Source organism: Meriones unguiculatus, chromosome 2 (genome assembly GCF_030254825.1).
Source record: "Meriones unguiculatus strain TT.TT164.6M chromosome 2, Bangor_MerUng_6.1, whole genome shotgun sequence".
NCBI lineage: Eukaryota > Metazoa > Chordata > Mammalia > Rodentia > Muridae > Meriones > Meriones unguiculatus.
Window position 1 is genome coordinate 101,756,544 of NC_083350.1, and position 72,089 is coordinate 101,828,632.

General features: G+C 41.6%; 2 protein-coding genes across 3 annotated transcripts; one reads left to right on the forward strand and one right to left on the reverse strand.

Moving 5' to 3' along the window:
- Window positions 1-7,305: 7,305 nt before the first annotated feature.
- Window positions 7,306-16,726, forward strand: Usp44 (ubiquitin specific peptidase 44). The gene is made up of 5 exons (XM_021647829.2): window positions 7,306-8,794; window positions 11,422-11,617; window positions 13,312-13,420; window positions 15,457-15,662; window positions 16,428-16,726. The coding sequence occupies exons 1-5, from the start codon at window positions 7,364-7,366 to the stop codon at window positions 16,625-16,627; spliced, it is 2,142 nt and encodes a 713-aa protein (XP_021503504.2). The 5' UTR covers window positions 7,306-7,363; the 3' UTR covers window positions 16,628-16,726.
- Window positions 16,727-19,729: 3,003 nt separating this feature from the next.
- Metap2 (methionyl aminopeptidase 2) lies at window positions 19,730-46,831 on the reverse strand. Of its 2 annotated transcripts, none has more exons than XM_021647832.2 (11): window positions 46,590-46,831; window positions 44,380-44,481; window positions 36,082-36,147; window positions 35,017-35,119; window positions 29,024-29,185; window positions 27,762-27,943; window positions 26,466-26,560; window positions 22,965-23,061; window positions 21,573-21,676; window positions 20,998-21,113; window positions 19,730-20,421 (listed from the first exon to the last, which is right to left on the reverse strand). In XM_021647832.2, exons 1-11 carry the CDS (start codon window positions 46,738-46,740, stop codon window positions 20,169-20,171), a joined length of 1,431 nt encoding a protein of 476 aa, XP_021503507.1. In that variant the 5' UTR covers window positions 46,741-46,831; the 3' UTR covers window positions 19,730-20,168. The 2 variants fall into 2 exon arrangements, with proteins under 2 accessions (XP_021503507.1, XP_021503506.1); XM_021647831.2 differs by having other exon boundaries at window positions 44,380-44,484; window positions 46,590-46,830.
- Window positions 46,832-72,089: the final 25,258 nt, after the last annotated feature.

Here is a 72,089-nt window from a genome sequence, read left to right on the forward strand (position 1 = left end):
CTTTGATCCATCTACCGTTGGTTTCTGTGCAAGCTAAGAGAGGAGGGCTCCAGCTTCACGCTTACATATACACGATGTCTGGTTTTCCCAGCACCGTTTGTTAAGGAGCTGTCTTGAGGGAGTTGAGTGTCTTTGACATGGTTGTCAAAACATGGGACCATAGGAAAGGGCCTCTTCTTAAAGGCCTCAGCTTGTAAAGATGTAAATTCATTCGAGATAGACTGAACTAAGAATGGCAAGATGGCATCTAGGGACCCGCTAAGGTGCACAGAGCAAGTGCAGCTGTAGCCAAGCCACCTAGGCTGTGTCCCCAGGCGGCAGCACATCCACAGCGTGCTGGTGCTGCAGGCCTTGACTGCCACGTCTGCCTTGCTGTGTTGAACCGTGAATCAGAAGTTCCCTTCTCCAAGTTGCTTCTCTGAGGTCTTTCGTCATAGCCATGAGGACTGACAGTGGCAGAGAGAGTGACTGTATGTCCAGAAGCACTTGATTTTATGAGTCCAGGGAACCAGATGAAAGGACTTCCTGTTTCAAGCATTGGTATAAATGGAAATGCGGTAAAAGGAATGATTTGCCAGGAAGGGTCTGGTGCTTGCCAGGCAAAAGCAGGCAGATTCCTGAGTTCAAGGCCAGCCTGATCTACATAGTGAGTTACAGGACAGCCAGGGCTACATAGTAAATAAAACAAAACAAAACAAAACAAAACAAAAAGATTTGTTATCTTTTTTGATTGCTAGCCTAAAACAATATTGCTATTGTTTTATTTATTTATGCTATTGTATTATTTATTCTTGGTGTTATTAAGCCCTTGGGATTTAACTTACTTTTATTTATTTGTTTATTTATTTATTTTATGTATACAACGTTCTGCAGGCATATATGACTGCATACCAGAAGAGGGCACCAGATCTCATTATAGATGGTTATGAGCCACCATATAGTTTCTGGGAATTGAACTCAGGACCTCTGGAAGAACAGCCAGTGTTCTTAACTTCTGAGCCATCATCTCTCCAGCCTCTTAATTTTATTTGTTATTGTGCATCTTGCATGCATGTTCTGCAGGCATGTGCAAAGGTCAGAGAACGACACTCTAAATTGGTTTTCTTCTGCTGCTGTAGTTCCAGAAACTGAACTCAGGTCATCAGACTGGAGCTTTTATAGCTGTGCTATCTTACCAGTCTTCCCCTTAAAGCTAGAAAAATTTTGAGATATAGCCCTTCCCCAGTGATAAAGAGCATATCTAATAGGTGACAAAGAATATGTATATAGACAAATACAGACATTTAAACTTGCTCCTGTAACAGTGCCATAGCCAAAGTCCCATAAGTAGTTAAAGGGAAACACTTGTCTTTCACTGGCAAGTCTTTAGGGAAAGGTGATGAATTCTGGATATTAATGGAAATGACTCTTTTGGTTGGCATACACATGACAAATAGAACAGTAACAAAGCTAAGGGGACAAGACTGAGAAATATACATTACTTTTCTTGCTTCCTTTATGAAACTGCTTTATGAAAATAGTTAAAACTAGCCTTTTAAAATTGTTTTTTATGTGTATGCATGTTTTGCCTGAATGTATTTATACATACCACATGCATGCCTGGTGCCCTCAGAGGCCAGAAGAGGACATCAGATCCCCTGGAACTGGGATTGAACTGTTATGTGGACACCCAGAACCAAACCCAGTGCTCTTACCTGTTGAGCCATCTCTCCTCCCTCATGACTTAACATTTTGTTTCTTGTTTGTTTTTTTTTCCAGAAAAGGTTTTTCTGTGTAACTCTGGCTGTTCTGGAATTCTCTTTGCAGACCAGGCTGGTCTTGAACTTGAGAGATCTTTCTGCCTCTGCCTCCCTGAGAGCTGGCATGCCCAGCATGGCTAGTACTTTTTAAGAAATAAACTGGAATAGAAATTTTCAAGCTATATTATTCTTACCAGACCTGTTTATAACATTTTGTTCCCGAGTACGTTTGTTAAGTGTGAACCCTGTTCACTGAGGCATGAAATAAGCAAGTCAATACAGTGAACAAATTAAAAATTTATTGTCTTTAGACACTGGAAAATAACCAAAAGCTTTTTATAACATTTGTAAGTACATCTGTCTTTAAAGATGCATATGTGGTTTTAAAAAGCCATTTAATAGCTACTTTATGTCATGTGTGGCATATTTTAAAAATGTATAGGATGGTAGTACAGATCATTTGAATCCCTACAAACATATTTCATTGAGATCGACATAAGTATTTATATTACACACTAGTAATATTTTGCCAGAACCTGGGAGGGAGGTCTGTGTTTTTGTCCTGCCATAGCTCTTTCGAATGAATATGCCAAAGCCATATATTGGACACTCTGCAGGCAGGCAGAGCACGCCTCCTCGCAGAGCAGTTGAAAAGATGTGCTTTGAATCCCGAAGAAGAAAATAAGAAGTGTCAAGCGGACGCTCCCATCCTCCTTTCTCTTCGAGCTTTTAGATCTTTGTGCAGCGGGGCCTCTTTGGGGCTCTTGACCTAGCTCTCTGAGAAGCTGTGGCTCCAGGCAGAAGAGCAGGCTGAATCTCTGGGGACAGCTACCGCTTTGGGCCCCTGCTTTCCTCCCCGCTCTTCACTTGGGTGTCCACCACTTACTGCCTCCTTTCAGTAGTTAACACCATAAATAGGTCCCCTGCTCTAAAATGTTCATGATCTGTGATCCTGCCGTCTGTTTTACACATCTTTAGATTTTAAAAAGATGTGATCCCTTTTAAAATGCAAATACCATGGGAGAGGTTAGACCTTGGTGCGGTTTTGTTGTCAGACAAACTCACTGTGTAGCACTGGCCGCCCTGGAACTCACTACTTAGACCAAAGTGGCTTTGAATTCAGAGATCTGCCTGTCTCATCTAGGGCTAAAGGCATGTGCCACCAAGCCCAGCTTCTTCATAGCATCTTGACATCCATTAAAGCCTGATTTGGCTAAAAAGAAGGAACCTCTGAAAAAGGTGATCAAGTTGAAGGAAATTATAACTTATAGTATTTTATTATTAACATTTTTTTTGTTGCTTGAATCCAGGGCTTTGAATCTGCTAGACACACATTCTACTACTGAGCTATAATATACCCAGCCAATTTTTTTTTTCTTCTAATTCTTTTCTTTTTTAAAATTACCATGAACAATTAAGATGTAGTGAAGGCTATGTTATTAATTGCCAGGAAGAGTTTCGTGTCTTACAGATATAAATATGTCTGTATCCTCACTGATGGTTCCTACAAGGATTACTTTACCCTAAGACTCAGGCCATAGGAGTAGCTGCCCCAGAGATTCAGTCTGCTCTCCTGCCTGTAGCCACAGCTGACAGAGAGTTAGGCCAAGAACCCCCACATGATTTGTCTGCCCATGGAGTAAGTTTGGACTCCAGAGAATGCTTTTAGAAATCATTTTCCTGTGTCACCTCTCCCATACTTTTAAAATGTCAGAGAAATGACATCTGACCAAGTTTTTATTGGTCAATATCTAGACTTGATTTCACAGATATCATCTCAATAAAAATGTAAAAGTAACAATTGTTGCAAAGTAGGAAAACCTGCTTGTTAACCCCAGGAGTCTGTTACAGAACAGCAATGATGCGAGTAAACAAGTTGATGTAGAACATGGTCTTTTTTGAGATAAGGTCTCAGAGCACGTAGCCCTTGCTGGACTTGAACCCTGTGTAGACACAGCTGGCCTTAAGCTCACAGAGATCTTCCTGTCTCTCTCAGGTGCTGGGATTAAAGGTGTGGGCCACCACATACAGCCTAGAATTTTGCCTTTGTGTATTAAACTACCATCCTGAACTGTGTTCACCTAAGATGCCTACTGTTACTATGCTTGTTTTCAAGAACTTGAAAACACATGGATAAAAAGGTACAATGATTTATAGTGCTATTATCTAGCCATAACCCCAGGATAAATACATTCCAGGCTTTTTCTATTGAGTCTTTTTTTTTTTTTTCCCTGAGCCTTCTATAAGGTTTTAACTCATCCTTTCTAGACACTTTAAAAACAGGCTTCAGGATGTTAGTCCAGCTTTTAGAATGCTCGTCTGTTGCACACAAAGCCCTGAGTCCACCCACAGTGCATCATAAAGCTGGAGTGGTGTTAAAACCTGTAACTCAGAACTCAGAAGGCGGAGGCAGAAGAATCAGGTCGTTTTCAGGTTACAGTAGAAGTGAACCCAGCCTGGGAGACATGAAGCCCTGCCTCAAAACGATTTTTATTGTTGTTTTTCCCATAATAAGCTAGTTGTCATGGCACACACCTTTAATCCCAGTACTCAAAAGACAACTGAGTCAGAAAAATTGAGAGTTCAAGGCCAACCTGAGCTTCCTGGCTCAAAAAAGAAAAGAAAAGAAAGAAAATTCTAAATGAAATATTTTTTTCTTGCTATAAACAGCACTGTCTTTCAGTCCAAGGATTTGGATTAATAGTGTTTGATTTTGTTTTCCAAAGACCTAATTTGTAGCTCTGTTTTCTTTGCATTTTAAAATTACATTTATTTATTTTGTGTATATGCACAAGTGTGTCCTAGTTCACCACCCACACAGAGGCCAGTGTGTGGGGAGTAGAGCCTGCCCTTCACCGTGTGGGTCCCTGGGAGGTAACTCAGGTCTTCTTCAGACTTGGTGGCAAGTACCTTTTACCATTGAGCCAGCCTGCCAGGCCTGCACGGTATCAGAGCTTTAAAATTGTGTTACTTATTTGTGCGAGTGTTCTGTCTGCATGTGTACTCGTGCATCATGTGCCTGATGCCCTTGGAGGCCCCCAAGACCAGAAGGTACAGGTGACAGTGAGACACTGTGGAGGTACAGGGAATTGGACCCGGCTCTTCTAGAAGAGCAGCCAGTGCTCTTAACTTAGCGGCATTTTTCTTTTTTTAATTACAGGTCGTTGTTGTTTGTGTTTACGAATGCTTCAGTGGACAACTCAGGGGAGTTGGGTAGCAGGCCTCTCTCTTGTGAGCGCTAACTCTATCTCCACTTCCTTCTTCAAGACTGCTCCATCGCAGCAGCCGTAACTTCCCTATAAGCCAGCCCGTTTGCCAGCAGAGCGTTCTGTAAGCTACAGAACTGACCGTGCCGTTCTCCTCCACAGAGTTCTTTGCTGACCATATTGTCCATAGACATTTTGGGGAGTAATGCAGGCCAAGAACCCCCCAAGACCCAGGTAACGGGGGCGGTTGTAGTGTGCATGGGTTGTGCGTGTGTGTTTGTACATACCTCTGGTCCTGCTGACTCAGCGTGAAAAGGGGAGGTCCAGAATAGAGATCTGAAGTGTCAGGTCCAGGCTCTGGTTATCTAACACCTAGAGGCAAAAATACTGCTGCCTGAGGCAAACTTTTAAGTGTATGAGTGTGGGTGTTTTGCCTAAATGTCTGTGCACCATTTGTGTGCAGCACCCATGGGGATCAGAAGTGGATGTTGGATCTGCAGGAACTCAAGTTGCAAGTTGTTAGCTGCTGTGTGGGTGCTGGGAACTGAACCCAGATCCTCTGGAAGAGCAGCCAGTGCTCTTAATAGCCGTGTCATCCATTCAGCCCCTGTGTGGTAGCAACGAGCCTAGAAGTGGGAAACCATCAAGAAGCCTCACGGTAACAATCCAGGTGGACTGTGGTTGTGGTTTGGCTCGGGTTGCTGGTAGGGTAGGCAGTGGGTGGTTGGAGTGGAGAGGCATCACGGAAGTGAAGCTAGCGGTTTCCCTGAGCTTTCTCTCTCTGATCTGGAGGGTGAAGTCAAGAATGACTCCAAAGGGCTGCAGAGAGATGGCTCGGTGGTGAGGAGCACAGGCTTGCAGAGGATCCGGGTTCGCTGTCTGCCATCCACATGGCACGTTACAGCTCTAGTTCTAGGGGCTCCAACACTCTCTTCTGACCCAGGCGTGTACCAGGCAAAGCACCCCTACACAGAGAAGAAAAATAAAGTGATCTCAAGATTTCTCTATCAACACGAAAGGACATAGGCTGATGCTGTATGTTAACTGTTGATGTGTTACTAGCAACTATATATTTTGAATCCCGTGCTTCCATCATCAGATTATAGGCCTGAGAAAATTTTGAAGAATTACTTTTTTTTTTTTAAATTTTGGTTTTCTTATTTATTTATCGTGCGTTCATTCATTCATTCATTCATTCAGTATGCAATGTATGCCTGCAGGCCAGAAGAGGGCACCAAATCTCATTACAGATGGTTGTGAGCCGCCATGTGGTTTCTGAGAATTGAACTCAGGACCTCTGGAAGAAGCAGTCCGTGCTCTTAACTTCCGAGCCATCTCTCCAGCCCCCTACTTTTGGTTTTTTGAGACAGGGTTTCTGTGTGTGCCCCTCAGCCGTCCTGGAAATGGTCTGTAGAACAGACTGTCCTGGAACACCTCCCGCCTGGCTGATTAGAATGAGCGTGTGGTTTGGGACTGATAGCAGACCCTGCACAGAGCGAGGTTGGAAGGCACCGGAAATGAGGTTTACTTTTGCAGTTTTCCTGGGTCCCTGCAGGTGAGGCCTGCAAGTACCGTTGCAGTGCGCAGTGCCCTCTTCTGTAGACACTTGGGCATGGTATGCCGAGGCGGTCTCGGAGGTCTCTACCTAGACAGCTACCTGCATCGTGAAGTTTGCGGTCAGCCTTGTTAAGTCTGTGAAGAAAAGCTCTGTGCTCAACTGTTTTTAAGACAGACTTTCTGCGGTGTTTTCTTTGCATGTGATGCCATGTTGAGGACCAAACCGAGGGACCTGCGTGTGCTACGCCCTCCCGCTGAGCTGTACCTGTAGTCTGAGTGGTTACAGGCCTCTGAATACGTCATTTTACTCCGTGCTGTTTAAGCCCCTCCTACTGCTAGCCCCTATATTTTATCTATAAATATTTTATATTTTACTTTTAAAGACTGTGCTTTCGGAAACGGCTTGTCAGTATGTTGGGTAGATACTGTCCAGATTGGGTGGAGAGCGGCCACTAATTTTTCACCACTAGATGTGACAGAAAATCAAAAACGAAAGGCTGTAAAGTGGACCCAATGGAGAAAATAAAGTGAAATGTGTGTAAGAGGAGGGAGGGAGGGAGGGAGGGATGGGGAGAGAGAGAGAGAGAGGAAAATCAAAGCAAGGCGGGAGAGAGAGATAGCGGGAGGGAGAGGGGGAAATCAAAGCAAGGAGTGGGAGAACAGCCTCTGGCATGGTGGCAGGCAAAGCAGAAGTAAGATTTCGAGGGAGCATGCAGGACCCTGTTCTTGGGAAAGTATCGAAGACAGTCTCTGCTCAGCTCTTCCGAAAACCCTGATCTTGTTCGGCTTAGTTTTCAGATGCTTCGGGTGTTGCGAAGAGAGACCCGTCTGGATTATGTGTTTCTCTGATAGACTGAATAAATGCTAACGATGGATAAGTGCAGACACATTGAGCAGTTGCAGCTTGCTCAAGGCCACTCCATCCTCAACCCTCAGAAATGGTACTGTATGGACTGCCACACAACGGAGTCGATCTGGGCGTGCCTCAGCTGTTCCCACGTCGCCTGCGGGCGCTCTATGGAGGAGCACGCACTGAAGCACTTTCGAGAGAGCAGCCACCCCGTTGCATTGGAGGTGAAGGGCATGTACGTTTTTTGTTATCTTTGTAATGATTATGTTCTAAACGATAATGCATCCGGAGACCTGAAGTCCCTGCGACGGACGCTAAGTGCAATCAAAAGTAAAAATTACCCTCGTGTGGTCCCGAGTGGCAGGGTCGCGCAGCCCGTGGACACACGGGACGATTTTTACCCCCTGCACGACGGCAGCGCCCAGGCTCTGCCCAGAAGTGAAGATCAAATGGGCACCGCCCTGTGGCACAGGAGGAGGACGCTCATGGGTAAAATCTTTCGGACTTGGTTTGAGCAGTCACCCATTGGAAGAAAAAGGCACGAACAGATCCAGGAGAAAATGGTAGCGAAAAGAGAAGTGAAGAAAAGGCAGCAAGAGTTGGAGCACCAGGCGAAGGCCGAGTTGGAGAGCACGCCTCCGCGCAAGAGTTTACGCTTGCAGGGCCTCAGCGAGGCTGCCGCGATAGAAATGGTTCCCGAGCAGGCGCCGCCACCAGTGCCCGCATCACCAGCCAGGGAGAAAGCAGTGGTAGCCACCTCGGAAGACGGCAAGCTGAAGAACGCAAGTGACTCCCTGATGAAACGAAGGCCGGCTGTGACTCCCGGGGTCACAGGACTGAGGAATTTAGGAAACACTTGCTACATGAATTCTGTCCTTCAAGTGTTGAGCCATTTGCTTATCTTTCGACAGTGTTTTTTAAAGCTTGACCTGAACCAGTGGCTGGCTGTGGCTGCTAGCGATAAGAGCCGACCCTACAAGCACTCCTCCATCACAGATGCAGCGGCCCATCAGACGAACGAGGGCCACGAGAAAGAGAAGGGCTTCGTGTGCTCCAAACATCCGAGTCTGTCGCCAGGCCTAAGCGGGGGTGCCACAAAAGGTCGAAACATGGAACTCATTCAGCCAAGGGAGCCGAGTTCACCCTACAGTTCTCTTTGCCATGAACTACACACGTTGTTCCAAGTCATGTGGTCTGGAGAGTGGGCCTTGGTATCGCCCTTTGCTATGCTTCACTCAGTGTGGAAACTGATCCCGGCTTTCCGCGGCTACGCCCAGCAAGACGCCCAGGAATTTCTCTGCGAACTTCTGGATAAGATACAGCGTGAGCTAGAGACCACGGGAACCAAGCTACCAGCTCTCATCCCCACCTCCCAGAGGAAGCTCATCGAGCAAGTCCTGAACGTTGTAAATAATATTTTTCACGGGCAGCTTCTTAGTCAGGTATGGATTCCCTAAAGTCTTCTGTATGTTTCTGGGGTGTGAAAGCTTGTGGCATTTCCTCAGGTCAAAAGAGATTCCAGTTATGAATGTGTGAAGAAGTCACCCATTCACTTACGGTTCTCTATGAATCATGGGAAACAGTTATGTGTTCGTGGACTCAAAAGCCTCTGGGTGGGGGTGGGTGGGGAAGAGTCGAAGCAATGGCGTTTTCAATGGCGTTTTCTCTGTTCGGGTATAGTCATTCCATGAGCAGTTTGAGGGAGAGAGAGGAGGGAGGGGTGTGGCTGTGTGAGTGTGAGTTTGAGTGTATGTGGGTGTGTTTGTGTAGAGAGGAGAGAGGGGTGTGTGGGTGGGTGGGTAGGGAGGGAGAGAGAGGAGGGAGGGGTGTGGCTGTGTGAGTGAGTTTGAGTCTATGTGTGTGTGTTTGTATAGAGAGGAGAGAGGGGTGTGAGTGTGTGTGTGCGTGGGTGGGTGTGTAGAGAGAGAGGAGAGAGGGGGTGGTGTTTTACCTGGAATACCTGCTGTACTGAGAATGGATATACTATATGAGCAAGTTTCATGGGTCCTGGAGTAGGAAGCTCTGGCAATGTCCTATTAAAAGCAAGTAGGGAAATTGGAAGGCCAGCAAATGCGATTCGTTTAGATAATAATCACAAATGGTCTTCCTTTGTATCAGTTACTTCTGTAAGTTTTCCTAGCTGTGAAAGGATGTGCTGCAAGCCAGATCCCATCTACTCACTGGTCCTCTGACCACTGGACTCAGTAAACTGTCGCTGACGCAAGCCCCTGTGTTCCCAGAACACATAGCTCTCCCTTTTCTTTGTTTTAGCTGAGGCAGCAGCGGATAGAGCAGCGGTTCTCCACCTTCCCAATGCTGCGACTCTATAAAGTCCCCTGTTGTGGTGGCCCCCAACTATAAAATTATTTTTGTTACTACTTCATAGCTGTCTGCAATTTTGCTGCAGTTAAGAGTTGTAAGTATCGGTGTTTTCCCATGGCCCTAAGCGACCCTGAGAAAGGGTCGTTTGGCCTCCCCAAAGGGTTCTCAGCCCACAGATGGAGAACTGCTGGGCCAGACAGGTGCTTCATTTATTACTGCTCTTCCAGAGGACTGCAGATTGGTACCCAGCGCCCACACCAGCTGGCTCACAACTGCCTGCAACTCCAGCTGCAGGGCCGCCCAACACCTTCGGCCTCTGAGGGCAGCTGCTCTGCACGAGCTCCACCCACCACACACGCAATTTTAAAACTCTTCAACCACTTTTGATCCTTCTTTCCAAAACACTTCTGTATCTGTTTATTATACCATAATTTATTTAATCATTCCTCTCCTAAACATTTGGGACTATTTCCAACTTTTCATTATGTCATGATAAATTAGCATTTTACCTGTTCTCTGGGTGCCTGTTTTCTAGAATTACTGTATCCAAAGGGGGTAGCTTGCGGGCTGGGCAGACGGCACAGCGTCTAAGAGCAGGCACCACTCCGGCAGAGGACCCAAGTTGAGTTCTTAGCACCCATGTCAGGCAGCTCTCAACTGCCTGCAGCCTCCCGCTCCAAGAGGAGCCAATGCTTTTGGCCTCCAAGAGCACCGTCATTCACAGGTGCACTCCTACACACAAGTACACAGTGTTTAAAAAGGAAGTAGTTTGGGTACTTTACTTTTCAGAAAGTTATTTTCTCTTTTTAGATTTTCAATAGTATGAGAATGGAAGGGACTTAATTTCACTTTTAATCTATAAATAAACGAATCCTGAAATTACTAAAATCTGTTATAAACATTTTGCTTCTCTTCTGGGCCTTACATCCTAGAGCTGAGCCATTATACCCCATCTCTTTTCCCTTTAAACATGTAATAGACTTCTAAAGCACTTCAAGAAAATTCTCAAAACCTAACCTTCACGCTGCAGTCCTAGACTTACCTCTCGTAGGATTCTTTGTGTTGGTTTGTTACACCTAAAGTCTGAACTGGAATTACCTTATTGTGTTGCCCATATGCCGGCATGCCAGAAGAGGGCATCAGTTCCCATTATAGGTGGTTGTGAGCCACCTTGTGGTTGCTGAGAATTGAACTCAGGACCTCTGGATGAGCAGACAGTGCTCAACAGCCCTGTCACCTCTCCAGTCCCCATATTCTGTTATCTGTGCCAGAAAATATTATTTGTGTGAATTACTGTGCTGTTTCTCATGTTGTGTACATTCAGCTCATAATGTCTTCTACTGTCTCTGTGCTGGGTTGGTGGCATTACTTACTCCAGACACTAAATGGCCTCTAGTTGTCAGAACCGTTTTGTTTTGCACCCGTACATGCATGTTTGGATGTCAGGGGCATCTTAGAACTGCCTTCTGTCCCTCCACCCTTTGGACCCTGGGAATCCAACCCAGATGGATCATCAGGCTTAGCAGCAAGTGCCTTTCCCCTCACAAGTCATTTTACCAGCCCTAATGAACAAATAGCTTCTTGAAGAACAGACAATTACAGTGAACTGTCCTGGCAGATTGTAAAACCTCTTAGCCAGCACCCATGCTTCATCTCTGAAGAAAAGTTGATGGCTGGCAGCGACCTCTAGTGACCGTTAATGTCTTGGCGGGAAGATTGTAAACCAGAGTAATATTTTTCCTTGCAGGTTACATGTCTCGCATGTGACAACAAATCAAATACTATAGAACCATTCTGGGACTTGTCACTGGAATTTCCAGAGAGGTACCAATGCAGTGGAAAAGATGCCATGTCCCAGCCATGTCTCGTTACTGATATGTTAGGGAAATTTACAGAGACAGAAGCTTTAGAAGGAAAAATCTACGTGTGTGACCATTGTAACTGTGAGTATAGTCTCTCTGCCCTTTTGTAAGACTGGGGAAGCTGGAAGTGCTTCAGTAGTAGCTATGAAAACAAGGTTTTTAGTTCTACAAAGGAAATCAGACATTTCTACTTTACAATGATCATTATTGATGATATTTAAATTTCTTCCTGCATCATTGGAGAGATGACTCAATAGTTAAGGGCACTGGCAGTTCTGATAGAGGGCCAGGGTTCGATTCCCAGCACCCACATGGCAGCTCAAACCTGTCTCAAGGGTCTGATGCCCTCTTGCCTCTTCTGGCAGATGTGTGTACAAACATACAGGCAGGCAAAAACATGTACCCATACACATAGAATAAAATAATAGTAATTTTTATTATTTATTTATTTTTGTTTTTTCCAGGCAGGGTTTCTCTTTGTAGCCCTGGCCATCCTGGAACTCAGTCTGTAGACCAGGCTGGCCTCAAACTCAGAGATCTGCCTGCCTCTGCCTCCTGAGCACTTGGGATCAAACCTAATATCTCCTGCATACTAGGCAGCTGAAGAGACACCATATTGATTATTTTATACCATATTGATTATTTTCTAGAACTAAGTTACATTTTGTTCTGAGTGCTGCCTTAATGTGAATTGTTAAAGCCTAAGATTTGCAAGATTTGAGAGAAAAAAATGTGCCTTTGTCAGATCTGTTACGATGATTTCAAAATGTTCCAAAGGTCTTCACCAATTTTGGGATAGACATCATACATGTCCTATTGCGATTTGTATATGTAATGAAGCTAACCAATACAGATCTGGAAGAGATGCTTTACTACGTAAAGACGAATATTTATACAAGAAGAAGTCAGACGCCAGGCACCCTGTGTAGCCATACACATCCAGTCCAGAAGTAGGAACAGGGCATTTGGCGGCAGCTGGCACCTGGAGGGAAAGTCCTTGTAGCCCAGGGAACCTGCCCTGAGGTGACATGAGAGACAGCTGCTGCCCAGCCTGTGTAAGCTCTGGGAGCAGAGACTCTGGGGCATCATCCCTAAGTAGATACTAGAGAAGCAGAGGGGACAAGGATTGAAAGAGCATGACACTCGTGGAGTGAGGAGGCACTTCAGATGCACCACCAGGACGGTGGAGCGCTGTGGGCATTACACAGCCATGTGCCTGGGACTTGATTAGCTAAGGCTAAATGGATTGACCTTATGTTTGTTTTTTTAAAGGGTTTGGAAAATGTATATTAAAATATGCGTGGGGAAAATTTTTCAACTTTCTCCTGCTGGCATAGTAAAATCTGCTTTTAAATGTATAGCAGTGCTGTTTTATTTTTGTGTTTTGCCTGCATGTATATAAGTACACACGTGCAGCACCTGCAGAGGCCAGAACAGGGTATGGCATTCCCTGGAGCTGTAAGTGCACTGTAGTGAGCCTCCATGTGGGTCCTGGGAACCGAATGTGGATTCTCAGCAAAGCAAGCACTTGCTCTTAACTGTGGAGCTGTCTGTCCAGCCCCTTGCAGGGTTACATCCTGTCCTTACTGTCATGTCGTCACCTGACTGCTCATCAGTTTCTTTTCCATTACTCACTGTTTGTTGGGGTCAAAGCCTATGCTCATCTCTAGCATGCTGTTAGGTCTGTCACACATTGTGGGGGAGTTATAGGAAAGAGTTCACTCACATTTTCCTTGTATGTTTACGACTGCACCTTTCTCTTTTTGGTATTTTAGCAAAGCGTAGAAAGTTTTCATCAAAACCAGTTGTACTCACAGAAGCCCAGAAACAGCTTATGATCTGCCACCTACCTCAGGTTCTCAGGCTACACCTCAAACGATTCAGGTCAGTGGTGCTAGCTCCAGCTGTCTCCCACTTACTGGCGTGCTTGGCCATTCCTTGTGCTTCAGATCTTAGTGTGCATACGATGGAGTAAACTTGAATACTGTGTGCTTGGCAGGCTAGTGGATGACACCCTTTTAAAAAAGGCAGTTATTAGCTTTGGTTTGAATAGCAGACATCTATTCAATAATGAGTTGTAGCTGCTGTTTTCCTGAGCTTGGGCCAGGCTGGCCTGGAACTTGCTGTGTACTATACCCCAGGCTGGCATCAAATTGAGTACCCTCTTGCCTCAGCTTCCTAAGCATTAGGATTCAAGGAGTATATATACCACATACACCAGCAGTGACTGAGACCTACTTCATGTGAATTTAATTATATTTATTGTCTAATATTCAGGTACATTTTTTTAAATGTAATTTGTAACGTATTTTACACAATTGCTCTGTGCTTAGACTATATTGATCACAGACACAGCAGTTTGGGGCTAACAAACATGCTGCTGCTTCAGTAGCCCACAGCATTCAGCACCCTCTGGTGTGTGGACAGCTGCTTCTTCAGCTCCACCCGGAGCCTTGATCTTTCCTCCAGAATACCCATGGTGGTGCTTGGCAGCCTACCCATGAATCCCTCATCTCAAGGCCCGGTATTCTGCTTCAGACAGATTCCCCCTTTTAATCCTACCTCAAGGCCCAGAAAGCACTTCTTACAGCGTGTCCCAAAGTATCAAGTAACGAAGTGGAGGTGCATTTAGGAGGACCACTTGAGCCAAACAGCAGCATGAACAAAGGTATGGAAGAAAGACTAGGGCATACAATAAACATCTTAGCAAATAATCTGAATCTTGCAGTTATGCATAAAATAATGAGGTCCGAAAACAAAGTTGGGTGATTAATAGTAATAAGGGCAATGGAGATTGAGAATATACATCAGGGACCACAGAGATGGCTCAGCAGTGAAGAGCACTGGCTGTTCTTCCAAAGGACACAGGTTCAATTCCCAGCACCTATGTGGCAGCTCACACTGTCTTTAATTCCAGTTTAGGGATCCGACACCCTCACACAGACATACATACAGGCAAAACACCAATGCACATGGCATAAAAATAAATAAAAAACAATATATATCACTTTCTTGTTTTTATTTGTTAAGGCAAAGTCTCACTGTGTACCTTGCTGTGTAGACCAGGCTAGCCTTGAACTTACAGAGATTACCTATGCCTTTTCCTCATTCCAAGATTAAAGGCATGTACTACCATACTTAGAGAACAGTGGGACCCAGCAAATGTATTAGTTGACGAAGTCCTATACTTTATAAAAGACACTGTAATCATACTTGTGTCAAAGGCAATGAAATAAGTGAAATTACAAGATAATTTAAATTTGGTTTGGTTTGGTTTAGTTTTTCGAGACAGGGTTTCTCTGTAGCCTTGGCTGTCCTGGACTCGCTTTGTAACAAAGACCATGCTGGCCTCAAACTCACATAGATCTGCCTCCCTCATACTACCTGTCACAGAAAGATAAAGATTATACCTCCCACTTGCAATGAATGTCACTTTCATACCCTAGCAAGACAGAATTTAAAACTCATACGGCTATCATTTTCTACCTTTTATTTCTACACTAGAAGCCTCTTGCTATAGTTTCAACAAGCCTATAATACCACATTTAGGGCGTAGAGGCAAGGACAGTCAGTTCAAGGTCACCCCTGACTACAAGAGACCCTGTCTGAAAATACAAAACCATGTGGCCACAAAACCGATGGAAGGGCTTTGAATGCAGAACAATGGTGAAATGCATACCTACCAAGTCTAAGGCCTTCACTTGACATTATTCCCAGCACTGTGTGTATGCATTCTTAAACTAAGGAAGCAACCGTGACTGGACCTTGTTGCAGAGTAAGCCTAAATCCCACCACAGCCAGCTTGGCACTGATGTGTGTCTATTTCATACTCCCTGGGACCTGCTGTTGAAGTTGTCTAGACCTAATATATGGCAAACTTTCTTTCCTTGATTTTGAAGTTCTGCTTGCTTTGTTCCCAGATGGTCAGGACGTAATAACCGAGAGAAGATTGGTGTTCATGTTGTCTTTGAGGAAACCCTAAACATGGAGCCCTACTGCTGCAGGGAGACCCTGAAGGCTCTCAGGCCAGAGTGCTTTATCTACACTTTATCTGCTGTCGTCATTCACCATGGAAAAGGATTTGGCTCAGGACACTACACTGCCTACTGCTACAATTCTGAAGGAGGTAGAGCCAAGAAAACCAATTTTACCTTGGGTTAAACTTACAGTCTTGTGCTTAAGTTTTCAACAACCTCTAAATTGACCATTAAGGCACCTGGTCACCTACCTGCCTTCTCTCTAGACAAAGGCTTTCTGCAGTCAGTGCTGCTGGATTATTGGGGGCAGGGGTACAGGTGTTTTCCAGGTTTGGGTACTTTTTTGAGACTGACTCAGGCTATTCTGGAATTTGTCATGGATACCAGGCTGCTCTTGATTTCAAAGTATGTGCCGGCCTCTGCCTCTCCTGAATGCTGGCTAGGATTAAAGCCATGTGCCACCAGGCCCAGCACTGGCCGGTTTTTCTGAAAGTCACACTTCCTGTGTTCAGGGGTTTGTTAAAGAACAGGGTATTTAATTAGACCTGGGAGATGGCAGGTATTTGTTCAAATTTAATATACAAAATCACTTTTGCTTCTGTTCTTCATGTCCCACTGGAAGAGAATGAGCACACCTGCATGGTGGCACTCAGTACTGAGTGTACTCAGTTGTATACTGTGCTGTAGTAAGTGGCTGAAGCATTAATCCTGGGAAATGTGTCAGATTACATTAACTCCAGACTAAGAAAAAACGGAGTATAACAAAGTTCTAGAGTAACCCTTTCCCACTGCTAAGAAAATGAGCTAGCCTTTTTACTTTTCCTTTAGGAAACCCTCCATTTCCAGTTAAGCGGCTTTTGTAATAGAAACTTGAAATTCCTTTACAAATATCTGATTTCTGTGCTTCACTCTAGGGTTCTGGGTACACTGCAATGATTCCAAGCTAAGCATGTGCACTATGGATGAAGTACGCAAGGCCCAAGCTTATATCTTATTTTATACTCAGCGAGTTACTGAGAATGGACATTCTAAACTCTTGCCTCCTGAGCTCCTATCCAGTAGCCAACATCCCACTGAAGAAACCGATGTCTCTTCTAATGAAGTCCTTAGCTGATCCACACAGTGGGCTCTTGTTATTTGTATATATACTTTTTAAATGGGCTGACTTACGATGCTGAGCTTCATTGTTTTCATTTTTTAATTATGATCAGTGCATGCTATGTTTTAGACATTTTGTATTTAACGACAAAGTTTTTTTTTTTTTACAGAGACAAACTATAAATTTATGTATATCAACTATAGGCCAACTCAAACTTTTTTTCAAATATTCGAGTTTTATATTTTTAGTGTTTACCTCAGACTATTATTACCTCTTATATTTTGATGTCTTAATTGCCTCAAATCATGAATTTGTGCAATCTACTAAAGAAATTCAGGTGGCATCATTTTATATATAGTTACTTATTTATCTTTTGTAGCTGTTTTCTATACAGACCCTAAATATATGGGAAGGATATGCTCTTCCCAAAAACAGAAAGCTATTGATACACTGACTACAGCACTGCCCCACTGGAGGTAAATAGATTGGAAGTGATACTCAAGGATCACCTTGTGGCTATTCCTGAAGCTTCATGCTTCTACAAGGCTCAGAAGAGACTTAATGCAGTTACTGATCTTTTGCTACAAAATATATTGCTTCCATAACTGATCTTTATTGAATACAAACTTGAAATAAAAATGGCAGATTTACAAACAGTGTATTTAAATGACCTTTGGAACTATGGGCAATGAAAAAAATAGTTCTAATAAAGCAGTCACAAAAAGTTTAGCAGACCAGTATATTATGATATTATACAAAAGTAGCTTATCTTGAGAATGAGTTGATTTTATTTTAGATCTCTTATGTGCTTGAGATTTTTTTAGTTCGAAGGAACAGAAAGTCTTTAAGAGAGGACAACTGCATAGAGCGAGACTAGTGACAGGGTTGTTACATCTCAGACCTCATTTTTTTTTCTTTTTGTAAAGTAACCTAAGCCTGAGTCTTACACTCAGTAGACACTATGTGTCTACTGGGAACTTCTTAAAAGTCCTGGCCTCTCTACTGAAAGTGATCTAAACTTGAATTTACTGAAAGCGAGAGCTTTCTTCTAAAGGAAGCTTTCCAGGTCTTGTGGGTGCCCTGCTGCTGCTGCCTAACCTACTCAGAAAAGGGGCTCCACCACCCTACAGATCAGATCTCACACTCCCTGTTAGCCACCCGGAGAGCTCTTGTTCCTTTTTGCTAAAGTGGGTTTATTTATAACTTACGTATAAGCCAGAAAGAGTGCTCTCTAGCAGATTTCTGAAGGCAGTGTCACCTGGGGCAGCTGGTAACTGCAACAAAAAAAACTCTATCAACGGTCAAATCATCTGTGCCAAAAATACAGCTGGAGAATATTAAAGGCTAGGTCTGAAAGTGTTCATTTACCAAACACCTATGCAAATTGTTGCCTCAACTGTTTAAATATACCTCATTAAAGATTTATGTGGTAAAGGTGTGAGTCTAGCCTTTAATTTCAAGGACTGTTTTTTTGAATTAACACACTGTAGCACCTAATTTTTTCTAAACAAAACATGAAGCTCTGCTGTCTGTCTGTCATGATTGCCTACAAAGTAAAAACACCAGGACAAGTGACCTAGGGTTCAGCATGTGTTGGGGTGGCACACAGGAGAGCTCCAGCACTTCCCACTGCATTTTGTCGTGAATCTAAAATTGCTCTTTAAGAAAAAAAAAAAAATGAAAAGAGCCTTGAAAAAAATAAAATCCAAATAATTAAAAGAAACTTCAGCTTCTCATTAAATATCTCAGGTCTAATGTGGACGTTTACATTATGAGTTGTTCTCATAAAAACAGTTTAGGTTAAAAATTAACTTACTATTGTTCACTATCGTTCAACATCAAACTCAGACACTGCCAATAAGAAGTACATCACTAAATGTCACAATGATTTTAAGCTGGTCAGCAAAACAGTACTTTTCCCTGTGTACTGGCGTTGGCTTTCTTTTTGTAAGGCTGTACGCCTTCCAGCCATTTCCAGGACTCAGTGATATCTCTGCTTCCAACAGCATTCTGAGATAAGTTTGGATTTTACAAAGAGGAAACTGAGAAGGATCTTAGAAAACCCAAAGCTTTTTGCTTAGGGGTCAGTTTTTAAAATCCTGGGCTTAGATATCAAGCTACTCAAGACTGAGACATGGATGCACAACCCCAGAAGCCAGCTGGAGAGCCTCTTGAACAGTATGTACAGAGAGCAGACACCATTCAAGGGTAGCAATGTATCAGCACCATAAAGACACAACTCATACAACCAAAACCTAGCCAATACCCTTCCCCCACAAAGAAAGGTAACATTCACTTACAGCTGGAACCAAGAAAGAACAGCTAGCTATTCACAGCAACACACAATCCAGGTCCAGAGTCTAATTTCTCCTCTTGAGAGACAATGTCAAGCAAAATACATAGCATCCCAGAGGCAATACAACATCATTGTGCTAAGGCATACACAAATTTAAGGCTTTATGTGGGCAAGTAACAATTTTGCAACTATGATGGAATATTTCTAGCAAACCACAAATAAGAATTTATGCAGCTAAATAATTGGGCCCAGTCCAAACAAAGTTTAATATTATGTGTCTTTACCTTCAAGTTAACATATTTGGCTTTATAAAAGATAACAAGAACCTCATTTCGTCAAGTGATCTGTGACATTAAGACCTCTTAACTTGCTGAGGGCCACGAATGTTGAGTGCTTGGCTCGAGAAGGAAAAAGCCCAATTCCAAGGTAATTTTTCTAATTAGGACAGGATCCAAACTTCTTTTGCTTGTGGCTTTAATGTTTTGGTTTCCTGATATGTGGAATACATATTCTATAAATGTGAACACTGGGTTAGGGACTTTTCCTACAAATCAAGGTTTCTTCCAGTTGGCAATGATGCTTAGATCAGTACATCTTCCTAATGACAGGAAAACCGAAAGACTTTTAAATGCTTCTACAAAAAAACCCAGAACATTTCTCGGGAATGTAGTCATTTCTGCCCACTTCATACACATGAAGACCTCGTAGCTGCCTTGCCTGACGAGAATCTGTAGTATCTGTGGTGTCTACAGTCCAGATAAAGAACACTATCCATACTTTAGCTACTTTCTGCTAAAGAATTACAACCATAGACATTAAAATGTAGCTCTCAGATCTGAAAATGTCTTTATTTTTTAGAAAATGGATTTCAGGAAGGTTAAAAAGCAATACCAGAGGGCATAGGTAGGTGCAGAACTGGATGTATGTAGTCATTCAAAGCATCCAAAGTAAGAATATGGCAATATAAATATCCAAAAAGCATCTCTTAGGTCTTCAAAACAAAATGTATTAAGTAATTCCTAACTAGTGAGCGGTACAGCATTTCCTAGACGGGAGAAACAGTTAACATTAGTCTTGAAAGCCTTTTCCTTGGTTAATTACATGAAGACAGTTTGCCTCTGATCAAACTCCTTTAAACATGAATAAAGGGATTACACAGGTCCACTGTTAAAACAGACAACATGTTGCAAATTACTTGTGGTATAATGTGTTCCAACAAAGCTTAGAAAATAAAGACGTTGACTTGGCTTTGGACTAAGTTTAATAGTCATCTCCTCTGCTGACAACTTCTTTACAGGTTGGACGCAACAGTATGGTGTGTTCAAACTGTGCTGTGTATGATCCTTTAATGTCACATAATGGTGGATATGGATCTACAATTCCCAAGTCACACAGATTCTTCAGAGCCATTAAGTATTTACTTTCTCCCAAGCGATCCAGCCACCTTCGGCAGAAGGCAAGGGTGCCAAAGTTTTCATTGATGACATTTAGCAAGTGTTTTGTTCTTGGAAGCCTAAGAGGCGAAAAGTTAACATTAATAGTTGGCAAATAGTTAACTAACCAATTCCCCCTTTACAAATCAAATTTAAGCTATGTATGCACCTGAAAAAATTTACTGTTCTTTCACTAATAACAAAAAATTATGGCTCAACGCCATCACAACCATGAAACTTGCTTGAAGATCACCTTAAATGTTCTCAATTCTTAGACCCAGTATTATGGAAGCTCCTTTTTAACGAGCTCAAAGACTGACATTTGTGAAGGCATGAATGCTACCTATAATCAAACTCTGTAAAGAGTACAACAACACAATGTCAACTGGGATAGGACATTATCAAGAGTAAAAACACTAGAATCCCAAACCTAGGAATGCTAGGAAATAATTACATTATCAGAAACTCATTTGAATACTTGCCTCTATCATTTCAACCTAGTGGATACTTAGCAGGATAACTTTTCTGCTGTATTACAGAAAACAAAAACCTTACTAAAAAGACAACATACCTTGACATCTGTAAATATACTGATAAGTCTGTCCTTTTGTTAATTTAGAAAAGATGCTCATTAGTAATAAAATCAAGTCTCTCACCTGATTGGCACATGTCCCACATCAAAATTTTTCATGTAGTGTGAACATTCCATGTCGTCATGAACAACACCCTTTCCTGTGCTACCAAAGGTCTCGATGGCATACACCTCTCCTTCCTTCAAAACATGAGGACCAAAGGAGGAAGACAATTCAGAACTAAAACTTCCCACAAAATAAAGCAGTAAAGTAACACGAAACACGCTCCCCACAGTTTTTGCTCAGCCTGTCTTCTCAGCACTGTGGACCACTGGCTATCCTGTATGAAAACACAGGTTTTACATGGGTAGGGACTTTCATTAACTGCTGTATCTCAGTGCCTCCTAAAGACCCCAACACTGAGGACATTCACTGAACGTTTGGTAAATAGTACAGTGACAGTCCCAGTTTTCATAAGCACAATACAATATGAGTATTAAGTTTATTTTGTTCAATATTTACTTACTTGGGAGTCTTAGTTAAGAGAAAAGTGTCATGGCTTTTAGCAGTGTTCTAAGTGTTGAGCTGGGGTTAGACAGTGACAGTCTACCTTCCTAGCCATGTGCAATGCCCCATGTTATCAGGGATGACTTACATACCTCCATTCTTGTAGCTTCCCCTCCTTTTACAATGGGCACTGTCTTTCCAGCATGTATTCTATATGGCCCAATTGAATGTCCATTTAAGTTACGGATGGGTTTCACTGTTATAATAAAAAAAGTAAATGTTGTTTAGGATCTCTTAAGGAAAAACAGATTCAATTTTTGGCTTTTTGGTACAGACTTTAAGAATTTATACAAAAAGAAGATTTTGAATCAGGATGGTGGCACACACTTTTAAATCCCAGCAATTGGAAGGCAATGGCAGGTGAATCTCTGTGAGTTCAAAGCTAGCCTAGTTTATACCTAGTAAGTTGCTGTTCCAAAAGAAAAAAAAAAAAAAAAGCTTTCAGAAATAAAAAAAAAAAAAAAAAGTAGTTTAAAACTAAGTACAAAAGAGAGGGCTGGGCTGTAGAGATGGCTCAGAGGTTACTTAAGAACACTCACTGTTCTTCCAAAGGTCCTGAGTTCAATTTCCAGCAACCACATGGTGGCTCATAACCATCTATAGTAAGATCTGGTGTGCAGGCAAAATGTTGTATAAATAATAAAATAAATCTTAAAAATTTGAAGAAAAAAAAAAAAAGACAGAGAGAGGGCTGAAGAGTCAACTATTAGAGAACGCACTACTCTTTCAGAGGACCAAAGCTAATTCCCAGCACCCAATTCAGGTGGCTCACAGCCACCTCCAGATGATTCAATGCCTTCTGGACTCCAGGAGCACCTGTGCTCATTTGCACAAACCTGCAGTCACACATACACATTATTTTAAAAATACCAAAAGGAATGTTGAGAGGGGAATAGAAAAAAATAATAGGTTATACACATCATATATAGAAATAAGGACCTTAAGGACAAAAATATAGCTATAAAAGGTGAAGACACTATCAAATGAATCCTAAATTTAGACTTTACCATTTCAAATGTTACAAAACAAAATCTAAACAATCTCAACTTCCTGCAGCCGATGACAATAAAGTTACACCACAGAACATTACTCAAAAATGGAAACAAAAAGCAAGTAATAATTTAACAAATGGAATAAGCAGTATTAAATGATTAAGACGACTTCTGTGTGTGCACAGGTTCAAACCTGAAGGGTAACTGCTACTTAGGAATAAGTAATTAGTAAAGACAAAGAAAAGAAAATGCCAACACCTCAGCACCCTGGCTCACTAGAAATCACTGCTGCAACTGGAAAGGTGAAGAGAAATGAGTTTTACATGTTCCTTAGTGTCTCAAAAAGCGCAGTTCAGATTTGGATGCCATACTATAAATTTCCCAGATGTCTTCTTAGCTACTTCTTAGCTTAGAAATAGTTCCCACAGTTTCTACAGTGCTTCTTCTATACACTCAACAGTTGATCCAAAGTCCTAGTTTAATGGACCATACCTTGATATGTCTTTCCATCTATTTCTACTTCATAGGATTCCATAACTTCTTGAATGGCCTCACCAACATCACAGAGACGAACATCAATCCCAGCACACTAAAAAAAAAAAAAAAAAAAAAGTATATGTTTTAAAGTACAAACTTTTAAAATGGTTTAATATTCTTCAATAAAGGACAATCAGGAAAACTAGCCTGTATACTACAAATAATTATATAAAAGACTTTGTGAAGGATATTAAAACAAATGCACAATACAATTAGACCCAAATTTTCTTTTCCTTGCCTGTTAAGGTTAGCAATGTGGTTTGTTTACGAGAAACGTAAGAAATATAATAAATTACCATGGGGTGGGGGTAGCTAGAGATGGCTCAGCAGAAAAGGGCACTTGGCTCTGTTGCAGAGGAAGCCTTGTTTGGTAACCAGAGATCACATGACAGCTAACTAATGTAACTCCAGTCCCAGAGGATCTACACCTTCACCTGGCCTCCTCGGGCACTGCACACACACGTGGTGCATTCAATGCAGCAAAATTCATTGGCATACAAATACTTACAGACATTTATACTCAGTCATCTACCAGGGATCTCTGCTTAGAGAAAATTGCACTAGCAGAGTCTGACACAGTTGTGGAAATCTTGGCGTCTGTCATATTAGAACCTGCAGGGAAAGCATGCATGCAGTGTCCAACCATTAAGAGAGAGAAGGAAATACCAGCTGGACATGGTGGTATATGCCTGGAGTTCCATATACTCAGAAGATGGAAGGATAAAGAAAGCCTGAAAGCCCGAAACCAAGTTAAAGCCTGCTAAGGCAACATAATTCTCTCTCTCTCTCTCACATACACACCCCCCCCAAAGGGGATTTATTCCTGGAATGCAATGACAGTTCAACAGATCATCAATATAAACACACATAAGGGAAAGGCACATATGATTTCAATTGGATATACATTTAGAATAGAATTTTTGACATAAAGATCCAGCAAAGTAAGAACAGAAAAACTACCCTCAAAAATAACAAAAGCTAGAGGAAAAAACCTACAACAAATACGGCTACTGAAAGCATTTCCTCTAAGGTCAGAAACAAGGTAAAAGAGGTGTGCCAGTTTTGCTAAACGCATGACTTAATGTTGTAGCCAGAACAATTACGCAAGAAAAAAACAAAACACAAAACAACTGCATCCAAATTGAAAAGGAAGGAAAAAAAAAAAATCCTCTTAAAGATTATACCACAGGAGCTAGTCTAGCAGTTCTCAATCTCCCTAATGCGACCATTTAATACAGTTCCTCATGCTGTGGTGACTCCCAACCATGTATTTTCATTGCTACTTCATAACTAATTTTGTTACTGTTACGAGTCATAATGTAAGTATCTGATATACAGAATATCTGATATGCTATCCCTATAAAAGGACCAAGGCACAAAGGGGTCACAGCCCACAGGTTGAGAACCACTGGGCTGGCATCATACCCAGCAGTTAGCACTGTGTTGAGCACAGTTAAGAATCTTCTATAGGACTCAGGTTTGGCTCCCAGCACTTACAGGTGACTTATAACCATCTTACTTCAGTCCCAGGAATCTAACCTGTTGTGGCCCCTGAGGGCACCACACACATGGTACATAGACATAATTGCAGGCAAAATAACCATCCACCCACCCACCCCCCAACACCAAATGTGAGACCCATAACTGTAAAATTCTCTCAGCAGAGAGGCAAACGCCTCATGCAAGTAGATCTGACAGTAATTGCTTATCTCTCAAAAGCAAAGGCCACATCAACAAAAAACTAAAACTGTACTTCATGTAACTAAAACATTCAGTGCACCAAACACACAGTATCTATCAACACATTGAAAAAGCCACTTTAGATAGAGAATACAGGCAAATCATGTGCTGGATAAAGACTGAGACGGTAACAGAGAACTCCTGAGACTGCAATATAAAGGACTTGACGTATGTATGTGAGCAAGTGTGCATGCGGGTACAATACAGCATATAGAAGAACTAAATACTAGAGGATGAGAAAGGACTGAAACTGAATACAACTAAGAAGGACGAGTTAATGTCCTTGAAAGAAAACACAAGGCAATTGTTTTTCTAGCTCTAACTAGATTTTTCATTTTTGGTGGTGGATAAATGCACAAAAATAGCTGAAGTATAAACTCCAATGTGAAGCCCCATGGCACCCTTTCTGAACAGCTTCTCTAATTGTACAGGCCCCCACTGAGCTGCATAATTTCAGTGTGATGATTTGTTTGAAACTTTTTTGTAATTTATTTTTATTTTTTTTTGCTACTTTATTATTTTTTTTAATGTTTGCAACTTTAAAAAATGTGACATTTTTTAAAAAACTGTAAAACTGAAGGCCCTGAATTAGGTCAAAACCCACAACAAATTAGCACATGAAAAGATAACTCCTCTGGCTGGAGAGATGGGTCAGTGGTTTAAGGGCTCTGCTCTTCCAGAGGTCCTAAGTTCAATTCCCAGCAAGCACACAGTGGCTCACAACCATCTATTGTGCCTCTTCTGGCGTGCAGGTGTGTACAAGCAAATCGAGCATTCAAAAAATAAAGAAATAAAAAAGATAACTCCTCATACTAGGGGACTGCAAGTCAAAATGACAGAGATACCATCTCACAGCCCTTGGGATGACTACAAAACAAACAAACCATACACACACACACACACACTAGAAAATGAGTGGTGAAGATATAGAGCAAATGTTGGAACCTGTCCTGCGCACTGTTAGTGGACATAAAAGCAGGAAAGCAGTATATTTGTGGCAGCTCTCTATGAATACACTAATGGAATGCAAGGTGGTAACTTTTACATAGTATGCACCTTAAGACACAATGTGAGGGGAAGCTTAGTACTTCAGGGCCCAACACAGAGGAAAGAAACCATCAGCATAGCACAGTCAAACCCACAGAACATTAAATAAATAAGAACTAAGAGTGACCTCTAATGTAAACTGTGGACATTAATGATTGTCACATGTCAATGCTGATCAAATGATTGTAAGAATGTACTTTGTTGGAGATATTGGCAGTGGAAAAGAAATGATGTGTGCCAACAGAGTTTACATGGGAAGTGTCCCTATCTTGTGCTTCATTTTGCTGTGAATGTAAAAGTGTTCTAAAAATAAAATGGATAAATAGCCAAACTGTTGGGCAAGCACACCACCCCCGGCACAGTGTGCTACTACCAACTACTTAGGAACCTAAAGCTGAGGCCAAGCCGGGAGCGGTGGCATATGTCTTTAATCCCAGCACTCAGGAGGCAGAAGCTGGAAGCTAGCTGTGAGTTTGAGGCCAGCCTGCTCTACAAAGCGAGTCCAGGACAACCAAGGCTACACAGAGAAACAATGTCGGGGGGTGGGGGGAAGGTGAGAATCTAAGGCCAATGAGCTATACAAACCACCTAAAACTACACAGACCTCAGAACAATCTATGAGGACTGAAAATCATGTTTTTAAATAAATAGCACTTACAGTCCACATACCTTTATTCCAGTATTAGTGGCATCTTTCACAGCCTTTAACAATATGTCGTATTTGGGATTAAAAGTAACAGTAAAAGCACAATCGATTATTCTACCTGAAAAAGAAAAAAAATTCAGCTTTAAGTTTATTTGACTTACCTGATTAACCTGCTTTATAGCAGCACCCTACTAACATTGCTAATTAAAAGGAGAGCATCAGGCTCAAAGGAGGGCGGCATTCCAAGTCCCCGGAAATTATTTAAAATAAAAAGGGTGAAAAGGAGCAATAATTCAATGGCTTCAGAATAAAATTTATGAGTTGCTATACACTGTTCAATTCAGTACTCTCCCAGAATAACCAACAAACAGAAGTAAAATAAAAACGAGGAAATACAGCAGTATGAGCAGAGAAAAATCTATAGTCTCAAAGCCCTAAACAGTGCCACACACAATTTAGCAAAACCTTAAAATCTTATATTGATACAAACTCACTTCCTTGCCTCTTAAGAAATATACAAAAGGTATATTATGTCAGTAGTACAGAAGTTAAAAAAGCAAACATATAGACCAACAAAAAAGCTCTACAAATACTATTTTTTGTTCTTTAAGGTTTAGTGTATTCCAGCCTGGCCTCCACTCACTATATGGCCTAGGATGACTCTGAACTCATGCCCATTTTCTTTATTATGAGACAGTGTCTCACTTTGTAACTCTGGCTGTTCTGGAACTTGCTTTGTAGATTAGACAGGCCTTGACCTGGCAGTGTGCACCAAACCTCTGGGGGTCCTTTTGTTGTTTTTGGTTTGTTTTTTGTTGTTTTTTTTTTCCTGAGACAGGGTGCTCCGGTGGGGCCCTGGCTATCCTAGAACTCTCTGTAGATCAGACAGGCCTTGAGCTCACAGATATCCATCAGCTTCTGCCTCCTAATTGCTAGGATTAAAGGCACCATGCTGGATTCCAGCCCCAACCCGTCCCCCGAAATGTGACACAGGGTACTAAATGTCATGACAACTGAACTATATACCCAGCCCTGGTGAAATATTTTATATTTCAACATATCATGTATAAAACAGTAACCTGAATGGAAAAAACAATCATATAATCAAACATGAAAACAAAATAACTGTCAATATCCAATATTTTGCAGTTTAAGTAGGATGCTTGAAACCTAAAGCAATCAAAATTATCTCACTACAGCTTTACAGAAAGGGACACAAGAACAAAATATGGAGCTCGGTATTCACAGCTCCATACATATACAAAGGGCATCCCGGAGGCACAGCCGGGTTCAAGATGGGATTATCTCCACAGACTCACCACTTATATGTGTTCCGAAGTCTATCTTACAGATGTCATCATACTGTAAGACTGTGGTGTCACCAGCATTGGGAGTGTAGTGTGCAGCACAGTTGTTGAGAGAACACCCGGTGGGGAATGCCAGGCCTGCGTTTAACCCATTCTCCTTTATGAGCTTTCGAGAACAGTCTTCCAACTTCTCACTGAAGGAAAAAGGAATTTGTTTTCAGACTCGTACCCTAAAACCCTCATTACTTAATGAGTGATAGGTAACTTTCTGAATATAAACAGCTCTCCGATGAGATGAAAATAGCTCATCTGTAAAAGACAAGGAAATCTCTTCTGCCCCAAGCCCAAGAGAACACTCTACTCTGAACTCCAGTTACTAAGAATTTAGTTTCAATTTACACCAAATTTAAGTTGCTGCATACAAGCTGCCTATCACGTACTCACGTACACGTACACACACACACACACACACACACACACACACACACACACACACACACACGTGCGTTTTAACTTTTAAGTACATGGCTTTTGCCTGTGTGTTTATGTACCACTTGAATGCCTGGTGCTGAAAGAGGCCAGAAGAAAGCACAGATCCCCTCCATGGAGTTACAGATAGCGGGGAGCTGCCATGTAGGAACTGAGAATCTAACCCAGGCCCTCCTCAAGAGCAGCCAGTGCTCTCTAACCCTGAGCCATCTCTCCAGTCTCTAGTAGTATTAAAAAAAAAATATTTAAATAGGAGAATTGGATTCTATGTTAATCATTTTACAAGGTAAGAAAAATCATTTTATTGGATTTTTTTCACTACATTATACTTTGTGTCTAGATAAGCAATCTCAAGGGACTGCTAATAGTAAATAACAGATTTCCAGAGAGAAAATTAGTCACTCCTATATGCAAGCACATCCAAATAAAATTATACACAAAGGAACATGCTAATGTACAAATACATGTATGTGTTACAGTTCCCTCCTTGTACAAAAACTCAGGAGACATTCACAAATTCTCTACCTAAGATAAAGATGTACTAGCAAAGGACTAATAACAGCCAATTTAAACTAGGGAGTCCCTCATTACTAAAATGAATGCTCTCCCTGACCCCTTAAAAAGACAGTCTCACTAAATAGTCCTGGCTGAAATTTACCATGCAGGCCAGGCTAACCTCAAACTTAAGAGATCTACTTGCCCCTGTAGGATTAAAGATGTGAAGCATTATGCCTACTCCAAACTTTTTTTAAAACAAAATTTTTACAAAACCATGCTCCTCTTACCAGATTTCTATCATTGTCATCCCAGGCTTGATCCAGCTCATAACATATTTTCTAACTTGCCGATGGGCTTCTGCAGCTTCTCGAAAGTCATTCCAAATCTCTTCACTAGCCTGATCTAATGCTTTTTTTTCTTCACTTGTAGTTCTCCAAGCAGCTGTTCGCCTTTGGAATAGGCATAGCATAGTATGAGTCATTTTAAAACTTCACAAGAATATTAAAAGCTGAGATTAAAAATATATATACCAAGCAATGTAAAGCATTTCAGATATAAGTATATTATCAATTTCTATATATTTGACAAGACTTTTGAAATATTAAAAGCCACATGCTTAATCCAATTTACACGAAGCCCCTCTAAAAGATTTTTACAGGAAACAAAACCCTTAAGTTGAGATTTCATTCATAATCAGAGGGACTAATAGTTTCCTACTAATAAAAAAGGCAACGAGAACGAGAAATATGAGAATTCTAGAAATCAAGCAGGTGCTGTTTGTAGGTGGGGGACATCCCGGCACATGAGAAAATACATACACAAGCCTTCAAAGGAGTATAACAACTAACAGGTTTAAGCAGGACTTTCTCATCATTATCTGGGGAACTGGTTCCAGAAATCCCCCTAACTCTTCCATGCTGTGGACAGCAAGAATGCTCAAGTCCGTGATATGAAATGCTATTATACTTAAGTATAATCCGTGATGTAAACCCTCTCTAGGCCACTGAAAACTCCAAACACAAAGCAAATGCTGCCTCAATTTGAAGCCGTATTGCTTTAAGGTCTAACATTCACAAAAAATGTGTGCACAAGCTACATGTGGAGCTCATACCTGTAATTCCATCCCTCAGTAGGCTGAGGCAGGGGGATTACCACAAATCTGAGAGTAGCCAGGGCTTAGCCTTAAGGTACACAGTAAGACTCCATCTCAAAAAATCAAACCAAACCAATCAAACAAAAACAAACAAAAAACCAACTAAACATAAAAACACAAACAATAAAACAAGTCTGTATCTGCTAGGTGAAACATATCTTTGAGGGGAGAGCTCTTGAAACGCTACCTTTGCATAGGTTTTCAGAGCCTTTGCTGCCTCCCCTCAGTGGCCCTTCCACACACCCATGTTCTATGGGTTTTTACCCATGCCTTGTACAAGACAGAGCACCAGTTCACAAGGACATCCAGCCTGGCAGATTACCTGGTATATAACTAACAATCTTGGTTGTTGTAGCTATTGCTTGGTTTTTGTTTTGAGAAACACTTCCATGCAGCCTCAGCTAACTTTAAACTCCTAATCCATATGCTCCATCTCCCAATATACAGCATATCTAGTATCGAATAATGAAAGCCACTGATGACTAAGCAGCATGTTTTCAAAAACACTATTTTAGAATGAATTAACTTTAGAAATTTGTTATAATTTTCACACATTCTTTTTTGTTATTGAGACAGAGTATTAGTATGTAGCCCTGGCTGTTCTGAAACTCACTCTGTGACCAGGTCCTTCGCCTCTCATGTGCTGGGATTAGAGGCATGTCCTACCATGCCTGGCTTACTTTCATTCTCCCCCTGCTCGGCTCCACCCCCACCCCAATTTTACAGGTATGGGCATTTTGCCTGCCTGTATACCTCTGTACCTCCTGTGTGTCTAGTGCCCAGAGGCCAAAAGAGGATATCAGACCCTCTGTACCTGGAGTTACAGACTAAGCTGCCATATGGGTGCTGTCAATTAAACCTGGGTCCCATGGAAGAGCAGGCAGGGAGTGCTCTTGAGCACTGAGCCATCTCTCTCCTGTTTTTGACATTCTTACATCACTGCAGATATAGCTTACAACTCAGCAGCACTACCTCACCGAAATTATGAAAGTGATTCCTTCAAAGACTTACTAGTGTCAGGCTTATTTTTCTGTTTGGAAGTGTATACTATATATCCACTGGTATAAAAAAACAAAACAAACACACAAACAAAACCAGAACATTAAAATCAGGTTTTAATTTATTCTAGTAGTACAAAACAACCTTTAAGACCTTATTGTGACTTCATCTTTGGTATTTCCTCAAATTCTGACCCTCTTGTTTTTACCTCTCAAGGACAAGTATGTATCATCAGTTTTATCCATGCTGAGGAAAATAAAACAACCTAGGGATTTACGCAGGTGAGGCAGTTCTCTACCAACTGAGCTACATCCATCCCCAACCCCAGTATTTCCTTAATGTTTTGACATTTTAACAGTGGACATACCGGGCAGAAAAATATAAAATATAAGTAAAAATCAAAAGACCAAAGGTGAAAAACAAAAACCCCAACAAACAACCCAGGAGTAGTGGTGTAAGGCCTTTAATCCCAGCACTTGGAAGGCAGAGGCAGGTGGATCTCTGTGAGTTTGAGGCCAGCCTGGTCTACATAGCTAATTACAGGACAGCCATAGGTATATAGTGAGGCCCCGATTTGTTCTTTTTATCTCGAACTCAAGAGATCCACCTGACATTAGTTTTTAATCTAATACATGGAAACTTAAAAGGCAATTCATTTGCATTTTAAGGAACTATATCAAATAGGCCTTTAACTTCAAAATAAGCAAAATATAAATTTTCTCTGAAAATTGGTCAAGAGTAAACACATTTTAAATCTTCAACTAGGAATAAACTAAAATCGAACCCTGCTTGGTAAGAGAACACTTATCTTTTGGGAAAATACTAATAAATGTAAAGGGAAAGTTTAATTAGAAAGTCACTATTTAGTATTTTTCCAGTGAAAAACTAACAGAAGAAAATCATCACTGGATACTAAGATAATTAAGTGAAAGTGGTTGAGGCAAAAGGATATGCCAATGATTACAAAGGACCCACAGAGTAGTTAGAAACTACAAAAAGAAAAAGTTATCTTAAAAAAAAAAATCTGTCTGACATTATGACATTATGTAATGGTACATAGCACTTGGGAGACAGAGGCAGGCAGATTCTCAGTGAATTCAATTCAAGATCAGCCTGGTCTGTCTACTTAGTGAATTCTGGGCCAGTCAAAGCTATACAACAAGAGCCCAAAAACAAACAAAACCAGAGAGAGGGAGAAAGGAAGAGAGGACAGAGGTGAGGCTGAAGAGATGGCTCAGCTGGTAAAGTGCTTATGGATCTCCAGCATTCACACCAATGCCAACTGTGGGGGGTACACATCTTTACCTCAAGAGTGGGGGAGGGCAATAAAATAACTACATCCAAGGGTCTGGCTGGCAAGATCCAGTCACTGAGAACGAGACCGTGTCTCAAAAATAAGGCAGACAGAGCCCAAGGAGGAAGGCTCCTGACATTGACCAATGCTCCCCCCCACACACACACCTGTTCACATTTGTACATACACATTCACACAACGAATGGGGTGGGGAGCACGAGAGAAGAAACAGTGTCGTCACATTAAGCTAGTGCTCTGACACAGGGAAAATAAGAGGGCACAATACTTCTACTGTAACAGAGTATTATGTAGCCTAAAAGATTATGATACAGCCCTGTCAGAAATGCTCATTCCTACACTCATTTATACCTAATTACAGTTTACAGACATAACAAAGGTTTATAACCACAAGGAAAAACAGGAAAGTCTTTAAAAAAATGAGACTTTCTACAAGTATCTAGTTTGTTAAAGAAGCAAAATGGGAAAAACAGAAAGAGGATTTAAAATAAACAGTGTTTCGGCATAATATGGGGAGTTACTGAAAATGTCCTTCGATATGATCCTTCAGAGACTATATTTATGAGGCTATGTTTAAAACCATCAAGTCAGAGAAATATCTAGCACTTTAAACAGTCCAGTGACAGAAAGAAGTCTCAGATATGCATGTGTGCGTTGAAGGGAGACAGCCACCAAAAAAATTAGAGCTAAAGCATCCAGGAAAACTATGCTAGAGGTTTCGTATTGGTAGTGAGATTTTATCACGGCTGCTCTGCAGCACTGTTGCCAGGTGTGTCTTTTTGTTTCTCTGTATTATACTCATTGAGTGTAGGGTGTGGGGTGCATGCATGCCATGACATACACATGGAAGTCACAGGACAATTTTCAGGTCTCATTCTCTCTTTTTACCACGACAAGTCTAGGGGCTGAGTTCAAATCACTAGGCTTGGAGCAGGTGCCTTTACCTGCAGCCATCTTGTGGGCACAATCCCAGGTATTTATAAAGCACATTCATATTAAGAGATTTTGGAAGAAACACTGAGTGCCTAGAGTGGTTTTTATTCATTGGTAAATCAAGAAAATACTTATTTTCTTCATTTTTATCCATATTTCCTAAGTAATATATTGACTATAAAATTAACAGCTGCCCCTCAAAATTGCATATAAAATTTAGAAAGAGGCTAATCAAACTTCAAATAAGAATAAAAAAAAAATCTTATCTATTAGTCCCAGGCTGGCAAAATATTCACACATAAAACAAAAATAAATCTTAAAAGAAAAAAAAACAAAAGGTAGGACTTGAATACAGGTCAGCTGTGGGTATATGAAAGCTAGCGTGCACCTTGCCAGGCATGATGGCTCAATGCCACAAATCCCAGCACTCAGGATACAGGGGCAGGAGGGGCAAGAGTTACAGAGTGAGAAATACTGTCTCCCAAATAGGGCCAGTGAGATTGCTCACTGGGTAAAGATACTTGCCACCACACTTTCTGACCCGAGTTCAATCACCAGAACCTACATAGTGGAAGGAGAGAGCCAATTCTCAAAAACTGTCCTCTGTCCCCCGCACTCTTGCCCTGGTACACAAGTGTCTGCCTTTCCCTGCCCTACACAAATGCAAAACAAAAACAAAACAAAAAGCCAACAACTAAAAGATACTCAAAAATCACTAGCAGTAAACTATTGTAAACTACTATTCAATTCTACAATCCCACTCCTGGAAATTTATCTAATAACAAAATTATTCATATTTAAGATACTCTACCTATTTGCCCAAAATGTTTATAAAAGGTAACAGTGGCAAAAAACATAGGGGACAGAGTAAATGCTCATCAATTAGAACAATGAGAAAAAAAAAAATATGATACACTTATACCACAGAATACCAAAGCCATTCAAAAGAATAACAAAAGTTATTCTTCTAACTTGGAGGGACTTCCAAGAGGTAGTACAAGTGAGAAAAGGGGATGGGGGAATGCTTATGATTCTGTTTTTATAAAATAAATGACCAAACATTCCCCTCATATAACAGACACAAAAGTACACATATATGAGCATAGAAAAATACAGAAGGCTACCTGCTAGGTGGTTAACATGGGTCTGGAAGGAAGGGAAAGAAGAGGGAACAAGCAAAATAAAAAATAATTAAAAGATTACATTTGAAAATAAATGTGATCACATCATATGTACTATGAGAGTTTATGTAATTAATGTAAATTACATGTATTTATGACATTTTAAGATAGGGACAGTAATAGATGAATTCAAAGAAAAGATGTCTATGTCATAAAATTTTAGAATTTTACAGATTCTCTAAAGTTACTCAAACCTGGGAATGAGGGAGGTGAAGTTTTAATAACATTTATTAATTTCTATGTCTACAGGCCAATGAAACTGTTACAGTAGAAGCATTCTTAGCCAATTATTCTACAGACTGTATTAAGCCATGCTTCTGATTCCTTCTTTAAGGCACACTACGGCATCCTAAATACATACAACTAGCAGGCTCCTGTTCTGGCAACAGCACTAACTTTATGGAGGAAAAAACTGCAATCTAAAGCAAATTCATGCTGAAAGACTAAGAAGGAAACAAGTAAAATGACCTTTATCTGTAAAGACTTCAATGTTTTAACACCTATCCTCACATTTTTTTCATTAATCAACCTGTTACTGGTCCCAATTATTTTGGATAAGAAGGCTTCTACTGTATTTTCTTTGCAATAAGGCACAGACTTTCAATAAAATTGTGGAGTAAATTTCTGCAAAAAGTTAAACTGGCTTTACTGCTAAGCTACAGTAGTCAAAAGTCAAATGGGAAGCTATTTTATGATTCTTACCCATCTTGTGTGGGTGGGTATTCACACTCTTGTCCTTTAGGAAATACACCATTAGGATACAGGTCACATATTGGAACTGAGGGAGGGTCTGTTTGAACTTTTGCTGTGAGATACAAATATTCAGTTATACTATTTACAGAAGTAATAGAGCAGAACCATATTTGAACAGTACAATATACTTGTTACTAATAAAACCTCACCATATTCATACTTTATATTATGAGACTCTCATTAACCATTTATCCAAAATCTAGTCATTTCAAAGCTGGTCAATAGTCAGAAACTATGCTCTTCTTGGTGTCCTATAGGGCACTACTTCTACCATCCTATGTAGAATTACTAAATATACAAATTAAAAGGTATATACATTTTAAGAACTCATTTTTTGTTTTTATTTTTTAATATAATTTTTTATTTATTACAATTTATTCACTTTGTATCCCAGCTGTAGCCCCACCCTTATCCCCTCATCTCCTCCCATGTCCTTTCCCCAGTCCATTGAGAGGGGAGGGCCTCCTCCCCTTCCATCTGACCCTAGCCTATCAGGTCTCATCAGGTCTTTCATAGTCTTCCTCTGTGGCCTGGTAAGGCTGCTTCCCCCTCAGGGGGAGGTGATCAAAGAGCAGGCCAATTAGTTCATGTCAGGGAGCCCATTTGGAGACTGAGCTGCCACGGACTACCTTAGTGCAGGGGTTCTAGGTTATCTCCATGAATGGCTGAACGGCCCTTGGTTGGAGAATCAGTCTCAGAAAAGACCCCTACGCCCAGATTTTTTGGTTCTGTTGTTCTTCTTGTGGAGCTCTAGACCCTTCTAGGTCTTTCTATCTCCCCCTTCTTTCATAAGAACTCATTTTTAATGTGCAATTAAAGGCAACCAATCATTTCCAAGGATAAAAGCTAAAAAAAAATGTTAACAAGGCTGTCCTATCAAAATTACTAGTTTCATTAAATTCAAACTATTTTTCTGGTATCTATTATGATCTAAAACAAGTTCTAATGTCCTCCTCAGACCAAGGGGTTAGTAGCTATCGTCAATCTAACAATACTTATAAATAAGACACTAACGTCCTCTCTTCTTCTTCTTCTTTTTCTTCTTCTTCCCAGCTGCACCATCACCATCTCCATCTCCATCTGAGAAAAAAAAAACATATCACTTAAATTGCCAAATTTAAAGTGCAGCGAAATGAGGCAAGCACAAGAGAAAGTGTGCGCACCCACACATGCACACAATGTCCAACAACACTAAGAATGTTTATTCATGTTTTTAGAGTTAAGTACCACATTTAAGTGTCACATTAAAAACACTAGCAATTTTTACTTTGAATTATTCCAATAACTTCTTAATAAGATATATATTTTCTAAATTATGTGTATGTGTGACTACTTGCATATAAGTATGTTTGCCACATGCATGCTTAGTATTCACAGAAGTAAAAAAACCTGTCAGATCCCCTGCAACTGGAGATACAAGCAGTTGTGACCCACCCACCCACCCATGTGAGTGTTGGGAATCTGCAAAAGCCACCTCTCCAGCCAGAATGAAACAAAACTGTATCAACTTTAAAAAAAAAAAAAAAAAAAGCTAGACAAGTAACTGGCATTAGCTGAATAACTGTAACAGCCCAGTGACTTCATCTAAAACATTCTAATCCACCACCATTTTTAATAAAGTTATCGGAGAAAGAGTTCTAAGTCAAACTGTATGAAAATTAATATGCATATACACACTTTCTAGGTTCACATGTTTCAGAATCTCACAAGGACTAAAATGTGTTCATATTAGTAATCTGAGCACTTGGAAGGCTGAGAGGTAGCATGTTCTTGAGTTTAAAGCCAACCTGGGTTACTATCGCAAACAAACAAGCAACAACAAAACAAACTGAGATTTAAAAATGCTGTTGCAAAATACCCAACTATCCACAAATCAGTCCTAGGAGATAGGGATATAAATGTCCCCCAAGAGAATGACAAGTTGAGGATCTAGCCATATGTTCACTGTTATAAAGTATTCTCTCTAATTCTATGATCTGATCAGAAATTTTAGAAATCTATACCTACAAAGTGATGTCAAGGGGCTATCAATGGTTCAGCAGTTAAGACCACTGACTGCTCTTCCAGAGGACCTGGGTTCAATTCCCTGCACTCACATGGCAACTCACAACTGTTTGTAACTCCAGTCCTAAAGCATTTGTTGCCTGATGCCCTCTTCTGCACTCCATAAGCACCAGACTCTCACAGACATACTTTCAGGCAAAACAACCCCCTGTACACAAAATAACATATATACTTTTTCAAAGTCAAATGATCAGTTTTCTTTTTGAAGCATGCCATACTCCTTTAGATCTGGGATTCATAGGAGAATTGCTAAAAAAGTGTTTTTAAACCACTCTACAATCATCTAATTAATCACGCAAAAATTATAATCATTGGTTTATAATGGTTTCTTCTTATCTGTGGGCTTCTTAAAAGACTGATTAAACTAAGAATAGTAACAAGAATGCAGTACCTGTGCTGGGCAGCGGTGGTGCGCACCTTTAAGCCCACTGCTTGGGAGGCAGAAGCAGGTGGAGCTCTGCGAGTTCAAGGCCAGCTTGGTCTACAAATAGAGTTCCAAGACAGCCAGAAACCAGGACTGTTACACAAAGAAACCCTGTCTCAAAAAACAAAACAAAAGAACATGGTAATTATAGTCTACCAAAAAAAATGTTTAGTTTATCTTTTTCTTTTACTTTAAAGGAAGAAGTAGTTTAGAAAGAGGCATTTATAATTTGTTACATTCAATTACAAGACATTAGTAGGTTCAATACACAGAGTATGATAAAAACACTAATATCGGTTAAAATGCCCAACAGGAAAATATTTTAAAATATACAACTTTTGATGTCTTTCAATGCATCACAGAATCAGATTCGCGTAGCTTCTGCCATTCCATTAATGGTGTGTTTGTTAGGTACCAAGCAACAGGCACAGGACAGCAATATGCGAAGTATTTTTCGCTCTGGGAAAACATTCAGTATCTAGTACACAGCCTCAAACAGTAACCTAAAGCAGACTTCAAGATGCATAAGCAGTTTTACAGATAACTAAAAATCTTCCCAGCTGAGTGATCTTGGGCATTATTAGCTTCTTTCCACAGGGACTTCTAAAGCTTTAAATGGGGTAAGTTAAACTGCCCTCTAATAAAAAGGTATTTCTTTGATCTTCTAGCATCCCTTGAAGCTAAGTGTCTTGCTTCAATGTCCCACATGTGCATCAGTACAAAGTAAAAGCCATCACTTAGCTGGTAACAGGAGCCACCACAGCCAGGATCTGAATACTGAAATATGTTTATCAGTATTTTAACCATTTTAACAAAACGAAATTTACATCTTTACACGTCATTTGTCCTTGCAAGCACCCCAAGATATTCCTAATAAAAAGACTATTTCATTATTAACACTATACCCAACTCAGTAATTATTTGTTAAGTCGACAACTGATGTTCATGTTAAAAAATAAATAAATAACACAACGTCAGGACCCTGAGTTAGCAGAGCATACTTGCTCAGCATGAAATAAGATCAAGCTAAGCATGGAGAAGGTACAGGCAAGAGAAGTTCTAGGTCATCCTTAGGTACATAGCAAGTTTGAGGTCAGCCTGGGCTACAGGTAACCTTGTCTCAGAAAATTTAATTCAATCTTCACTTTATTTAAAAATTATAAAAGAATATACTTGGATGTAGCAGCTAATAATGTATAAAACCTCTTAAAAAGAAAATCTTCAAAACTTCAGAAGACAGTGGTTTAATGTTATGGAGAGGGATACAAAAGCACTACTTATACAAGGACATAAATTGAATGTCATCAAAAATTAAACGTATTGTACTGCAAATATAATCAGCAAAGTGAAGTAGTCAACACAAATGAGAAAGTATCTGTAAAACATACATCCAGAACATACAAAGAACAATTATAGCTCAGTAGCAACCAAATAAAACAGGAACCAAAGACTACCACAAGCACTTCAAAATGATGTGTCTCAGGCAACAAGAAAATGATGACATGCTCCTACCACTGTGGAACTGCAAACTACAGTGACTAATACTACACACTTATTCCAAACGCTGTAATTTAAAAGCTGACATGATCAGTTTCTTACTCAGTTACTAACAATGAAGTACTCGATGCTGACATGAATGACATACTTAGGAAAACAATCTGACAGCTTCTTTCTATCCTTTGAGAGAGGGTCTCACTATGTCCCTCTGGCTGTCCTGGAATTCATTCACCATGTAGACCAGACGGGCCTGGACATCACAGAAATCTGACTACCTGTGCCTCCCAAGTGCTAGAGATTAAAGGCATATGTCACAACACCCAGCTTGACAGTGTCTTATGATACATAGCACTATGTGTTCTGCATAAATGAAGAAGCTTGCAAAAGAATATCAAAAGGTCTTTCTACTTGTAGGTGTTTACCCAGAAAAATGAAAATACATCTAAATAAAGACATGTATATAAATGACTGCGTAAACACTCACCATAAACAAAATAAAACAAAACAGCCTTCAACTAGTAAACTGAAAAGCAAAATCTGGAATACCACTTAGAAATAAAAAGAAAAGCATTAATAATTCCTAAAAAGGAATGTAACAAATGATAACTGTCAAAACTATTAAGTAGGGGCTAGGGTTTGTCTTATTAGGTAAGAAAGCTTGCTCCTCAGTGTGAGGACCTAAGTTCAAATCCCCAGCACCCATGTAGAAGTTGGGCATTGCTGCATGTGACCATACCCCAACACCATGGCACTGATCATAGTTGCTCCAGCAAGCCTAGCTAAAGAAGTGAGCTAAGGGTTCAATGTGAGACACTAACTCAAGGAAATGAAGCAGAGACAGCAAGATACCTGCTGTCCTCCTCTGACCTCCACTATCCACACCACGCATACACTACACACATGGTATTAAGTATAACAGGACAGACAACAACAAGAAGCTGAACATGGTAATTCCATTCACAATGTTCCAGGAAAGAACACTGTAAGGGAAACAGATTAGCCACGCCAAGGGTAAAGGTTTCGAGCAAAAGAACCAGATACAAAGGGATATCAGGCAAATGTTTTGTGGAGGTTGAGACCAGTTATGAAAACAAATCACAGGCCAGTGAGATGACTAAGTGAGTAGAGGTGCCTGCCACCAGCCAGATGGACCTGAATTCAATTCCCCAAACCCACAGTGTAGGAGACTCCATCCTGCAAACTGTCCTCTAAACCTCCCCACATAGTATTTTAAAATAAATAATCTACATATTTTATTTTTGTTGTGAGAAGATCATACAACTGCACATTGTTTCTAAACCCACCAATCCATATACTTAAAAACTAAATATTATTTTTGATAACTGTTTATAAGTTCAACTTAAAATTTACTGAATGTTTTCTGGCAGCAATAACCTTCCTATGAGATCACGCCTCTCAAAAAAGATCTCCTTTCCTCTCAAGGGGAGAAGAAAACACAAGAACAAGAACTGGTGTAGAACCTCAACTGCTACTTCATAGATGTCAAATGCCCAGGATGCTATACAATTCCCACCCACAGTCTTTAGCCATGCACGAATGGCAGTCTTGTGTGTTGGCTGCTCTGCTGCCCAGTCAGCCGACAAAAGGAAAAGCAAGGCTTACAGAAGAATGCTCCTGCAGGAAGAAGTAACAGCGAAAGCACTTGATTCAAGATGAGTGGGAGCCCTCCCAATAAACATACTCTGGAAAAAAAGCAAATACGGAATGAAAGCCAGGTGTGACAGTGCACACATGTTATACCAGCACTCAAGGGGCTGAGGTCAAAGCCAGCCTGGCTACTTGGCCATCTACCTCAACTGTAAGAAAAAATAATTTCATGAATGATCCCTGGCACATTGCCAGATGACCACAGGCTCAACCTATTACACTGGTACTCAAAAATTTCAAGTTCAATACATCTAAAGTGAAATCCATTATCTTCTTCGTTGTCTGCAATCTCTAACTCTCTTCCTGACTTCATTATTTCAGTCAGCAACACCAATATCCTGCCACCCAAGCTCAAACCCCTGGGATGTACTAATGCCCATCTTCCTGTTCTTTAGACTGAAAATCTGTTACTACTCCATTAAACCCTTTGATCCCTATCTACAACACCCAGTTTAAATATTCATTACCACATGCATAGCCAATTGCTAAGTGGCCTCAAATATGATCTTGTCTTTCCTGTTTCTCCTCAGTCTCTCTCAAAGAATCCTCTCATTTACACTGTTCACCAAGATTCAAAACTTTCTCAAAATAATCCCCATTCAAACAAATGGTCTTTTCCATTTGCATTGTTTGTTTGGTTTTCTTTTCTTTCCCTCTTATTAAGCCACGGTCTCACTTATGTAGCTCTGGCCTGAAACTTGCCTCAAAAGAGATCTGCCTGCCTTTGCTTTGCAAGTGCCACCAACACCAAGCTCCATTTGGATTTAATCAGATCCCAATGCTTATAAGAAGAGTTTCTTCAATCAGCTAGGACAAAATTCCACCTACTCATTGCAAACCTAATTTGCATTGATCTGTAACATGCATATTAGAGTGCCTTTTCACCTCTATATTTTTGTCTCTTAACCAGACCAACCAGTTTTTCTTGAAAAGAAAATTTTTGAAATGTCCATTTTCTCCATCTCCTTCAACGCTTACTCATAAAGCCAGTCACAGTTGTCTGTACCTGTTTTAGCAACTCTTAGGAAGCAGAGGCAGGAGGAAAGGTCTTCTTAACTCTTCATGGGTAAAGGCAGTTACTGTCAAGCCTGACAGCCTGAGTTTGAATCAAGGAATTCACATGGTGAAGGAGGACAAACAACTCCCTCAGGCTGTACTCAGCCTTCCATACATGCATCATGGGCATGCATGCATATACAAAATAATTAAATGTATTTTAAAAACCTGGAAGCCATGTTGTTTCTGGTTGTCAAAATCAATTCAAAAAGTAATTCAAACTGGAAAAAAACTATGAATTTAACATACAAATCTCCTTTTCAATGTCAAGGAGATTAAGGCAACTTTATAGGTGAAATACAACAGGGCATATTTCAAGATCTGCACTATGAGGTACCACAGTGAGACCTACAGCAGCCTATTACAATACCTACAATTTGCAAATTCCTTTCGTCTTCAAAGTTCAAAATACAGCTATAATCTGAAGCAAGATGGAAGAACAGAGGTCTGCTTAAGGAAGAGAAAAAGCTAACAGCTTCTTGAAAGCAGCGAAACTAACTGAAGGGAAATCAACTATTTAAGCTACCATATCCAGCTAATAGTTAAGCAGAACTTGTTGGCTGACAGCCTCAAAGTAGAGTAGCTGGTGCTGGCAGCACACAACCAAAAACCCAAAGAATGGGTGTAGAGGAATTTTAATTCAGAATATGGCTGCTCTGGCAAGAGATCACATTCAAAGGCCTTCTAAGTTTGTGTGATCCACTGGAATACAAACACGCCTTTGAGCCAGGAGACAGAGTCAAGCAGATCTGAGATTAAGCCCAGCCTGGTATAGAGAAGCTTCAAGTAAAGAAAAGCTTACGTCCAGTTATGGTGGTACACACCTTTAATCCCAAACAATGAAGGTAAAGTTTGTAGAAGGAAGCAGCCATGTTTGAAGGTGATGTCTAATTGAGTAGCAGAAACAATAACAAATCAGAGAAAGATTTGACAGAATAGCATACACCTAACTCTCAGGTGAAGAGGAAAAGGAAATTATTTAAGGGGCAATGCATCGAGTGAGCAGGCAGTTTTACTAGGACAGTAATAAAGACAGGTTGTAGAGAGAGAACTCAGGTGAACACCGAGTAAGCCAGAGAATGAGAAGGTGCCAGGAGATTAGAGCAGACTGCTGGGATTAGCTGGAGGCCAAGCAGAGCAATTCAGGGGCTGAGAAAAAAGCCAGACTGAGTAAGTCAACTGGGAGAGGAGTTTAAGCTAGAACAGCTGAGTTGAACCAGCCCGCCCAGAGCTCAATAAGAACAAGTAAGCATGAGTTTATTCAGCCGTTAAGTTTCAGAGGCTAAAAACATTCTAGGCCTAGGTTAGCAGACAGAGGCAGTAAGTGTCCGAGACAACAATTACATCAAGAGAATAAAAGATCCTTTTACAGTATGGGAAAGCCCCACTTACCCCCATGCCAAAATAGGCTGGAAAAAGTAACAGTTTCCCTAATCATCTCTTCCTCCATTGTTTTACTGACAGCATCAAACAATACAATTCTAGCAATTTCTGTAAAAGAGATCCCCCCCCCCCCCAGACATGGTTTCTGTGTGTGGCCTTGGCTGTCCTGGACTCGCTTTGTAGACCAGGCTGGCCTTGGCCTTGAACTCAAAGCAATTTGTCTGCCTCTGCCTCCATGAGTGCTGGAATTACAGGCATGGGCCACCATGCCCGGCTTCTAAAAGAAACCTTACAGTACTCAAATACACTTAAGGTTAGAAACACTCTAACATTCACATCTGAGATGATCAAGCCAATTCCAGTATAGGCAGGAGGAGGGACAGACTTGAGATAAGGTGCTTTGTTATTTTACATGCAGTGGCCACACCACTTTAGGAACACCATATAAACACCACATAAATGCACATATGATATATATATATATATAGATGTATATATATATATATATAATATATAGGGCATCTACATACATATATACAATGGTTATGTGATATGTCTTAAGCGGTGTGGATAATGTATGTAAAATTATACATAAACACACACACACACACACGAATGACAGCATCTACTTCAGTTGGTCTTGTGATATTAAAGAGAAGGCATATGGAATATCCTGGATATATAGCACACAGTGGCAGTTCAGTTAAATATTAAAATAAACAGCCCCTAATTTTATATCATACTCACCCAGCACCTGGCCTTTTGCCAAGTACATAACTAAAAGTTGAAATCCTACTATCTGCGCAGATATTCAAGGAGGATATTCAAGGAGTTGCTAATAAACACCTTTTCCTCTTTATCTGTGACATTAATTACACTTTAACAAGTCAAATGTTAGCCAATTACTAGATGGACAAATAAACAGATTTTTCCTTAACTAATGTCACATTTTCAGGGCTGGTGAGATGGCTCCACAGTTAAGCGCACTTGATGCTCTGACAGAGGACCCAAATTTGGTTCTTAGCACCCACACTAGGCTGCTCAGAACTGCCTGGAACTCCAGTTCCAAGGTTCCAACACCCTTTTCTGGCCTCAAGTTCAATGGGGTGCACTTACATGTAGGCACTCACACAGACACATAAAATGAAAATAACCTAAAAAAAAAAAAAGAATGTTGCATTTTCTGTCTTTTCTAACCAAAGATCAAATTAACTGCTTACCTTCATCATCGTCATCTCTCTCTTTCTCATCCAATGCTTGTCTTTCCAACTGTCTTGCTACCTCATCCACTGAGGCTGATTCTTTATCAGCTTCTTGTTGAACTGCTGTTCAAAGACAAATTAAATGTAATAAAGAACTTTTCCACACTTCAGTACATTTTAACAGTTATGTACAGTTCACAAATCATTTCACAATAAGCAGCACAGAAAACAAAACAGAAACATTACTATTAATATAATTTGTTAAACCATGAGGAAAAAAACTTCCATACCTAAGCAGTTCTATCTACTTAAAACTCTCCATTTCACATGCTAGCACCTACAGAATAAACGGAAATTTAAGTTGGTCCTGATAATGCTGGGATTATAGGCATGAGCCATCTCAACTGGCTTGTCATCTAATTCTTAAAACTTCTTTAAACTGCTTAAGAATAGGGACCAAGCCAGAAGTGATGGCAGCATTTAGGGTGGTAGGGGCAGGCAGATCTCTTGTGAGTTCCAAGCCAACCTCAGCTACAAAGTGAGTCCAGGACAGCCAAGGATACAGAGAAACTGTCTCAAAAAATCAAAACAAAACAAAGAATTAGATGACAATAAATATTTTAATCACTAAACAGATATTCAAAGCAGGCGATACTTAGGAAGAGGAGGATTTATTACACACCAGCTGGGTAAAAACAAAATAAATAGAAAAAAGATAATCCATTATTAAAATATAAATTCTTAAGCATCTAAGCACACCCAGAAGTGATTACGATCTAACTGTAAGAGGAATAAGTGCACATTCTGGCTACTGACAGAGGATTCCCATTGAGAGAGACAACTTGAAAATACTAGAAAGAGGCTGGTGGATCTCTGCCTTGGAGGCCAGCCCCCTGTATGGATGGAGGGATGGAGTTCTAAAACAGCCAGGGCTGCATAGTGAAACCCTGTCCCAAAAAACTATAAAACTGGCAGATATAGTGGCACATCCCAGCACTTAGGAGGCAGAGGCAGGCTGCTCTGAGTTCAAGGACAGCCTGGTCTACAATCAAGTTCTAGGGCAATCAGAGCTACACAGAGAAAACCCCGTCTTAACAACGACAAAAAACCTTAAAACAAACCAGCAACAAAACAACAAAAAGCAAACCCAGCAACGTTAAGGATAGTCTCATGTTCACCTTCAAGGGCAAACTTGCAGAGTCCAGAGTGTATCCAAACAGAGAGGGCCACACGAGAATGCCCCTAGATTTAAATTCTGCTCTAGAAAAGACCTACGAGGGGGGCACGGTGGTGCACGCCTATAATCCCAGCACTCTGGGAGGCAGAGACAGGCGGATCGCTGCGAGTTCGAAGCTACACAGGGAAACCCTGTCTCGAAAATCCAAAAATGAAAAAAAAAAAAAAAAAAAAACCTACAAAAGGTACAACTCTTCCACTTTCACTCCCATCTAACCACCAAATTTCTGAAATATGTAGCTAAGTCCTCTTCAATTTCTTAGTTCCAACTCCATCTTTCTCTCATTCCTTATCTGTTGACACTGAAATACGAAGAGGTTAAAAAAAATATGAAGGCGCTCGTGAAAAACTTCAAGATAAAACACGTTCCTAGTAAACATAGTACAACTGTAAACGTGAGGCTGTTCTCCTCGCCTTTCCCGTGTATTTAGATATTTTCAGCTGAGAAAAATCCATTCATACATAGTCCTAGACTATCCCGTCTGCACCGCATGCAAGTGGTATCAAAATCAGGCCAGCCTGGGTATGCTGGGAGATTCAGCACGTGAAAATTTGCAGCACTACTAACTGTCAGTGACATGACTCGTCTGTAAGGACATACTAGACGAACACCCCAAATCTGCAGTCCAAAGCTGAAGCCCTGGTGTAAATGCGGATGGTGCGCGGCGAGGACGTACCGTCCCGGCAATCCCCCACCCCCAGCCTCGACCAAAATAGGTAGGTCCAGCAAGCAGGCCGCAACTAGGGTCAGAAGGGATTTTGAGGCGGTGTCCAAACCGCGCTGAAGATGGTGGAGCTGAACCTTAGGTCTGCGTGGGTGCCGAGTTCGCGCTCTCATCCCCCACACCCTCCCGCCACCCCCGAGCAGCCGCAGCACGGGAAGCCGGCCATGCCACTCCGCCAGGCCTGGGGATTTAACGAAGGCCGGGGCCACCCCTGCCGGGCCCGAGCCGAGTCGTTCGGCCATTCCCGCGAAAACACGACTGCTCTACCTGACACAGCCCCTTTGCCCTTCTTCTTCTTCCGCCTCTTCTTCTTGGCGGCTTCCTCGGCCGTGCTGGAAGTCCCCTCTTCCCTGTCGTCTGGATCCAGGTCGCCGTTCAGGTGGCTCCCTAAGGACGCTGCCTCCTCCGCGCCCGCCATGTTGCCCGAGAGTGAGAGCAAGAGCGTGAGAGCGAGCGGCGAGGGCCCGCTCCTTCTTCCCCCGCCTCCACCCGCGCCGCCGGAAGCCGCGCTCGATGGCCGCGGCGCAGGGCATGCTGGGACGGCGGAGGACTCCCAGCACGCGGCCTGAGAGCCCGCCCCCTCGCCCGGCTTGCTACACCTGTCTGGCTCTAAACCGGGGGCGTCGTCTGTGCTATCTTCCCGGCTTGGAAAAGGGTCTTCGCTTCAGACTGCGCCTGAGACGCCGCGAACACGAGAAATTTAGTGTTCCCGGTTTAAAAAAAAGATCCTACGGGAAACGAGGAGAGGGGGTTAAATTAATGTGTTCGTTGTAACCATTCTTGATGACTCAAAGACTGCATTAAGTTCACGGTCACAGTTTAGGAAGAAACTGTGCAAGCTTCTTGCCTGGGATGATTTCTGAAGCTGGGAATTAGGCGTTTCGGGTTCCGCACCCCAAACCTCCGATGATTCAAGATAGGAGTGGTAATACTTTTAATCCCAGCACTCAGGCAGAAAGAAGCAGGAGAATCTCAGTTTGAGGCCGTTTCTGGCCTACATAGCGACTTCCAGATTTAGAGAGACCCCGTCTCTAAACAAAAGGATGAGATGTTGACATGCATCTCTCATTTTGAGACAAGTACGAGTTCTGGCCAATGGGAACATAGCCTCTAACGTCTTAGTTTTCGGTCAGTTGTTTTTTGTTGTTGTTGTTTTGTTTTTAATTTAAAATGCTTCAACAGAGAATACTTGAATTTTGCCTGTGTCTTCATCCCTAGTCTTTTAGAGTAGGGAACCCCATAGAGAACCCCGTGTTCAGATTGCAATTTTTTTTTTATTTAGACCATTGCCTAGGTAGGTGATGAGTGGCTATTTGGATGAACTAAGGAGTTCATTTTTAGGCCTTTGTCTACCTAGGGAGTTCTGGTGTTTTCATTAGTTTTAAACTAGGTACTGCGGTACGTTGATGTCAAAATAGTTCTAAAGTTCTCCTTGCTGATGGTTTTATGTTATACAGGCCTGACCACAGCTACGTAAAATGGGGCTGGGGGTGTAGTTCAGTGGGAGAGCACACGTTTGGGATGCTAACACCCCTGAGTTAATCCCCAGCTCTAAAACACAGAAGCACAGCCCGGTGATGGCACACACCTTTAATCCCAGCACTCAGGAGACAGAGACAGGCAGAGCTTTGTGAGTTTGAGGCCAGCCTGGTCTACAAAGCAAGTCCAGGACAGCTAAGGCTACACAGAGAAACTGGGTTTCAAAAAACCAAAACAAGCAAACAAAAGAGAAGCACATTAATTATTTAAAAGATTCAGGCAGTCCTTAGCCAAAACTACTTCTCATAATCTTTTACATCTTTATTTCTTTTCCCCCCTAAATGTATCTCTAGATTTCAAATTTATTTCTCTGGTTAAGAGCTAACAATGTTAAAAATTAATAGACCAAACACATCAGAAAGAAGAAGGCACTATTTATCCGAAATCCTTATAATTTCCCACCATGATCCAAATCTGACCTACCGCTCAAGTCTTTCTGCTGTTTTTGTTTGCTTGTTTGTTTGTTTTGGTTTTGAGACAGGGTCTGTAACTCTGTCAATCCTGGAACTTCCTATGTAGACCAAGTTAGCCTCGAACTCATATTCTGCTATGATTTAAAGCGTGTAGCTTTAAAGTTCATTTTGACCTTGGAACATTTCATACACCCTCTTCCCATTTGGGCTTTGTTTTTCCTGACTAATACATATCTAACTTATTCTTTTATCCATCCATTCAATGTCTAGAATGTGCCTGGAACTAGCAGAGTATTGAGAAAGAGAAAAAAAACAAAACAAAGTACTTGGGTTGGAGAGATGGCTCGGTGGTTAAAAGCACTGCCTGTTCTTCCAAATGGACCTGAGTTCATATTCCCATGCACCCACCTGCTACCTCATAGCTGTCTGTAACTTCAGTTCCAAGGGATCTGACATCTTCACACTTATGCACATAAAATAAAATTAAATAATTTTAAAAACAAAACAACAACAAACAAGACAAATAATACTTGTCTCAAGGCTCTAAATAATAAAATAGATATAAATGATTCAAACCATCATAAACTTACAACATTGATCAGAACATGTGGAAGCTTTTCTGTGAGGGAGACAGCTCTAAGACACAGGCTAAGTATGAAAGATAAGTTTGCTGGGCACTCAGTGGCACAAGCCTATAATCCTAGCAGTCAGGGAGGCAGAGGCAGGTGTATCTCTGTGAGTTCAAAGCCAACCTGGTCTACAGAGTCCAGGACAGCCAAGGCTACACAGAGAAATCCTGTCCCAAAGAGAGAGAGAGAGAGAGAGAGAGAGAGAGAGAGAGAGAGACACCTGTTCTTTGTGACAATTGATACTCTTTGCAGCCAGTTTTTGTATTCAGCTTCCATTTTGTTTATAAGGTGAAATTAACTTAAAAAGATTTTAACTTTGCTTCCTAGAAGTAGTTATTTCACAATGACTCAATGATGTCCTAACTCAAGCTTTGTTATCTCCTCATTTGGCTGCACTCTGGTTGCACTCTGTGTTATCTCTGCATTTGGCTGGACTCTTAATTGTACTCTGGGAAGACCCTAACCACCACCCCACTTACCTCACTTGGGAACAGTCAGCTGAATGGTGAGCTGATAATACTTCGTCTAGTTAGCCAAAAATGTACTATTACTCTGTATGGTTGCCCTTGGCTTTTCTATGAAAAAGGCTGCCCTAAAAGCAGGTCAGTGTCACAGTTTGGGTCCCGAGTTCACCGTATCCCCGACTACAACCAGCCTTGTCTTGGGATGTACATTCACTCAGTAAACCACCATATCTGACTGAGACCAGAGTCTGAGTGGTTTGTGTGGCTGCTCTTGGGCTACAACAAGAAAGTGAGAAAAGCATCACATGTAAAAGAGAAGTGCCAGGTGTGGGAGTGGATACAGAATCCCAGCACCAAACTGGAGGGAGAATGATGAGACTTCAAGGTCGTCTACGACTAGATAGAAAATCTAAGGCCAGGCTGTAGACCCTGTTAACAGAAAAGAAAAGCAAAAAAGGAATGTGTTTCTAGCATTAGAGTGATCTTTTAACTATCTTTTGTTTCATGACATAGTTCATATCTTGTTTTTCCTTTTTGGCAGTACTACATACCTCAAACCGGCCACAAACTCACTATGTTGCCAAGAATGACCTTAAATGCCCAACTCTCCTGCCTTCCCCATTTCCAGGCCTAGGATTACAAACTTATGCCATCATGCCCAGTTCATATAAGCTTTTTTGTTTTGTTTTGCTTTTTGAAACAGGGTTGCTCTGTGTAGCCCTGGCTGTCCTAGAACTTGCTTTGCAGACCAGGCCAGCCTCTAATTCAGAGATCCTCCTGCCTCTGCCTCCCGAGTGCTGGGATTAAGAGCCACCACTGCTTGTGGAGAAGCTTTTTAACATCCTCATTAATGACACCTGCTCATCAAAAGACATTCAGAATTTGTTGTGAATCTTCAGTTAGTCTCTCACTTCTAGGCCATCTTTGCCTCAACTCCAGCACAGATCAGGGCCTAAAGATGACAAAGGGGTGCTGGGGCATAAGCTGATCCTCAGAATTATCATTAAAATGTGTGGGGGAAGAGGTACTAAAATACAATGATAAACAAAATGTTCTTCTCTGTGTCAAAGGGAAGGGCTAAAGCTTGTATTTTTCCTTTTGTTTCTAAGGTGTCCAAGAAATAAAACCTTAAAGCAAGTAAACAAAAAAAAAACAAAAAAAAACAGAAAACAAAAAACAAAAAACTGAATTCTTAACATTCTGATCTAGCACTTTCCGGCCACCAGAACCATGGGAAATAAATTCTGTTGTCTATACTGAGTTTGATGTATTTTGCTTTAAAATACATACAGAAAGCATATCTATATTATATACACATATGTGAACTTACATTTAGCAGCAAACAGAACATAGTAGATAAGTATACAAAATACAGCAACATAAAAATCTATGCATATACATTAAGGATGCTTAAAGATAAGCAGGCATAGCCAGCAAAGGGTAAGGAGAGCTGAGCTGTACACCGAGTAAGAGAGAAAACATTTGTTCTAATTTAGAACAGGCATTTAGCAAAAGCGTAATGTCTCTGAAAATTGATATCACGTCCTTTGAACCATAATTTTATAATATAAGACAAAATGAGAAAAACAGCACAAGTTGGCACACACTTACAATCTCAACACTTGGGAGATAGAAGCAGGTGGATCCTGAGTTCAAAGCCAGCCTGGGACACATAGCAAGACCTTGTCTCAGTAAGTAAATAAAAGTTAAAAAGCGAGGTGTAAAGGCAGATTAAACCAAATTATCTTGATGGTCCTGACCTTTACCAATAATGTGCCCTCCAGTTCCATTCCAACTTGTGATAACTTAACCTATTTTTAGAGTTTATTAGCTACCTCAAGCTGCTGTAACAAATACCACGGACTGGGTAGTTATTGTTATTATTACACTGGGTAGTTATTATTTTATTATTTATAATTTATTCACTTTGTATCCCTGTTGTAGCTCACTCCCTCATCTCCACCCTGTCCCACCTTCCCTCTCTCTTCCTCCCCCATCCCTCTCCCCTAGTCCAGTGATAGGGGAAGTCCTCCTCCCCCTACTATGTGACCCTAACCTATCAGGTCCCATCAGGACTGTCTGGATCCTCATCCTCTGTGGGCTGGCTAGGTCGCCCCACTGAAGAGAAGTGATCAAGGCAACTGAGTTCATGTCAGAGACTGTCTCTTCTTCCTTTACTAGGGAACCCACATAGAGACTGAGCTGTCTATGGGCTACATCTGGGCAGGGGATCTAGGTCCTCTTTATGCTTGGTATTAGGTTGATGACCAGTCTCTAGAGTCCCCCTTGGGCCCAGCTTTTTCTGACCTGGTTGTTTAAACAACAGAACTCTATTTCCTCACACTTGTGAGGTTAGAAGCCTCAAATAGCATCCATTAGGGTTAGATGCCATGTGGTCCCACACCTGGCTGGCAAATGATCTTTTTAGATGTGGTGTGTTAAAACCTTTCTATAAGAAAAATGTCAAGTTCAAAATCACCACACCGAAAACACCACTCACATATGCGATTGTTTTATTTCTTGAAAACAAGAAACCTGGATGCAGGGGTGGGTCACTTGTAAAAAAAAAAAAAAAAAAAAAAATGGTGACCGATCTTAAACAAAGGCACATAGGCCTTTTTAGAGAAAACTAGGAGAAATCTGGGTTAGGTAATCTAAAACCTCATTGGTGGGTCTTAGGAAAGTTACAAGGATTGACTCCTGATTGGTGGTCGGTGAGCTACATTCCTATGCCATGAATATTTTAAGGCTGCCCAGCACAGTTGTCCCACTCTAAGATATCTGCCCATTCTTGTGGTTATCTCCAATCTGTTTCGTGGTGGTGGGGGGGAAGTGTTCATGGTCTTGTTCCTGGAATTGTCGACCTGGGAATGATGACTTTTGGGGCGGGGAGGTCAGGCCTGATCCTCTTAAAAAATGTCCTATAAGATTACAGCACTATTTTTGAGATGTTGTTTGATATTGATTACTTCCTTAACAGGTCTGTCTCCAGCTATGGCCACATTGGAGGATGGGGCCTGAACACTTGGATGTAGCTGATGAGAAACACATTCACTCTATAACATGAATCAACAAAGGTCTGCTGAGAGAGAACAGCTCCCAGTTGAAAATGATGGGCATGAGAGAATGTGAGATATTCTGAACTGAGTTCTTGCTGAGGAGGATGCAAATCATGCAGAATCATAGAAGACCCTACCATGTATGGCTTTTACTGTAAGGCTTCAAAGTGATATGTAACAAGGGATATTTAGATTTCAATAGTAGATTAAAAAAATTTCAATTGCCTAATAGAAGAGTATAAAAAAACCTCTAGAGCCTGTCAACACAATGAATATTGTATAGCCAGGAAAATGAGCTACATATAGATTATGTGGATGAATACACTTTCAGATTGAAGAATGTTATAGCCATCTTGCTTTGTGAAAGGTTACTCCCTCAACAGTCTCGATTCTAAGACAGTGCTCCCCATTCTGTCTTTTAATCTGAATATGTGGTAGTTTCTACTCTTGGAGTCTTCTGTCACTAAGAAATGACAATGAGGATATGGAGTTTTGTGCCTTGATATCAGTTTTCAAAGACAACACAGCATCAATTCTTAAAGCTTTACTCAACAACAAGATCTTTAAGTCTGATGGTCTCTGCTCTAGAGACTGTACAGAGATGGTAGAGACCAGGGGCAATGGAGAAGTGGTAAGTTACAGGTGATAACATTGATGAAACGTTAAGCAAAAGTTGTAATTGGGGACCAGAGACAAGAGGCTCCAAGACAGAAATATTTCTGAAGTGTAATCAAGAGAATATACTAGTCCTTGACTAGGTAAGAATGTAACGTAAGAACCCAAATTTCTGGCCCAGGGTTCCTGGGTGGAGAGTGTTACCCCTTGCTGAGATAAGCAGTGGAGGATGAGGTGGAGTCAAAGATAAGCTGCCTACACCCTAAACTGGAGATGCCTGCAGGGCATGCAGACAAAGATACCCAGCATTCAGTGAGAAATCTAGAGATATGCATACTGGCAACCTAGCCTAAGTGTGGCAGAAGACTTGGAGAATTCAGTGACCAAAACGCACACAAAAACCAGGAGGACACTGCTGTTTTCAAGTTTGGGGTTTTTTTGTTTTGTTTTGTTTTGTTTTGTTTTGTTTTTTGGAAGGGGGAGGTGGATTCTGTCAAGGAGACTTCAAAGGATGATTAGACAAGAAGATGCTGTAGAAAATGGGTAATGGAAGTAAAGAGATGAAATGTTTTGCAAAATAGGGTTTGGTCAGGCATATCAACTATTACCATGCCCAGCCCCAATGACATTTTTTTTTTATTAATTACAGTTTAGTCACTTTGTATCTCCCCTGTACCTACCTCCCTCCTCCCCTCCCAATCCCACTCTCCCTCTTCCCCACCCATGTCCCTCTCCCAGTCCACTGATAAGGGAGGTCCTCCTCCCCTTCCCTCTGATCCTAGTCTATCAGGTCTCATCAGGAGTGGCTGCATTGTCTTCTTCTGTGGCCTGGTAAGACTGCTCCCCCTCAGGGGGAGGTGATCAAAGAGCAGGCCAATCAGTTCCTATCAGAGGCACTCCCTGTCCCCATTACTATGGAACCCACTTGGATACTGAACTGCCATAGGCTACCTCTGTGCAGGGGTTCCAGGCCATCTCCATGCATGGTCCTTGGTTGGAGTATCAGTCTTAGAAAAGACTCCTGTGACCAGACTTTTTTGATCTGTTGCTGTCCTTGTGGAGCTCTTGTCCTCTCCAGGTCTTACTATCTCCCACTTCTTTCATAAGATTACCAGCACTCTGTCCAAAGTTTGGCTATGAGTCTCAGCATCTGCCTTGATACCCTGCAGGGTAGAGCCTTTCAGAGCCTTCATTATATTTTCAAAGATATCCCTGATATCTGCTCTGTGTCAGTGAGAACACCTCGCTGGATTTGGTCTATCGTGAAAGGCGCCTTTCAGTCAAAGAGCCATGGTGATTGAGCCTTTTATTTCTTTTTATTCTTATAGCTTCTTTTCTGTTGGGAATCAACATGCTATTTCCTCTAGGCCAATGTATAAAAAGGTTGTTTCCTTTCTTTGCCCAGTTAGTCACTGTGTAGGAAATTTGTTCACAGTTCCTACATCATGATTGAAAGTTGTGCGGCTCCTGTCCCCTCCATGTTCCTTAATCCCCACCTGCCTCTTCTTCCATAAGACTCTCTGTGCTCTGCCCAAAGTTTGGCCATGAGTCTCAGCATCTGCTTTGATGCCCTTTCAGTGGAGCCTTTCAGAGGACCCTCTATAGTAGGCTCCCATCCTGTTCCCTCTCTTCCACTGCTTCTGGTGTCTTTCTTGTTTGTTATTCTGAATGAGATTTAAGTATCCTCCCTAGGGTCCTCCTCAGTGTTTAGCTTCTTTAGGCCTTTAGGTCTTCATTATATAGCTAATATCCACTCATAAGTAAATGCATACTATGCCTATCTTTCTGTTTCCAGGTTATCACAGGATGATATTTTCTAGTTCCATCCATTTGCCTGCAAATTTTATGATTTTCTTGTTTTTAATAGCTGAGCAGAATTCCATTGTGTAGAGGTACCACAATTTCTGTATCCATTCCTCCACTGAGGAACATCTAAGTTGTTTCCAGATTTTGGCTATTAGCAACAAAGCTAAAGGATCTGAGCCCAGGGGTTCCTGCAGAGACCGATGCACCAACCAAGGACCATGCATGGAGAGGACCTAGACCCCTGCTCAGACATGGCCGATTGGCAGCTCAATCTCCATATAGATCTCCGAGTGAGGGGAGCAGGGGCTGCCTCTATCATGAACTTGGTTGCCTGCTCTTTGATTATTTGCCCCTGGTGATGTGGCTTTGCCAGGCCATGGAGGAGAGGATCCAGGCAGTCCTGATGAGACTTTACAAGCTATGGGCAGATGGAGAACTCCCCCTTTCAGTGGACTAAGGGAAGGGGATGGGGGGAGAAAAGGAAGGGAGGGTGGAACTAGGAGGAGTTGAGGGAGGAGACTTCAACCAGGATATATAATGAATAAATTGTGAAAAAAATAAAATAATAAAAAAATTGAAGTCCTCAGAAAGATGTTTCATTTCCATGTTTCAGGTCCTCCCATCCTTATCCCCACAAAATTTCTTTCTGTAGACCAGGCTAGCCTCAAACTCAGCAATCCCCCTGCCTTTGCCTGAGTACTGGGATTAAAAGAATGCACCACCACACCTGGCTTTTTCTTTTTTTTTTTAAGTGTGTATCAGGTATATGTGCACTGCATGAATGTTGCTTCTCTCCAGAGGCCAGGAGAGGGCCTGGCGAGCTGTTATTTCCTGCTTCAGGTAACACAGTAGGAACACTGGCTGCGAACTGCTCTGTCCTTGGGCAGATTTTGCTCCAGTGTAAATGGGCAAAAACGAAACAAAAAAACCCAGATCATGTTAGAGGTTTAGGAATAGCCACACACATTGACCACTCAAACACTAGACTCAGGGCCATAATCTGGGCTCGGGAGCCAGACTATGATGCCAGTCTGTTTCTAAGGCAGTTTTGTTTTTTGTTTTTTTTTTTTTTATATGAAAAACTGTAACCAGGTAACAACCAGACAACCAGGTGTAGGATTGGGGAGTGGGCAGTATTATGTCATTTTGACTAGCTAAACATAATCAGTTTTGTTCCAAGTGTATTGCTTTAAGTCTGGATAGCTAGACAAAGCACTTTGAGTAGATTGGCTGGGATTTAGGATGGGAGAGCTCTTGGGGGCTTTCCAGCTTTCTGGGAGAAAGGAACAAGGCTGGATATTTCGGCCAACTCTAACAACACACATTTATCTTTAACTCAAGCAGAACATGCATTTATCATCTATTGTTTTATTCTAAGCAGCAAGTACTGAACTGTTGATTGTATCCTGGCCTCAGGCACATAGGGCCCAAAAACATGAACTTACTTTCACCTTATAATAAAAATGGAGACTTGGAGGTAAAATGGCTTCTGATATGTTAAAGGCAATGGCAGGTGTTAACAGAGGAGCTACCGTTATACTAAGAACCAAAGTAGGTTTCAACAGAGAGGCCATAGAGTTTAAGCAGGTTAAAACAATCGTATTCAGAATTCATTTTTAGTCTTTCATTTTTAAACATAACCCTCGTAGCTTCACCTTTTCAAGTCCTGGGAATACAGGTATGCCCCAGCATACCTGGTATATCCGCCTTTCTTTGCTTAGTCAGGTGAACCTATCTTTGAGGAAAAGGTAAATCCTGAGGGAGCGAATGCACAATTGTAATTCGTCCTGCCTGTGGTTTGCTTAGGCAACAGCATATATGGCAATTTAATCAATGAGAAGTGAAAGAAAACTATTGAAACCTTCTGGAAAGTTTTTCTAAACCTTAAAGATGGCCCAGCAGATAAAAACATTGCCTGCTCCTCCAGAGGTCCTGGGTTCAATTCCCAGCAACCACATGGTGGCTCACAACCACCTATACTGGAATCTGATGCCCTTTTCAGATATAACACTCATATACAATATAAATAAATATTAAAAAGAGGCAGCCTGTGCACAGTTACTGGTGCTGGGTTTATTTAAAAAAAAAAAAAAAGAAAGAAAGAAAAGAAAATAGTAACAACCAAAGCACAGTCTCTTATACACACATGCACATGCGCACACACATTTTCATCTGTTTTGAAGCAGGATCTTTCTTTGTGGCCCAGGCTGGTCTAGACATCTTTGTTCTGTCCCTGCCTTGGGTCCCACGATTACAGGCATGTGGTATCATGCTAACCTTTTCTGACTTCCTAGTCTGGGGTAAAATATGCAGAACACAGCATAGTAAGATGAGGCGACATTGAACCCTTGATGACTACATCAGCCATTAGCTTGAGGAATCTTGGAGTCTAACCTCCAAACATGCAATATAGCACCTTTCTGCATTATTACATACAGAAGGTAAGGTCTCTCAATTAAAAGTACAGTCATTCTCAACCTGCAGGTTGCCTAAGATCATTGAAAACCACACGTCTTTACACTACGATTCCTAACAGTAGCAAAGTTACAGTTCCAAAGTAGCAATACAATAGTTTTATAGTTGGGTCACCACAGCATGAGGAACTGCATTAAAGAGTCACAGCATTAGGAAGGCTGAGAACCGCTGCTCAAGCAGAGTCAGTGCTCAGGCGCTCTCTTTTAATGTTTCCAGATCATTTGATGAGCCCCTTTATAGAAGAATCCTTTATCGTTTTTCTTTGAGAAATCTCTATTTTTTTTTTACTTGTCTTTTCCCCCTGGAATATGGTGTTACACCAAGATCAGACATCTTACTTTTGGCTTTTCAAGACAGGGTTTTTCTGTGTAGTTCTGGTTGTCCTGGAGCTCAGTCTGTAGACCAGGCTGGCCTCGAACCTGCCTGCCTCTGCCTCCCCGAGTGCTGGGATTACAGGCGTGCATCACCGCTCCTGGCTCGCTGCTGTTATTTTAGTAAGGTTGTGGTCTTGTGAGGGTCTCTATCCATAAATTCCAACCTTATATTTGAGTGGTTACAGAGGACCAAGATAAAGGTCATGGATGGAATCAGTTGGGCTGAGAGTTCTAAATGGAACTCTGGTATACAGGTGTTCTGCGTAGATCTCTCAAAACTTAATGCTGATGAGGCAGTAGGTAGGTACTTTACTTATTTATGAGGTCTCCCTCTCTCTGTCTCTCTCCCTCCCTCTCTTACTCTCTCTCTCTCTCTCTCTCTCTCTGTGTGTGTGTGTGTGTGTGTGTGTGTGTGTGTGTGATAAGAATTGAACCCAAGCTTTCCTTGTGAGTGTCTAAGCCAGTGCTGTCACTGAGCCATGATACCCACCCACATGGGCACTTTCCTTTCTAGAGGCTTATTTTTAATTATGTGTAGCCTGTGTGGGGGTTTGTGCACATGAGCGCTGGTGCCTTTAGACTTCAGACTGCATGCAGCTGGAGTTACAGCTGTGAGCCTCATGATATGGGTGCTTGGAATCAGTCCTCTGCAAAAGAAATAGGCAGAATAATAACCGTCAGACCATCTTTCTAGAACCCAAACAGGTACTTTTAAAGGTGCATAGATACTTTTGAAGACCTGGTCTCTAGCTGTTGGTACCTCTAGGCCAGCACAAATAGAAGATGGTATTGGCAGAGTTCCTTTAAAAAAATATAACTCACCCACCATCATTTTCACTAAAATGCTTTATTACATATATTTAGTTGTGTGTGTGTGTGCGCACACACACATGCTCAGAGGAACACTCTCAAGAGTCAGTTCTCTCCTTCCACCATGTGGCTCCCAAGGCTAGAACTCAGGTTATCAAGCCTGATGACAAGCTGCTGGGTCATCTTGCTTCCTTCCACTTGGTTCTCAACACCAAACATGTCTGTGTTTCTACCCTGAGCTTTTCTTGGTGTTTGTTGTTGTTCACGCAACGTATTTGTTGCAGGATATTTGATCCCATTTTAAACTGTATAAACCTGTTTCTTGTTTGGTTGAGCCCTAACACACTCCTTTAATCCAAGAACTTTATTGTAAACGGATGATTATGATGAAGTTCAGCCAGCCGTAGCACACCTTTAATACACGAGCTTTCTGTACACAGGATTTCACAGAGTTAGCCCTAGGTCAAGAAGCAGAGCAAGAAGCCAGCTGACAGGGGTTAGAGAGTAGGAGGGACTTTGAGTTGAGGGCTATTAAAGACAACTTGTAGAAGTAGAAGGTACATTAGCTCTCTAGCTTTTGAGCTGTAGCTCTCAGGCTTTGGGGACTTTTGAGCTTTGATCTAGCAAGCCTTGGGCCTTGGGTCTTTTGACCTTTTCCTCCTGGGCTGTCAGCTGAGCTAGTGTGCCTTTTGGGCATTTTCCATCAGGATGTGAACTGAGAAGGAAGTTCAGCTGGATGCTTTCTCTGCCTCTCTGAGCTAGCAGGTTTTCACCCCAGCATTTGGTTCCTGAGTCTCTATTGGTAAAATAGAACAGTTGGGATTTTCATTCCCTAATAACAACGGGTGTTGAGATAACACTCTGCCTGCGACATAGCTCAGGCTACCCTTGAATTCACAACGGTCCTCCTGCATTGCCCTCCTGAGTGCTAGGATTACTGACATGAACAACTGGTTTTCTGGTGCCTTTTAAATATCATTCTTGGTAGCAGCATCTGGCAACAATTGCCTTCCTGGGATATCAAAGTTCCTCCTGATGACATTGACATTCTCTTTTTGTCTTCTGATTGCACAATAGCACAGATTTCTCTTTTTTTCTTTCCTTTCCTTTCCTTCTCTTCTCTCTCTCTCTCTCTCTCTCTCTCTTTCTCTCTCACTTGCTCTCTCTCCCACCCCCTCTCTTTTTTGAGACAGGGTCTTACTGTGTATCCTTGGCTGGCCTGGAACTCAATATTTAGACCAAGGTGGTCTCCAAAGCACAGAAATCCACTTTCCTCTGTTTCTTGAGTGCTGGGATTAAACTCATGGGCCACATATATAAATTTTATGTGTATGAGTATTTGCATGGAGGAACTAGCGTTACATATGGTCATGAACTACTACGTAGGTGCTGGGAATTGAACCCTACTCCTCTGCAAGAGCAACAAGTGCTCTTAGTGGCTGAACCATTCTCCAGCCCCAATGGCTTTGAGTGAGGCTCTGAAAGGTCTCCTTAATTTTTATTGATGATAATAATAACAATTGACAAATGGGATGGACATTGGATGTAGGAGAAAACAAGTAAGAGGACAGGAGCCTACTGCAGAGGGCCTCTGAAAGACTCTACCTAGCAGTGTATCAAAGCAGATACTAAGACTCATAACCAAACCTTTGGCAGAGTGCAGGAAATCATGTGAAAGAAGGGGGAGTTAATACGATCTGGAGAGGACAGGAGCTCCACCAAATATATCTGGGCACAGGGGTCTTTTATGAAACTGTTTCTCCAACCAAGGACCATGTATGGATATAACCTAGAACCTCTGCTTGGATGTAGCCCATGGTAGCTCAGTATCCAAGTGGGTACCCTAATAAGGGAAACAGGGACTATTTCTGACATGAACTCAATGGCTGGCTCTTTGATTTCTCCTCTCCCCCGAGGGAGGGGCAGCCCTGCTAGACCACAGAGGAGGACTTTGCAGCCAGTCCTGAAGATCACTGATAAACCAGGGTCAGATGAAAGGGGAGGAGGTCCTTCCCTATCAGTAGACTTGGAAAGGGACAGGGAAGAGATGAAGGAGGGAGGGTGGGATTGGGAGGGAATGAGGGAGTGGGATACAGCAGGGATACAAAGTTATTAAACTATAACTAATATTAAAAAAATAAAAAGGATTAAAATAATTAATAAACAATTGATAAGCCAAAGCCCAGAGTCCAGTTACATGCTGCTGCTCAGTCCTCCCAAATGTCTGCAGGTGGACCCATGAGGCTGTTTAGCTTGGACTGTGCTTGCCATACACAAGTAATTTTTATTCCCCCCCCCCAACAAAATCCCCTTGATCAGAGCTTCAGACACATGAACATTTACCAAAGTTCCCTGGAGGGCTATCTAAACTGATTCCTGGATATCTCCTCCAGAGATTCTGATACCTGCAGCCTGAGTAAGACGAGATCTTTAACACGTGATGCTGCCGTTGCTCATCTAAGGACCAGATTTTGAGTGGCAGTGCTCTAGCACCCTCGCTATCATCAGCACCACCCATCCTCACAGGCACCACTTCCTTCCCAATAAGGACTTGTTGTTTGAGACAAGGTAGCTCTGTGTAGCTCTGGCCATCCTGGAACTTGCTTTGTAGACCAGGCTGGCCTCAAACTCGTCGAGATAACGCCTGCCTCTGCCTCCCGAGTCCTGGGATTAAAGGCATGCGCCATCATTCCTGGCTCCTGGTAATTTTTTTTTTTTTTGGAACAAAATCTTGCTATATTCCAAGGTTGGCTTCAAACTCATGATCCTCCCACATTAGCCTTCCAAATACTGGGATTATAAGTGAACACTATCATACTCAGCCTCCAAAAAGACTTTTTGTTTCTACTGCACTGTTCTGATCAGAGTGATTTTGATCCCCAAAGGACACTGGAAATGTTGGGAGACACTTTGCTAAGTAACAATAGAATAACATTGCATGTATTCACACCTGGTGGTTGGTAGGTGGAGGCTAGGCTTACATCTGCGAGACATTTTTATCTATCCATCTATCCATCTATCCATCCATCCATCTACCATCTATCTATCTATCTATCTATCTATCTATCTATCCATCCATCTATCTATCCATCCATCTATCTATCTATCCATCTATGTATCCATCTATCTATCCATCCATCCATCTATCCATCCATCCATCCATCCATCCATCCATCTATCTATCTATCTATCTATCTATCTATCTATCTATCTATCCATCTATCCATCTATCCATCCATCCATCCATCCATCCATCCATCCATCTATCTATCTTTACTCATAGCCCTGGCCATCCTGAAACTCACCATATAGACCAGACTGGTCTTGAACTCTCAGAGGTCAAGACTCTGCATCCCAGGTGCTGAGATCAAAGATGTGAGCCACCATGCCTGGCTTGTTGCAGATCTTGTAGTGCACAAGGCAGCTTCTTATTGCAAAGAACGACTTGGTCCAAAGTGTCAGGCATGCTGAAACTGAGAACGCCTGTATTGGCATTTGAGCATTGCTTTGCGTCCCTGCAACACTTAGTACTTCTGTAGCATCTGTGTCATGTCTGGGGCCCCACTACGAAATGAAGATGAAGATTAAGCAACAATTTTTTTTTTCTACTCTAGAACTGCTTATTCTTCATTGAAAATAAAACATCTAAACTTTAAAACAATTGGGCACTTTGGCTTATCATCTACAGCTGTGATAACTCATTTTCAGATTTCAAATTTTTCCTTTCTAGGTCTCGTGGCTGAATGGAGGAATTTACTGACACCACGCCTACTTACCCTGGGCCCATATATTTCTTTGATCAGGTAATACTATTGCTCCATTTAAGCAAAGTTTACTTTTTTAAAATATTTTTTTATACTTTTAACAATATAATTATTTTATGTTATTTTTTATTTTATTTGATGTTTTGCCTGCATGTATGTTTGTGTGAGGGTGTTGGATCCCCTGGAACTGGAGTCACAGAGAGTTGTGAGCTGCCATATGGGGTGCTGGGAACTGAACCCAGGTCCTCTGAAAGCGCAGCTAGTGCTTTTAACTGTTGAACCATCTCTTCAGCCCCAGCAAAGTATAATTTACTTTGTGTGTGTGTGTGCTCATGTGCATGAGAATGCAAATGTTATAAGTACATGTGTGTATGTGTGTGGCCAGAAGTGTCAGCGCTCAAATGCTGCCCACCTTTCAAAAATCATTTATTTCATGTGTATGAGTGTTTTGCTTGCACATATGTCTGTGTAGCATATGTGTGTGCCTGTTCCTCACAGAGACTGGAGTTACAAGATGGTGGTGAGCCAGCACGTAGGTGCTGGGAACTGAAGCCAGGTCTGTTGGAAGGGCAGCCAGTACTCTTAATCTCTGGGCCATCTTTCTACCTTGTTTTCCCAGACACTGTCACTGGCCTGGAGCTTGCCCAGTGGTCTAGGCTGGCTGCTACTGAACCCCAAGGATCCTCCTGTTTCAACCTCCCTTGTTTTGGGATTACAGGAGCAGGCCACCATGCACACATGGGTTCTGAGGTTTAAACTCAGCTCATTATGCTTGCATGACAAGCATTTTACCAATTCGGTGATGTCCCCATAGCACAAACACTTCACCAATTCAGTGGCAACCCCAGCCCTTCCTTGTTATTCACTTTACACATTTTCCACCTTTAACCAGCTTCTCCTTCCACATCATAATCCAAAACTTTTCTTTTGTTTCAGTTAAAACCCAAACAAAGAAAATGGAAAAAGGAAGTGCAAGAAGACCAATTCCTACACCCAAAGGCAAAGGGAAGGTAAAACATTTGGAATTCCTCTTTAGTTTTTGTTCTTTACTTTTGCAAGGGCTTGTTACACAATGCTGAACACCAGTGTTTGCCCCATTCCTCACTTCCCCAAAAACTAGAGCAAAGGATCACCACTACGGCTTCTACCATGACTCCACCAATGGTCATCATGTATTATTATCCTATCATGTATTATATTTTCACATTAGCCAGCCACTGATTTTTGCCAACCCTATTCCTGCCTCAGGGAGCCTGAGGTTCCTCTGCTTTCTGTGTGGCTTAGTCCCTCCCTGTCCCCTTCAACTCTTTTCTTAAACACCTTTGTGGTGAGACTCCCTTTGGTTTAGATTTCTATTCTCTTCCTACCTCAGCACTCCGCATCTTCCTTTCTACCTTAGTTTTTATGTTGTGGACCAGGCTGTCCCCAAACCGACAGAGAGCTGTCTGCCTCTGGCTGTCATGTTCTAGGATTAGAGGCGTGGGCTACCACATCCATCACTGGTTATCTTCTTCCTTTTCAGAAGAGTAGACGGTCTTTAAAGATGGCTTTGGTGTTTTGCACGTTTTATTGCTTTCTATTCCCAGTCAATCAGATTGCACTTGGAGTGTCGAATGTGCTTGTCAATCACAACCATGGAATGTATCAAGCTCTGAAAGATGAATGAAAAAACAGGACTAGACATTTCACCCTTCTACCCTCTAGATACTGCACTTTCTTTATTTGTAAAACAGGGATAAAATCACTCTTATTTGTCTGTGTTTTCCAGTTCTGGGGATCTAGCCGAGGACCTTGAGCAGCTCTAGTAAGTGTTAATTCTGAAAGCCACGCCCTCACCCCTTCCAACATGTCTGGAGGAATTAGTCCTGAGTCACTAACTTCATTTAGCTCACATTTTTGGAGCCCTGGGGGGTGCGGTTCTGGCACTGGTTCCTTTCTGCATTGGGTCATGCTCCGTTTTGGAGCAATGGTGGTTACAGGTGAGGGACGTCTCAGCCCAGGATCAGAGACAGGCAGGAGAGGACAGCTTTGCTCACTTTCCAGCAACCCTCTTGGGAAAGTCCAAGGGATTTCACGGGAAGGTACTAAGAAGTCCATAAGAATTATTTCTGCATCCAATGACCAACAGGTTCAGCAGGATTTTTATCATGTAAAACTCAATATCCAGGAGAGAGGGCTCTGTGGTAAGGGAGCTCGCTGCTCTTGCCTAGGACCAGAGTTTAGTTGCCAAGTTGGGTGGCTCACAACCACCTGTAACCCCAGGGGCTCCAACACCCTCTTGGGGCCTCCGTGAGCACCTGCATGTACGTGTACAAGCATGCGTATAGACACACACAATAAAATAATAAAATAACTTTCCCAAAGGAAACTATAGAAAATTATATATATGGCTCTTTGATCACCTCTCCCTGAGCGGGGGCAGCCTGAGACCTGATAGGCTAGGGTCAGATGGAAGGGGAGGAGGTCCTCCCCTATGAGTGGACTGAGGAAGGGGCATGGGAGGAGATGAGGGAGGCAAGGTGGGATTGGGAGGGGGCGAGGGTGTGGGCTACAGCTGGAATACAAAGTGAATAAACTGTAATAAATAAAAATTATATTAAAAAAGAAATGTAAAAAATAATATAATATAATATAATATAATATAATATAATATAATAATATAAATGTGGAGCTGGGCACAATGGTGCACACCTGTAATCCCAGCACTCGAGGAGGCAGAGGCAGGCAGATCTCTGTGAGTTTGAGGCCAGTCTGGTCTACAAAGCGAGTCCAGGACAGCCAATGCTGTGCAGAGAAACCCTGTCTCGAAACAAACAAATAGGCAAACTAAGTATATAAGCAGAATGCGGCGATGTTTGCCTGTAATCCCATCACTTGAGAGGCTGAACCAGGTTCTCTGCAAGTCTGGGCCAGCTTGGGCTTCAGTGTGCGTCTCTGCCTTCACCTACAAAACACAGCAAAATTTCTAAAAAGTATATATGTTATAATGTAGACTAAATGTGCACATGACACCCATAAAGCAAAGGTTGTGGGATAGCTGTGAAAATAGTTTATTGAGTCCTGACAGGCTGGGGAGGAGGGGAGACAAAATCCCAGAAGTCTCTGCAGCAACGAGGAGCAGGACCCTGTGGTGGTTGGTAAAGTGTCCACCAGACCTAGGTCTAAGAATGCTTGTCCGGTGAATATTGGGAGGAAGAATGAGATTTTTAGGTGTTTTGTTAAGAAGGATTCAGTCTGGAAACTAGAGAGAGAAAGAACTGCTGAGAAAGTGAACCATAAGCTGTACACAGTGAACACACGTTGGCGATCAAAGAGTGGGGCAAGCTCACAAGAGGAAGAGCTTTGGGGCAGAAGGCATCCAAAGGGGAAGAAAGCAGGCTAGCTGTCCAGAAAGTACGCGTAAAAGGACGTAGTGACTTCCTGGTCAGCTGTGATGGGATATAAGTCAAGTTACTCCCAGGACTGTGAAGGAGTCTTCTGCTGGCTCAACCTACAGCCCTGCCCTTAACAGGTTAATTTTCCAGGGTCCATCCCTTGGCCTTTGCAATTAAATTCAGGACATCTCATAGAAGTTTTCTTTTAGTACATACTTTTACTTACATATAAATGTATCTCATCCGTGTGGATGTTTGTAGGAATACGTGTGTATATCTAAATTTATGGAGTGAGTCAAACAAAATATGAATTTTAATTCACTAAAAAGATCTTCCTCCATTTAATTAATATATGTGTGTGTGTGTGTGTGTGTGTGTGTGTGTGTGTTTATACCTATATAGCAGTTTTGTTTGGATTGTTTTGGTTCTTGAGACAGGGTTTCTCTGTGTAGCCCTGGCTGTCCTGGAACTAACTCACTCTCTAGACCAGGCTGGCCCTGGACTCAGAGATCTACCTGCCTCTGCCTCCCAAGTGCTAGGGTTAAAGGCCTGCATCACCGTAACCTGGCTAAGCCTAGTATATTTTTGCATTAACTGAATTTTAGAGGCTGTAGCAGATAGTTTATAACCTCATTTTTGGTCAATTTTACTTTTCTGTCTTTCATTATAGAAATTGTCTTTTGATATATATTTCATCTAATGTTCTTTTTATGTATATGGAATAGCTGTCAAACCCATTCACAGATTTATTCATTTTAGTTATTAATATTAGTTATGTCCTTCAACTTTTCTGTTTTTTTCTAATATATTAGTGTGTGTGTGTATGCAGTTTCTAGTTCTTAACAAAAAATACTCATTTTAAAAAATGTCCTTGAACAAATAATTGTTTTAGGATCCATATCACCCTATGGTTTTTTAATTATTATTTATCTGGTTATTGTTCATATTCTCTTGATGTTCTGTGATCTGGTTTTTAAGAAAGAGATCAGATATTATATTTGAAATTTCACTTTACAAGTAATGTGAAGTGTATTCTAAAGTTAGTTTCTACTGAGAGATTTGAACCTAGTTCTGCCAGTTGGCAGCTGCTTGAAAGCAACACCTTGGCCACACCGTCATTCCTTCTTAGAATGTGTGATCACTTATAGCTGTGTGAAAATGCTGGTCTAGGTTTACTCTAGGTAATTCTTATTCTTTTCTCTTTTTCATGGTCTTTTAAGACAGGGTTTTTCTGTGAAGCCCTGGCTGTTCTGGAACTCATGCTGTAGACCAGGCTGGTCTCGAACTTAGAGATCCACCTGCCTCTGCCTCCTGAATGCTGGGATTAAAGGCGTGCACCGTCACAGCCTGAATAAGACTGTCTTATTGCTAGGTTCTAAGTGTGCCACCACCGCTTGGCTCTTCTTCACTATTTTTGTCGAGTCTCTGTAGCTTTTTTAAAATGTCTAAAATTTCATTTTCTTAAAGATTTGTTGATTTTTATTTCAGCTATGTGAGAATTTCCTGCTTTGGTTATGTGATCTACATGCATCCAGGACTCATGGAGTCTAGAAGAGGGCAGCAGACGGCTTGGAACTGGAGTTCCAGATGGTTGTGAGCTGCCGTACTGGTGCTCAGAAAAGATCCTGGGTCCTGCCTAACCGGGCAGCTCCTTAACCCACACTACTGCCCCTCGGTTCAGTTTCCTGGAGGCACTTCTGGCAGCTCACAACCACCAGCTCCACTTCCAGGAGAGTCTGATGCCTCTGGCCTCTACATCCACATACCCACATCACACACACACACACACACACACACACACACACACACCACAACATACACAATTTAAAAATAATAAAAATAAATCAATATGAAATGGACTGTTTCTCAGCCATAGTTGTCCGACCCGTCCTGTGGGGCACTGGGAGTTATTCCTCACAGCCACCCGCCCTGCACCCTTATTTCCACTAATCACTCTCTTTCCATCCCTACCCCCCACCATCATCACACCCTTTCCAGGATTTTGGATGTTCCCAATGCAGTAAAATGGTAAGCGTCTGTGGGGCTCGCTGTATCAGTCACCCCTATCTGGCCATGACGCATTGTATGCATATATTAGAGTGTCACATAGATGTTTCCACGTGCCAAGAAAAAAATTCTAAAAATACACTTTGTTCATCTCCTTTAGTTGTCTGCTGTGGAAACATGACTTTGTAATTCCTAGGTCTCTCACTGAGTGGGGAGGGTCAATCAGTCATGGTGGTACCCACCTGTCAACCTAACACTTAGAAAGTAGAGGCAAGGGGGTCATAAGTTTGAGGTCAACCTGGGCTACACAGTGAGTTCGAGGTTAGCCCAGGCTATACAACACAATCTCAGAAAACAAAACAAGGGCCAGGGAGAGGGCTCAGCGGTAGAGGTACTTGCTGCACAGTCCTGAAGATCTGAGTCTGATCCTAAGAACCCACACCAACATGGAAAGAGAACCAAATCCACATAGTTGTCTTTCTGACCTACACACACACGGACTCTTTGTGTTATGGACTCTCACAAATAATAATAAATAGTTAATAATGATAAGCCAGGTGTGATGGCATATACTTCTAATTCCAGCACACAGGGGGCAGAAGCAGGTGAATCTCTGAATTCTAGGCCAGTCTGGTCTTCATCATGTGTTCTGGGCTAGCCAGGAAACCCTGGCTAGTGAAGCATAGTGAAATCCTATATGACGGGGGCTACTTGAGAGATGGCTTAGTGGTTAAGAGCACTGGCTGTTCTTCCAGAAGACCTGGGTTTGATTCCCAGCACCTACATGGTGGCTCACAGCTATCTCTAACTCCAGTCCCAGTAGATCTAGCATTCCCTCTGGCCTCTGTGAACAACAGGCATGCATGTGATATACAGATATACATGCAAGCAAAACACCTGTAACACATAAAGCAAACTAAAAACAAGAAAGAAAAATATAACAGTAATAAAATCCAAAAATAAGAGGAACACCATTTTACTTGTAGTTTTAAAGCATAGTATATTTTGGCTTTTTTGAAATTCCATCAACAGTCACTAAAATCTAATGTCTGACATAGCTAGCCTGCTTTTGGGCTGTTATCTGTTGCATGGTTTAGAAATTTAATATACTATACTAATATGTGATTGAAGTATATAGGACAAGCTGAGTAATAAGAGAACATATCTGAAGTCTAGTAAGAAATTCAGGAGCTGGAGGTATGAGTCAGTGATACAGCATTTATCTAGTATACTTGAGGTCCTGATTTGAAGACCCTAAAAGCCCCATGCAAAATAAAATCCAGGGAAAACTTTTTGTAGGAAGTAGTCTCTGTTGTCTAATTAAACAAGTAAATACACAAAACACACTTTTTAGTCATATGTGTATAAACACAATAAATATATAAAAAAAGTTTGAGAAGTATTAACCGGGTGTAGCGGCCCAGGCCTTTAATGCCAGCACTCGGAGGCAGAGGCAGGCGGATCTCTGTGAGATCGAGGCCAGCCTGGTAGTGTGCATAGGGACTTCTAGGACAACCATATCTATGCAATGAGACCCTGTCTCACAGTAACAAATGAACAAAACAAAAATAGTTTGAGAAGTATAAAAGAACAATTATTATTATTATGCCTGCTTTAAAGAAGGAAAGTTTAAATAGCTCCATAATCTCCTAGTGGATCCTTGCTTAGTCTTTTTGTTATCAAATATCCTTTGTATTTATATATATACCTACATAGGCATATATATTTGAGGTTATTTCACATGTATAATTATTCATCCTTGGTTTTGTTTGTTTGTTCTGTTTTTTGAGACAAAGTTTCTCTGTGCAACAGCCCTGGCTGTCCTGGACTCTCTTTGTAGACCAGGCTGGCCTTGAACTCACAGAGATTCTCCTGCCTTTGCCTCCTGAGTGCTGGGATTACAGGTGAGAGCCACCCCACCAAGCCAGTGGATGACAGGCTGCTTCTGGCTAGCTCCCTGTGTGGTTATAGCCTTCGTTACTAAGTTACTTCCCTCGAAAGCATTCTTCTACAACTCTCTTTCTGATAGCAATGTTTCAGTAAGCCTTTCTATAAAAGGTGTTACACATTTTAAGATGGATTTCCAGATGTCAAGTTAACAGGTTAAAGCATGTAGGATCTCTCTAATTCTCGTATATGTTCTTTACAGTAACGAAGTTGAACTATCAACAGAACCAACGAAAGCCCAAGAGAACACAGGGCCTTTACCCGAGGAAGAAGACAAGCCCCATGCCGTCAACATCTCTGAACTTAAAAAAGGAGAAAAGTCCATCACGACCATCTTCTCCCAACCTGCCAGAGAAGTCCAATCCCGCATGACTGCCATCTCCCAACCTGCCGAAGAAGACCAATCCTGTGTAGCCATCATCTCAGAACCTTCTAGTAGTTCCAAGTTTTCTTTCTATTCTAAACTCGCCAAAATGAGCTTATATGGCAGGCTCTTTGAAGACTACAAACTCATCGCTTCTGAAGTACTCTATGAACTTGAGGACATACTGGAGAAGTATGCTGAGACTGGCATGACTTTCCCAGTGGGACTCAGCAATCTTATGACTTACAGTTGGCAAGATCTGATTGAAGATTTTCATAAGAGCGTAACCCCACCAAAGTTGGCACAAGACAGGGATTTGAGAAGCGGTTTCAGCACCATGACCATCTTCAGCCTCAAGAAATGCCGAAGCAACTCAAGTGCAATGAAACAATCCCAAAAGGGAAATAAAAAGGATAGTGTGAAAACAGTTCCTAGGATATCGGACACATTGCCAGAAAAATCACGTAAGTTGAAGTTACCGGCTATGTTTTTGAAAATCTGGGAACAACCAAACAAAACAGTATGTAAATGAGATAGTGACAAAGCACTGGCTTAGTGCAGTCTGGTTTGTGATAGTCATTCTAGCAACTAACTACTGCTTGCCAGGAGAAAGAAACAAGTGAAAGCCCCTGTTAGCCTTCTCCTGGTGCAGCCTGGAGGCTCTCCTACACCAACAGAAATCAATAGGACCTTCTTACAGAATGATTATTTCATTTTCTTCTTCTCCTCTTCTTTCTCTTTTTCTTCCTCATCCTCTTCTTTTTCCTCCTCCTTCTGCCTACCTTCCTTTCTTCCTTCCTCCCCTTCTCCTTCCTCTTCCTCCTCCTCCTCCTCTTTTTCCTCCTCCTTTTCAAGACCCTTTCAAGGGTCTCACTATGTACCTCCGGCTGTCCTGGAACTATGTAGATCAAGCTGGGGTTGAACTCCAGAAATAGATCCACCTGCCTCTGCCTCTGCTTCCCTAGTGCTGGGCTGTATAATTTTCTCTACTGAAGTTTAATTTTCTTTTTGGGCTATTTTGCTTTTATTTTTTTATAGCAGTATTTTAAGTTAGCTTACAAAATAATGAGTCTTGTTATGACATTTTTATACATGTAGATCATTTGTATTTTATTTGCATTAATCACACTACCACCATCTATACATTATATTTGTTAGAACAGCAAATTTTCCAGTGTCATAACTTCTCCTGAATCCAGAAAGCAGAGCTAGGCCCAGCAGGACTTCAAGGTCATTCTGATGCATTGCTACATTTCCAGCCAGAAAACATATATTCATGATGGCAGAGATTTTCATCTGTGCCTACTGCTCTACTGCAAACAAACAGCAGATGTTCCATCAATGAACACTGATTGGCAGCTGGCTAAGAATGACTACATATAGTTCAGAAACTCTGTTTTAACAAATCTCCTCTTGGGTTGTTAATTGCTTTGGGTCAGTGTTTCTAATAATGACCTTATTAAACTGGTAGAACAGTTGCTGCTGTCGCTACTGCTGGTACTGATGATGGTGATGATGATGCTATGATGCCCATGCTGGTAGTCATGGTGATGATGATAATGATTATGGTGACTGGTGGTGTTAAGATAAATTTTATCAATCTAGATTTTTACATACATTTTTGTATGCAATTCTACTAAATTATGAACTTTATTAGATAAAATTACTGTTATCCATTTTAATAAATAGTAACCAGGTTCAGAGAGACTAAATAAATTGCCCTCAAATCCCAGTGTGATCCCTGGAAGATCAAGTTTTCAAATTGTTCACACCAGAAGTTGTCTGCCATTATTAAATACCTACTTTCAAAGGCTAGAAGTTTGAATTGGGAGCTAGACATTCACTTATAAGACAAAAGTTAGAGATGATACATGTTGTCATCAAAACTACAGGGGAGCCAGGTGAGATGGTTCACACCTGTCATCTCAGCACTCATGAGGCTGAGACATGATGACTATTATGAGTTCAAGGCCATCCTGAGATATGAAGTTTGTTCCTGTCTCAAGAAAAAAAATTGTTTTAATTTGCAAGGAATCTCATTCCTCCACATCCAACTTCTAAGATCACACTGTCCAGCATAGTAATTATTTATGTGGGATTATCTAAATTTGAACTCATAAAAAATTA

Excerpts from the sequence above, each read along its gene's own strand:
- Usp44 (XM_021647829.2), top strand. The coding sequence starts at position 7,364 with ATGCTAACGATGGATAAGTGCAGACACATTGAGCAGTTGCAGCTTGCT. Across the intron at positions 8,795-11,421 it reads ACGGGCAGCTTCTTAGTCAG|GTTACATGTCTCGCATGTGA; the intron begins GTATGGATTCCC and ends TTTTCCTTGCAG. Across the intron at positions 11,618-13,311 it reads CGTGTGTGACCATTGTAACT|CAAAGCGTAGAAAGTTTTCA; the intron begins GTGAGTATAGTC and ends TTGGTATTTTAG.
- Metap2 (XM_021647831.2), bottom strand. The coding sequence starts at position 46,740 with ATGGCGGGCGCGGAGGAGGCAGCGTCCTTAGGGAGCCACCTGAACGGC. Across the intron at positions 29,186-35,016 it reads TACCCACCCACACAAGATGG|GCGAACAGCTGCTTGGAGAA; the intron begins GTAAGAATCATA and ends CCTATTCCAAAG. Across the intron at positions 23,062-26,465 it reads CCACTAATACTGGAATAAAG|TGTGCTGGGATTGATGTTCG; the intron begins GTATGTGGACTG and ends TTTTTTTTTTAG.